This window comes from Petaurus breviceps, unplaced genomic scaffold, assembly GCF_028583685.1.
Source record: "Petaurus breviceps papuanus isolate PSGF00001 unplaced genomic scaffold, PetGlider_PUasm1.0 90630, whole genome shotgun sequence".
In the NCBI taxonomy this organism is placed as follows: Eukaryota; Metazoa; Chordata; class Mammalia; order Diprotodontia; family Petauridae; genus Petaurus; species Petaurus breviceps.
This window is the reverse complement of record NW_027187291.1, coordinates 2038102-2109646: the sequence shown is the minus strand read 5'-3', so window position 1 is coordinate 2109646 and position 71545 is coordinate 2038102. Positions and strand designations below refer to the sequence as shown.

General features: G+C 42.4%; 2 protein-coding genes across 3 annotated transcripts; both read left to right on the top strand.

Annotated features, from left to right (window-relative positions):
- Positions 1-13117: 13117 nt before the first annotated feature.
- Positions 13118-24505, top strand: LOC138143208 (uncharacterized). Its single transcript, XM_069064453.1, has 3 exons — positions 13118-13680; positions 22901-22981; positions 24274-24505. Exons 1-3 carry the CDS (start codon positions 13118-13120, stop codon positions 24503-24505), a joined length of 876 nt encoding a protein of 291 aa, XP_068920554.1.
- Positions 24506-25425: 920 nt separating this feature from the next.
- TTLL6 (tubulin tyrosine ligase like 6) lies at positions 25426-61712 on the top strand. 2 transcript variants are annotated; one of them, XM_069064338.1, is made up of 13 exons: positions 25426-25550; positions 26966-27084; positions 27257-27387; positions 29246-29402; positions 31999-32142; positions 34419-34504; positions 41274-41499; positions 43477-43652; positions 44958-45146; positions 50806-50962; positions 51845-52126; positions 54309-54666; positions 55424-61712. In XM_069064338.1, the coding sequence occupies exons 2-13, from the start codon at positions 27064-27066 to the stop codon at positions 55681-55683; spliced, it is 2187 nt and encodes a 728-aa protein (XP_068920439.1). In that variant the 5' UTR covers positions 25426-25550; positions 26966-27063; the 3' UTR covers positions 55684-61712. The 2 variants fall into 2 exon arrangements, with proteins under 2 accessions (XP_068920439.1, XP_068920441.1); XM_069064340.1 differs by lacking the exon at positions 31999-32142 and having other exon boundaries at positions 27245-27387.
- The last annotated feature ends 9833 nt before the right edge of the window (positions 61713-71545 follow it).

Sequence of the window (71545 nt, the reverse complement as noted above, 5' to 3'; positions counted from 1 at the left end):
TCTGAATCTGAAATCAGAAAAGTTCTTTATTCTTTCTCATGAGAAAGGGCCCTCTGCTCCTGTTGCTCAAATGGCCTCTGCCAGGGAGAGAGCAACAGGTAGAAGCAAGCCCATGGTTATATAACCTTCTAATGCAGAAACCCAACCCCCCAACTGGCCTTCACTCTCATTGGTAGGGAGGCTGGCCCACAACCTAAGCTTGGGAATCTATCTTGGAGACAAAGGACATGGAAACATGTGGGTGTCCAATGTAAGGCCAGGAAATCAGTTTTATCCTTATTTGGCATATCTTGTGCTGAGGTGGCACTGGGGAGGGTCTCCATTGCTCTAAGTTCCAGATTTCTGTAAGGTCAGGTGACCTCTAAACTTAGGCCTAGTGGATGCTGAAGCCACTCTAGATTTGATTTTTCAGAATGGGGAAACTTCACTGCAAATTATCCCTCACATTTGGGTGTGATCTAAACAGTTTCTAGTCTTCTAAGACTCAGGTCACTTGTAGAGAGTCTCTTTCTTTGTTAAAAATCTACAAAATTGGCCTTAACACAATTTTTAAGTTACTTTGCAAGGTCAAATAATGAAAGTTAACTCAACCCTTATGTCTCTATTTTTATAAAATCAAATTTGTAACTTTTTAGACTATGGAACTTACAGTTTTAGGTTGGTTAAATGTCATGTTGATATATCTAAGAAACTCAAATAAAACAGAAAAATTAGAACCCAGTTTTTTTCTCATTATTTAGAAAAATTAGAACCCAGTTTTCATCATCCTTATTATTCATTCTCCCATTAGAAGAATGAGATTCCACTGAAGAATTAATAACAGAACACTTTTTATAAGAAGTTGAACTCTAACACATAAATTCATTTAAAAGTTGCAGATTAACTACAATTGTAGCAAAAGATTCAGGGATGGTATATATAAATACATTGAGTAATGGATTTTAAAACAGTGCATATCAATTAAATTATTTATTATGAAACATTTTTAGCTTCTAGCCATGTTCAAATAAATAATCCCTAATTAAAGTGGATGTTTCTTTTAAGGCATTTACAAGATAGACCAAAAGCCCCTATTCTTCTAAGATAATGATATTAACTAAATGACAGAATCATATTCTGGTTTCACAAGTTTGTGACCTAATTATCCCCATATCATTATGAAGAATTAAAGGATTCTAACTTAAACAAGTAACTAGTAACAGATATCAAGGCTAAATACTTAAGTTAGTTGTTTGGAATATAAAAAGGACTAAAATTCTAGGCCAAATATCTCAAATCTTATACTTGCTTCTTATTATGGTAACTTAGATGTTCCAGTATCAATCTATTATTATTTTTTTTTTTTGCTTTTTGGAGGTCAGTTGGGGTTAAGTGATTTGCCCAAGGTCACACGACTAGTCTTTGTGTTAAATGTCCGTGGCCAGATTTGAACTCAGGTCGTCCTGATTCCAGGGCTGGTGCTCTATTCACTGTACCACCTAGCCGCCCCAATCTATTATTTAATAAATTTAATATTGTGCTTACAAAACTTTTTGATTATAGAAATTTTCTATAAAAGAATAGGGACATATCTATACAATAAGAGAACAATGCTTCCCTAACTTCATGCAAATTTCAAGCAAAAGTTATGTAGATGGCCAATTGCATGGAGCCAGATTTAAAGTCATTTAGGTGGGATAATCATCCTCCCAGCCTTTCCCATGAGAATACTCCTCCCCCTTTCCCCCCTGTCTCCCCTCCCCTGCAGTTCATACATATATACATACACAACTTCATAGGGTTCCTGGCATCATGCATCAATGACTCAGGAGCATTTCTTGATGATCATACCTAGAGTCAGACTCAGAATAACATCAGTTAATAGTCCCATTAGGTCTTGAATAGCAAGTTCCAATAATCAAAGTTCCAACTGGGTTTAGCTCTCAAGGATCATATATCTGACTATAATCCTGCATTGGTAACAGTAGGAGATTTATCACAGAAAAATGCTACTGCTCTCAGAATCTCTTTAAACAATAGGAACATCTGGGCAGCCAGGTGGCACAGTTAATAGAGCACCAGCCCTGGAGTCAGGAGGACCTGAGTTCAAATCTGACTTCAGACATGTGACACAAAAACTAGCTGTGTGACTTTGGGCAAGTCACTTGACCCCAATTGCCCTCCAAAGAGCAAATAAATAAATAAAATTTAAAAATGGGAACATCTTTAAGTCTGAGCCTTATAGATGAGCAGTTTGTATATATTTCTATACCTGTTCTAATTCCAGATTAAGTAAGAAACATAAATAAAATCACATTTCCCATTAACATAACACAAGATGGTTCACAGGTTATTTATTATTCTTTGCTAACGTAACTGCCTGTACTGAAATCCTATTCCTTAAAATAAAAATACAAGAGATTCCTGACTTTAACCACACAATTTTAATAGATTTACATCTTTGTTTCTCAAGTTTGTATGCTCTTCTCTAATTATATTCAACATTCTGGAAGAATGAGATACGTCAGGAATTGAATCTTATATTGATGATAAGTCCAAACACTAATTTTAACTCTTGCTTAGTCCATGGAATGACAATAAATACAGATCAAAATAGCAAGATCTTTCCCATTTACCGCTCATTACAGTAATTCACATGCTTTAGCATTAATCATTGATGTTGCTTCCATTGAGCTGCTGACTCTGACTTTTTTTTCCTAAAAACACCCATTTAAAGGCCTATCCAAGAACACAACAAACCTAGGAATGAAACTTGGAAATTCACAGTAGGTTTAGACATAAATTGTTATCAATATCAAATTTTTATCACAATAAATTAGCTTGCAAATGAAAATTTAGCAAGCCTTCTAAAAATCACACAAAATATTTTTAGAAAACATTAGTTCATAAAAGTATTTTCCTTTCTTAAAAGCAGCTTAAAATTTATCCTGATGTTAAAAGTGAAAGACCAAGGAGTATAAGATATAGTGCCTGCCCTCAAGGAGTAGAAATGAGAGGGTAGAACATAGTTTCATATGACCATATATATTCCTTGATCTTTCCTATAGTATGTGACAAGTCACCCTGTATATTGTATGTGCTTAATAAGTATTGATTGGTTGATTAAATTTTTACAGGTATATTTGTTACATTGCTAAATGACTTGCCCAGGGGTCACACAGCTAGTAAGTAAGGCCAGATTTGAACTCATGAAGATGTCTTGCTGACTTCAGGCCACCTAGCTGTTTGACCTGTGGTAGAACTCGTATTGGTCTGATCAGCTGCACGTGAACACACTGTAACTTGACCCCAATATAGCCATGTCATGATAACCTTCTTAGAGCACAAAAAAAACAACAGACCACCAATATTGCTAAACTAGGCCTCCAGCTTCCTCAGTATAGGTGATGAGGAACAAGCTCTGGGAACCCCCTAGAGCTCTCCTTGTATTTTCCACATAAGGTATCTGCCTGAGGCCACAAGCCTTTCTTAGAGCTAGACCCAAATCTCTGTTACTAGCCTAGTCCTCCCTTGTCCAGCTAGCTCACCCTTGATCCTCCCAAAATATCTATACCCAAATCTGTTACCCTTAAACTAGCCTAACCCTCCATTGTCCTTCATCTCCAGGTAGTCTCCAGCTACTTCCCACCCTTAATCTCTCATTACTGGAGTCTGACTTCATTTGACTCCTCCTAAAGACCCTCCCCAAATTCCTCCTCTAGACCACTCCTAAATCCTCCCACAACCTTTGTTTATATCTGCTCCATCTTGCCTCCATGAAAGCCAGAGAATTATCTAGCACACACTCTGTGTCAGATGATTCTGGCTCACTTATCCAGTACAAGCATCACAGATACTCCTTAAGAGTCTACCCATTTTGGTGAATCTTTAATAAACTTTGCTTTTCTTTGGCTGAGAGAAGACTTGAGTCGAATTCATCCAGCAGGACCTGGAGTGTTGGTATTTTTGGGTCTTGAGCACTCCTAAACCTTAAAGCTCTACATTTTATAGTTTCCTGACCTCAACATAGGGACTATGTCAGAAGCAGCAAGGTGGTGCAGTGAATGGAGCACCAGCCCCGGAGTCAGAAAGACCTGAGTTCAAATCTGGTATCAAACACTTGACACTTACTAGTTGTGTGACCTTGGGAAAGTCACTTAACCCCAATTGCCTTGCCTTCCCCCCCCCAAAAAAAAAAAAAAAAAGGAGCATATGTCTTATTAAGCAAAAAACACTGACTGTAGGGGTTCAGTTTCTTAATGTTTTTAAAATCCCTCTCCTCTTTCCATCCCCTAGTATTGGAATCTGTATGTGGACAGGTGGTGGCGGAAGGAGGGTATACTTTCCATATATTCACTTAATAATGATAAGTATATTGTATATGCTGATTTAATTTTACATCTTACTGAGTAAGAATCCGTAGATTCTTTGCAGAATCTACCTTCTCATCCTCTGAAACAGATATTAACTCATAAGCCAACAAATACATGTGAATAGTATTTTATATGAGCATTATTAAGAGTAACAATAAACACATCTAACACTTTAAGGTTTACAAAGTATTTTTCTTACAACAACCCTGTTTGGGGTATGGGCTCTGGGAGCCCCCTTGAGCTCTCCTTGAGTCCTTGAGGTACAGACTCTAGGAAGCCCGATTGAACTCTGATTAAATCATCCCATTTGATGAGGCAATTGCATGAGGCCATAAGCCTTACAATGTGGCTGGGCCCAAACCTCAGTTACTAGACTTCCCACTCTTGAGCCCACCCTCGAACTGGCCTAGCCCACCATTGTCTGTTGGCTCCAGGTAGCCTCCAGCAACTTCCCACAAGTGGCCTTCTAGGACCTTTAGACTGAGTCCAAATTTCATGGGGGTTTTGTTCTGTGGAGGTCAAAGGGCTGCACCTAGGAGGTCCTATTATTCACTAATAAATAGTCACATAGCTGCTAGTGTTAAAGTAGAGATTGTCGCCCAGGGTTTCCTGACTGTTTTCTTCTATAATGTCATACTTCCTTTCTATTTTTATCACATTTTCTTAAAATTGGCCACACCTACACTGTAAAATAAGAGGGAGTTATTATCAGTGTATTCATCTCTACATACTACCTGCTTCTGGATAACATTTACATAAGGTTTGCAGAGTAATTTGGATATACAGTCTTGGTATATCTTGGTGGCATTCATATAACAAAGGTCTTAGTGCATTTGGAAACTATGAAACTAAACACTGCACTAAGAGTTTGGGGATGCACACTGTCTTATCTCTTTTGGTCTTCATGACAGCCCTGTGAGGGACGGAGTCCCAATAGGTTCAGCAGGAATTCTGATCTTATCTAAGACCAGAAAACCTGCAATAGCGTCTGGAAAGAATTCAAAGTCTCAGGCTTAATTGGAGTGAGAGTTGTAGAAGTTTATTGTTAAGCTTCTATGAGAAGCGGGCAAGAGTCCTTTAGGGGACCTGCAAGTGAGAGGGGTACATGCTTTTACCTTTAAAGGGTAGGGCTGCCATTGTCAGGGCTGACCAGACGGGAGGGGCCTCAGTGCATAGACAAAGGTCAGAGCTGACCAAGAGAAACTTGTGTCTTTAGTGAATAGGTAGTTTAGATAAGATTTGGGCCAGGCTGAAGGAGACAAAAGGTAAGGACAAAGGAGGGTGTGGGCCAGGAAAGAGAAGAAAATGAAAGATTAAGTAAGAACAAAGGGGTCACAGGGTGTTGCCTAGGCGGAGTGTGGGATAGGGGGAAGGGGCAGAGCTCAAGCATGGGAAAGGACAAATTGCAGTTACAACTGAACAGACTGGTTTTACAAGTTGGTTTCACAAATTGATCTAGACCCCAGGTACCCCATCACTATTAGCCCTGTTTTACAGATGAGGAAACTGAGGTTGAGGAAGTGAAATGATTTAGCCAGGTCCAGAACTGTGCCACCTAGCAGATGACATATATTGGTATAATCTTATAGTTTACAAAGCAAGCTTCTCACAATTCTTGGGGGGAAGGTTAGGATGGCATCACTGTAGAACCTTGAATTTGAGTTCCATTTGCCATCTCTATGAGGTTGGTTTGGTATTCTGAGAATAATTATACATTGTATGTATCCTGCATCTCAGGCAGGGGTTCTTCACATAATGGTCCATTACAGTTGTTACAAATGGTCATGACTGCAAGTGAATGGCAATGCTGGTGTTTGAACCTAGGTCTTCTGACTTAAATCTGGAGGAGGAAAACAGCATGAGAATATGAAAAGAACACTGGGTTTTACAATCTCGAGACAAATCCTTTCCTTTTCCTTGGGCCATTATAAAATAAGGGGGTGTAATGTTGATAGGATATAAGACCTTCCGTGCTCATTAATGTGCCTCACATGGAGCCCATTAAGGGAAGTTTGCTTAGGAGAGACTTGCTTGTAGGAAGGCTTTCACTCCTTTTGGTAATTTCTAATTGTGTACCGAGTCATGAGGGTTGTGGTACCTTCTGGCTCTGAGAAGTGTATATATATATTCTGAGTTGGTATTTTGCTTTGGGGGCTCCCTTATGAGAAGGATCTTGTGATTCCCTGGTCAGGTTCTGAGTGGCCATAAGTCCATCTGCTGTTTGTTTCTTATAGCACAATAGTATTCCATAACATGCATATACCACAACTTGTTCAGCCATTCCCCAACTGATGGGCACAGGGTGCTGACTTTTCCCCTGAACTAGTGAATATAATTTTAAAAGATTGTTGGCCCCATAAATAGCTATCTTTCTTAGTAAAGCAGATCAAAAAACCTGTGCTAGCAGCCATCCTGGGTATGCCAGTATGGTTGCCATTATAGGGGATTGGACTGGATTGTTTTTAAGACCCTCTTCAGAAAGCCAGAACACTGTACCATAGAATCTTTCCTATTGAAGCCTCTGAGGGAATTCCTTGTTCTATGGGGCTGGGTAATTATAGAGACAGTTTCACTTCCCCTGTATTATTAGAAAGCAAGGCACCTCCCCCAAATTCTACCCCTTAGCACCCCTCCCCCCCCAAAAAAACCCCACCAATTCTGTAACTTGGTCCTTGGAGGAGAGGGCAATATGGGATTGGCCATTGGCAACAATGTAGAATGGATTATTGTAATGCCAAGCAAAGACAACTTCCCAAGGTTCAAAATACCAGCATAGGTGCTCTCCATTTTATTCAGTGAAAAATTAAGAACAGAGAAAATCAAAATATAGTATCATTCAAAATACAGCATTTGCCAAGTATAATTCAATCAAGTACTACCCCACCCCTGGGCATTATAATTCATTTAGTCAACCACAAAGCCCCTCTTCTCAAATGGAGATTAGTTTCCAATCATAAGTAAAGTATATTCATTTGTTCAATCACAGAGCACAAAAAGGTCAAAAGTTCCCCACCCTTGGATTACAACTGAATAGGCCATCTACCCCAGAGTTACAACAAGTTTAAGCACAGCATTTAATACCCAAAGAGAGGTCTTTTCTTCATCTTGAGGTGAGGAAAGTTCTCAGCAATCTTTGTTCCTGGGGAGACAAAGCCTAGTAAGGCCACAAGATACATTGCCAGTGTCTTCAAGAATTCATTCTCTGTCTGCAGAACAGTCTCAGGAGCTCTGAACCAACAGCAAGGTTCCAAAACCTCTGCAACAACAGGACTGTCCTTCACCAGTGGACAGATCTGGCAAAACAACATCAAAACAGACAGACAAAGTACCAGCATAACAGCCATGTCTCCTCAGTCCTTGGAAGCTCTGGGTGGCAGCTCTTAAAAGTCCTGGGCAGTTCAAACTGGCCTTCAGCAATCTTCTCCGTCTCTCTCTGCCTCTAAGATGCTGCTTCCAAAAAGTTCTTCTGCCTCTCTCTTTTCTTGTGTCTCTCTAAATTTACATCACCAGCTCCTCCCAGCTCAGCCCTCTCTTTTTTGAGATCAACAAGTCCATCCCACAAGTGGGATTCACAAGCTCTGGGTTAAAACCCAGATCAAAACCCAGATTGTGTTAAAACACAATCAAACCAAAAACCAAGCCAATACAGGGGGATCTTTAAACTCCATTACTATTACAATTATGCATTCCAAATCACAAAGGGCTACAATGCATCTATCTACACCACTGATCATACCTATACCAGAATGGCTATTGGTGAAGATGTCCACCCTGCCACTAGAAATCAATACACTGGGGGCGGCCAGGTAGCACAGCAAGTAAGAGCACCGGCTCCAGTGTTGAGAAGACCTGGAGATCGAATTCCAGGCTCAGACACTTAGCACCCACCCAGAAACACCTGGCCGTGTAACCTTGAGCAAGTTACTTAACCCCAATTGCTTAGGGGTAGCCAGGTGGCTCAGCGAGTAAGAGCACCGGCTCCAGTGTTGGGATGACCTGGATCAAATCCGTGCTCAGATACTCAGCACCACATCCAGAAATAATAACTGGCCGTGTTACCTTGAGCAAGTTACTTAACCCTGATTGCTTAAAAAAAAAAAAGAAATCAATACACTGCCTGCTGCTGGTGCCTGAAGCTGTTCATCCCCCAAACAAGGTTGGATATAGCCATAACTACCTATGATGACGTTGCTCTGCTCCTTGTAGATCCACTTTAAACCTCCAGGTGTCATACATCTCCCATAGTAACCATGCAGAGTCCCTGTACAGTCTGAACAACTTTGAAATTCATGCCTTCTGCTAAGAAGAGGGGGGGGGGGTTGCTCATCCTCCTAGCAGCAGCCATCTCTTCTCTCAGAGACTCTGTGTACAGTAGTAGAGTAGTAGTTGTAGGAACACCATTCCAGTAGTGCAACCAGAACTGAATGAGGCACCCAGAAGATAGCTCACTGCTGAAAAGGTCATCTCTCAAAATCTCTATTTGGGCACCTATGCCCAGTGTAAAAAAACACAAAGCAGAAAAGGCAGCCAGAGGATTGAAATCCCAGCTGAGGTTCACCTGTATGAGCCCCTGCTCTAACAGCCACCATTGCTGTCAGGGTAGGAAAGGCCCTTACTGCTCTCTCTGCAAGACAGACAGACAGAGACTTCTAAGCTGATTCTTTTGAAGTAAGAATAGAATCTGTCCCTCCTTTTAAACTGAGGCAACTTGTTACTGTCATCATGACTGGGGAACAGGGGGAGGTTTAAGGTGTAGGGGTGAGATGGAAACAAAACATTTGCTATATCATCCTAAAGCCCCAAGTCCTTCAGTAAGAACTGCAGGTATGGCCCAAAGTCTCACATATGGGGAGAGTAGAGAGGGCATTCTGTTTACCTCCATTATGCTAGTATTCTTTGCCCATTCATGCTGTAGATCCAAAGAACTGAAGGTCACTCTCCTGGTTAACTTCCCATATTTCAAGCCTTCTTCATTTTTCTGGGCACAGGGAAAGATATGGATTCCAACAGGAACCTGAGGCTAAACAAGGCTCAGAGGATCCAAAATACTTGTTAATTTATACATGAGTTGATTTTAAATATGTTAATAGTCAATTTTAGACCTTCAAGTGTTCATTCATTTGAAAGTAGGAGATTTTTTTCAAATTTCTAAGATTCTACAAATCTTAAAAGGTAACTGGGTGGCTCCGTGAATACAGCAATTGGGCCTGGAGTCAGGAAGCCCTGATTTCAGATCCAACCTCAGACACTTACTGGATGTGTGACCCTGCAGACATCACTTAATCTCTGTTAGCCTTATCAGTTTCCCCACTTGTAAAACAGGGATAATAATAGCACCTACCCCTCAGGATTGGGACAAAATGAGAGAATATTTTCGAAGTGCTATATAAATGCCAGCTATTATAAATGGTATTCCTCCAACAAGCCTGTGAGTTCTGGGCCCTAGGTCCATGACCAGGTAAAAATAATGCTTTGTAGTCTCTGCGGGAAATGTCTGGTCAAACAAGTATTACAAATATAGTGTGTTATAACAACATAATCATAAAACAATATAAGTATTGTTTTATTATTGATGATTTCCTATAGGAATAAAGAATCAGGTATCCTGAAAATAAAACAATTCCAGCATCCAGGACCTTTCTCTTACTGGATCTTAGCTTTTCTGTTCTAGTTTAGACAAGAAGTAATGGTCCAGTCCTGCTGGACTAGTGGACATTAATGGGGGTGCTGATGATAGAAAGAAATCCTCACAGTTCTTCTTTAACCTCTCACCCCAAGCATACAAAGTCCTCCCTCCCCCACCATCATTTGGCCATGTGGCTTTTTTTTTTAAACGAAAATCACAGATGCTTCTGAAGGTTTCCCATCCTTCCTCTGGTGGGGAGGGAGTATCTGATTCAATCATATACACTTTGCTTTAGCTTTTCAGCTTCCTCTTTCTTTATTCCTGATGGGCATCCCTGGTCTGACCTAGTCTGAGATATTAGCACAGTTTCAGTCAGCCCATCCATAAATAACCAGTTGTCAAGGATTTTAATGGAAACCCTCTCTAAGCTGTAAATCTTGGCCTCTCAGTCCTATACCCCCCACCTTCATTTCCATCACAATATCACTCCAGTGGGAGTAAAGACTGAAGCAGCACAGATTGGTAGGACACTGGGGAGGGAGGTGAAATAAAGATGCAGAAGGTTGGGAGGGGGTAGAGCCTAGAACAATTGGTCTTTCTGAAGCATCTGCTGGGTGGCCAGTTGATGGTGGTCACCTGGGTCTCTTCTGCATTTCTGCATCTCTTCTCCCCATCTCCCTCCTCTTTCCAGAATGGGAAGGGGGGTGGTGGTAAGAGCAGTTCAGTTAGTAGCCTGAGGCAGGGAGGGGAAGAAGGGCTTCTGGGTGAGTGTCAGATGTGGGGCTGGTTCTACTTTGGGCCCTCTGTTCGTCCTATAGTAAATTTCAAAGCCATGTGGCAAAGGGCTTTCATGTCTATGGGGAAAACTATGTCCTTGCCTCTAGCACATGGGTCTTTAGCAGATGAGGTCCTGGAGATGGTGATGGTGGTGATGATGGGGTGGGGGATTCCTCCTGTACCCCAAGAGGCTATTCCTGTGAAGGTGCTTTCTTTTACTTTTTAATCTACCAGTCAAGGCTTTCCTAATTCATTTGTTCAAAGACCATCTCCTCTAGGAAGTCTTCCCTGATAAGCAGCCCATTCCAACAGTGACCTTTCTTCCAGCTTCTAATACAAACCTCTAATTGCCTAAGGAATAATTTCCACCTGGATATTTCACTGGCTCCTCATACTGAACATTTGCCCCCAATCCACATTCATTATTCATTCCAGTTCAATTCAATAAACATTTGCTAAGTGCCCACTGTGTACACAGCACTGTACTAAGTAACAGGGATGTAAAAACAAAAATGAAATAGTCAAGAATCTGAAATCCTCTTGCATTATCCTTATCTGTGAACTTCTATTTTGGTCAGTGTCTTCATCATTTATTGTGTCATATTTGAAAACTTATTTAGGAGTTCTTAACCTTGGACTGGTGAAATTGTTTTAAAAACATTTTTGATAACTATATTTCAATATGTGATTGATCTCCTTTGTGCTCCTATGCATTTTATTCTGTGCATTTAAATACATTATTCTGAGAAGAGGTCCCAGGGGCTTCATGGCACACAAAAAAGTTTAAGAATCTCTGCCTTATGTTTAATTTTGGCTCTTCCATCTTCTCCCATATCCAATTAGTTTTTTTAGCCTCCTCAGTTTTAGCTTTACTAATCTTTCAAATGCAAAATTGCCTCTATCTTTTTATCACCACCCTCCCTCCTACCTTCAGGCCCTGATTTCTGCTTACTAGAAGATTATCTTATCTGGATATAATAACTTTTGAACTTGTCTTTTCACTTTTACTTTTTTACCCTCCAATTCAGCCTTCCCACCACTGGTAGATTAATCTTCCCTCAATTTGATCATATTTTTTGCATCAATTTAGTCATATAATCTCTCCATTCAAAACTTCTCTTTAATGTCTTTGACAAAAAAAAGCCGGATTGTTCTGCTTGGTCTAGGAGGGTAGAAAGAAACAGAAACACACAATGGATGGAAATTACAGGGAGGCACATTTTTGGGGGGTTTAACATAAGGAGTGATTTTCTCATAATTAGAGTTAGTCTAACATCTAGTTCCCTAATATACTCAAAACCCCAGAGGGGCAAAGCCGAATCTGTTCAGTCTTGTTTGGCTCTATAACCTCATTCAGAATTTTCTTGGCAAAGATACTGCAGTGGTTTGCCATTTCCTATAGATGAGGAACTGAGACAAACAGAGTTAAGTGACTTGCCCAGGGTCACACAGCTAATAAGAGTCTGAGACCCATTTTGAACTCACCAACAGGAGTCTTCCTGACTTTAGGCCCAGCACTCTGTCCACCATACCACCTAACTGCCCCATGATCTAAAATTTTAATTTTCCCCAAACACCTAAACAATGAGAATAAACAGCCTAGCAACTATTTAATACCATATTGTTTGGTGGAAGACCACTAAACTTGGCATCAGAAACCTGAGTTAGAGTCTTTCCCGGCTCTTATTTGTGTGTGTGTGTGTGTGTGTGTGTGTGTGTGTGTGTGTGTTTCCAAGTGTGTATGTGCCTAGATTTCCTCATCTGTAAAGCAAACTGAAGTAGAAAATGGTGAAAATTGAGTGTGTCTTCAGGGCAGTGATTTACTCTTGTAGTAAGTTATGAGGAAGGTGATTTGTAAAACTTAAAAGAGTGTTGGAGAGATGGACAGATAAATGGATGGATGGAGGAAGGATAGGGAAGCAGAGGAAGAGATGAAGGAGGAGAAAGGAGAATGAGGGAAGGGAGAGAGACATAGAGATAGAGACAGACACAGAGAGACAAAGACAAAGAGAGAGGCACAGAGACAGAGAAAGAGACAGGGACATTTACATGTGCCAGGTACTATGCTAAATTATAGGATTACAAATACAAGCAAACAAGACAGTCCCTGCCCTCAAAGAGCTTACATTCTACAGAGGAAGACAACACATAAAGGGGGAAGCATGACTGGAGGATGTTTGTTGTAAAGTGATTAGTGTCTCCCCAAAAAGTATAATAGAAATACAATAGAAACGTAAAACGTTGGAGATGCATGACCTATTACCATTGGTCTTCCTCCGCTGCTTTGGCTAAGCCATGCCCCACTTTGTGTTGGCCCATCTAATGGGAGGGTCAAGGTTAACTACATCACAATGTTCGGAGGATGGCGTCACGCACCCCAGAAAAAGAAGAGTGCATTCGAGGCTGGAAACTTTTTTACCCTTTTGCAGAGGGTGGCATATCTAAATATTCCGACCCAGCACGCCGATTGGCTGAACGCCAAGCCCTGGCCCGGACACGCCTTCCCTACTCCCGCTACCTTAGCCGGCCTTGCGCTTGCGCACCTGGATTCTTCATTCCCCAGAGATGCGACTGGAACTGGGATCGTGCTTCTCTTCTTCGCTCGCGCTGGTTCTCGAGGGAGCTGCGTCCTGGCGTCTCCCGGGACAACCCTCGGTCTCTCCCCAATGGGAAGAAGAGGGCGGTTAATTTATTGGGAAGGGCGGTCAAGAGAAAGAGCCAACCTAGGGCTCGAGATCTGGCGCATTCAAAAGCTAAGCTCCGGCCCAGCCGAAGTTGTGGAGACCACAGAGTGGGTTTGGGGCTTGCTATGGGGCGCAACGACAACCTGCAGCCCATGGAGTTGGGGAGGGAGGCTGTATCCACTGTGGCCGAGAGCGATACGGATAGCGGAATGGGGGCGAGCGGAGGCATGAAGAGCCCTGGGTAAGAGTGCCCGCCGCCCACCCTTCTCTGCCCCGGATGTCCCTGCTGCAAACCCATCCCCCCGTGTCCCGATTCTGCGTCCTCCGAGCTCCGTTCCAGACCCCAAAACTCGAGCAGCCTTGCATACCTTACCCCTAACCGTAAACGTACTCCAAAACCCTACTGATTCCTTCCACTAACTCCTAAATCCCACTTCCTCTTCACTCCTGGTACCCCTACTCTGCTCTCCATTTCTATAGACCCCTTTAAATACGTGCCTGGCCCTTTTCCTCCCCACATGCCCTTCACCCAGCCTTCATTTTCCTCATCTGTAAAATGAGGAAGGCTCTTCCAGCTTCAGAACTATAAGAACCTCTTACTCAGGGTAACTCTTAAGCTTCATCCCAACACTTCCTAGATCCTTTCATTCTACCACAGAATAGGGCTTCTGATACCTTGCATTCCTCAAGAGTCTTTAAGAGTCTAAGTCTCCTATGTCCAGGGATCCCCTTTTTTTTTTTTTGCTTTTTGGCGGGCAATTGGGGTTAAGTGACTTGTCCTAGGTCACATGGCTAGTATTTGTGTTAAGTGTCTGAGGTCGAATTTGAACTCAGGTCCTCCTGACTCCAGGTCAGTGCTCTATTCACTGCACCACCTAGCCACCCCCAGGGATCCCTTTGCACCAAATACCTACCTTCATATCTTTGGAGGAACTTTCCCCCCTCCGTCAGTACTTCCTTATCTCCTCCCTGGCTGGCTTTCCTATTCCTCACCTTCAGGCAAAATCCTTAGATCTATGATGAAAGGCTCTATCATAGATTTGAACCCTGGAAACGGTAGCAAGTCCCATTTGTTGGATAGTTATACTACCCTTAGACCTTATTGAGAGCAAAGTTGGGCACATAGAATCACAAAACCAAAAGGGACCTTGAAAATTGTGTTATCTGATGGAGTAAACAGGCTGGGAGAGGTTAAATGAAATATCCCCAAATTTTACTGTGGCCAAACTAGCATTAAATGTAAATCAACTAGCAGTTTGTTAAGTTCATACTGATTGCCAGGCACTATATTAGGCAGTGGATATGCAAAGACAAAAATGAAACAGTCCTTGCCTTCAGGGACTTTCCATGCTATGGGAGAGACAAGTACATATATAAATATATACAAAATAAATACAGTATGGTTTATTGGAGATATCAGAAGAGGCTTCACAGAGGAAATGGCATTTAGAATCCTGATTCCCAGTCCAATGCTCCATTATACAATCCCAGCCAAGCACTTATATTTTTTTGCCTTACCTGAAGAATTCTCTAATATATCCATCCAGCAGGATAAAAAGTTGGACTCTGAGCCACCCAGCAGTATTATTATTGTTCTTGGTGGGTGGCAGTATTATTAATAAGCACTTTATATTGGCAAAGCACTTAAGCAATTACTTAATCCTCCCCATGTTGCTGGTTTCCAATTTTACAGAGAATTGTTCCAGGCCTCCCGCTGAACTAGTGGAAGGGCCAGAAATAGAATCTAAGGAGTTACAAACTCCCAGGTCTGAGTTTCATCTCCGTCTCCTGGCATCTGTTATGTCTCATGTATTGCAACTGCTTTAAAAAAAAAACCTAAAGCACTTTCCAGCTGGGACTTCATCAGTCCTTTTGATAACCTTGTAGTAGGAGACAGATTAAGGTTAAAGCTTTTACAGTCGCTTTGCTCAGACTTTGTTTTTAAGGGAAGAAACTGGCATAGAAAAGACACAATTATTTAGTGCCTATTGCACAGTGAGCCAAAGGCCAGACTTGAAGTTAAATTCTGATTTCACAGGCCCTCATGGGCTTTCCAGTAAAGCTTTTTTTTTTTTCCTCCCAGAGGCAGCTAAGTGGCACAGTAGATAGAGCACTGGAGCCTTGAATCAGAAAAACTCATCTGAGTTCAAATCTGCCCTCAGATACTTACTAGCTGTATGACCTACCCTTTTTACCTCAGTTTCCTCATCTGTAAAAATAAACTGGAGAAAGGAAATGGCAAACCACTCCAGTTTCTTTACCAAGAAGACTCCAGATGGGGTCACAAAGACATAGGACTGAAAAACAGGAAAGGCCTTGAGTCAGACAGTATTGATCAACAAAGGCCTTTTTTCAGCCTTATTACACATTAGTATCTTCCAATCACTCCACTGTTGCTAATTCGTCTTGCTGTTCTGTACACAAGACCAGTTCCTGCCTGGAATAAACACCCTCCCTTTCTCTCTTGGAGACTCTGGTTTCTTTCAGGATTCAACTGAAATGCCACTTTCTAGTGAGGCCTTTCTGGTCCCCAGCTAATGCTCCCTCCCCAGTCCCCTAGTTTACCTCTGCATTGCATGTATCTGAATAGCATAGGTTGTCTCCCTTCTTAGAATATAATCTCCTTGAGGGCTGGGAATCTTAATGTCTTTGCAATCCCTATCTATCTACCTGACTTGTAATAGGTTAATAAATGCTTATTGGTATGTTGATTTCCAAAGTGTATGTTGTTGGGGGAAAGGGTTTCAGAGTGACCTCCCATGTTAAGAGGTTTTGAGGGGGAGAGAGAATTGGGAATAGGTAAGAACTGTCCAGTCTGAGCAGATGAAAGAGAGAGAAAAATGACAGGCCAACATAGGCATTCCAATATTTGATTTATGCCTACAGCCTGAAAGAAAAATAATCTCGAGGTGAGAAGGAAGAGGAAATGGGGATTATAATAATAATAGCATTTATATAGCACTATAAGGTTGGTAAAGCATTGTAGAGAGACTATCTTATTGGATCCTCATAAACAGCCCTGTGAGGTAGGTAGTGTTATCATCCCTAATTTACAGATGAGGAAACCGAGGCAGACAGAGGTTGGTCACATGGATTTGAACTCAGATCTTCCTGACTCTTAAGTCAAATCAGTCATATTGTGGATGGCATAGTAAATTCTTTTTACAAAAAATAAAGCTAATTGCCTAATTTTGGCATCATGACATTTAATTAGCTTCCTCCTATAAACTTCCCTTTAGAACAACCAAGAAATTTAAAAAAACCCCTTTCTATTTATAGGACATCCATATTCATTTTGAAAGTGTTAAATATTTTCTATTTACTTGGACCTCCTCAACATGTATAGGGTGTGCAAAGATCATAGTAATCTGCTCTTCTTTGGATATGGAAATTTGCTTTTGGTTTGTTCCTCAAGTGACAGTGAAGGGTTTGTCCTGTTCCAGCCCCATAGTTATCCACATCCCTTTCTTGGGGCATTTTCAAGACAGCTGGTCAGTATTTTAGAGCTCCTTAGTGCATGGACATGAGGGAGAACAAAATTTTGGCTTTTAGGAAGAATAAGCCAGTGACCATATTAGCACCATGCTAAGATGAAGGAAATCTTTGGAGCTGCTTTTGTTATCTATCCTGGGTGAATGATTGACTGGTCCCTTTGGAAAGCTGAGCCAAACATTCTTTGAGTTACCAAAACAAGTTGAATGTCTTTGTTTGGCCACTGTGGTTACCATTGGCGACATACCTATCAGGCATTGCTTTTCATCTTCCAACTAGTCTCCCCAGTGTGGCTGCATAGGCTTATGGGAATTTGAGTCCAAAGCTTCAAGAGATAGGATATCCCTTTGGACTACATTTCCCATAAGGCTATGTAGTTACACTCTGGATCCTGATTATACTCTTATTAACCCTTCATATCCATCACCTCCCAGGAAAGCTCAAAGGATCCCAGAGTTGGAAAGGACTTTATTGATCACTGATGCATGATTTCTTTGAAAGTTTTTCTAGATACACTTGTAAGAAAGACCCCAGTGTATGTTAATGTGATACTATTATATGAAAAAAAAAAAGATATCAGGCAAAGCTGACTTTAGGGCACTGAGCTTTGTGAACCCCTTCATTGCTGTGGGCTCCAAGGAGCTGGAGACTAGAAGCCACAATTGAATTGGGACACAGCAGGTGGTTCCAGGGAGAAGACCTAGGTAGAAATCCTGGCTCTTCTCTGTCTTTTTTTTTTTAATCAAATGCTTTATTAACTTCTAGTTTACATCATTCATTTCTGCAAGATTTTGAGTTACAAATTTTCTCCCCGTTTTTCCCCTACCCACCACCCCAAATAGTGATCCCACTGGAGGAATAGGATCCTCCAATCTGCTCTCTCCCATATCTTCTCCCATACCCCCTCCGACTTTCCAGTAGGGCATGGTGGATCTCTGTGCCCCAGTCTGGCTCTTCTTTGGAAGATTTCAGTTCCAGTTATGATTCAGATAATTATTAGCTGTGTGACTCTTGGCATGTCACTTTGACTGCTGTCTGCCTCAGTTTCCTGGTTTGTAAAAATAGGATAATAATAGTACCTCCCTTACCAGGTTGTGGTGAACTCAGGGGAGTAAAGTGTTTTGCAAATAGAGATATATAAATGCTAGCCATTACTACCTTTGTGAACTTGAGAAAATCACTTTCTTTTCTCTAGGCCTCAGTTTCTTTTTCTGTATAATGAGAGGTTGGGCCGAATGATCTCTTAGTGTCCCTTCTGGCTCTAAATATTATAATTACAAGGTACAGCATGCTTTCTACTCCTATATTTCCTCACAGTGTGACATATATAAAACAACTCCATTTAATGTAAAAAAAAACCCCACCAAACCCTCCCCCCAAACTTGAGCCTCACTCACTCATCTTCCACAAGAGTATTAATGTCATATGGTACAATGAAATGATCATTGATTTTGGAATGGGAAGCCTTGGATTCTACTGCTTGCATGACCTTGGGAGGGTGTTTTTCCACCTCTCTGGACCTCCATTTCCTCCTTTGCAAAATGAAGGGGTTAGACTAGATGTCCTTTAACCCCAGTCCCTTAGATCCTATGATATTGCAATGCTATTTAAAAATTTTATTTTATGGATCTAAGTTGCTATAATAATCTGAGGAAATGAGATTGCTTCCACAAACCACACAGACAGCCACCTTAACTGCTAGTCATATTTTCTACACGTAATCAGCACATGATTCATTGTCAGAACATTTCATTTTATAGACACCATGTGCAGGGTGTTTAGCTGTATGAAAAAACAAAATATTACACAAGTCTTTGGGCTCAAAGAGCTTCAAACCCAGCAGGGGGAAGGGAGAAGGAGGAAGGAGAAGTTACACAAGTAACTATAATATGCATTAGAATACAGTTAAATCAAGTTATACATACAGTTATAGATACAGTTACATACAAGTTATAAATACAGTTAAAGACAAGATTTGGGGAGGATATTTGATCTTTAACTGAAAATGTCCCTAGAACCCATTTAGTCCAACTCTATCATTTTAGACATGAGGAAACTGAGGCCCCTGGAGATTAAATGAGTTACCAATGGCCATCCAGGTTATAAAAGTCAGAGGCAGGATTTGAACCTAGTTATATGACTCTATAGTCAGTGTTTTTTCCACTGCACCATTATTGCTTTCCTGGGAACTTCTAGATGGGGTTATCAGAGAAAACTCCATGGAGCACATGGCATGTGATTCATGGAAGAAAAGGAATTTGCTAGGTGATTCTGAGGTTCTGGTTCAGGCATGTGAGCATGGTATACAAATACATAGAGGCAGATCTAACCACTGAGAGTTGTCCACTTGGGTTGAATGAAAGTACTCAAAGAGGAGCATAGCAAAGTATGCTGGGAGTGGTAGGTCAGAGTGTTTGGAAGATAACACACAGAACGCACTGGAGTTTGGGACTCCAGCCTCTTAACAGGTTCACTCTTGATCTGGCAGACACCTTTGGATGGGTTAATAATTAGCTTTTTTCTAGTCTAGTCTCAAAGGAAGTTGCTGGTAATGGGAGCATCAACTCCTACAGCATTCCCTAACAACCCTTCCCGAAGGGGCTGGCGAGAAGGCAACTACCCCCTATATCTTGATGGGGTCAATTGAGATGGGCACAACTCCTGCACTCCCCTATATCTCCTCAAGCATCAATGGGAGCTGGTTGAAGCAAGTACATGCATTCCTCTATGTATGACCTCTGGTCCCCTCCCCCCCCCCCCCCCCCCCCCCCCCCCCATTACTAACCAGTGTCCATTTGCTTTGTAGGGCAACAGACAAAGGAGGCATCTTATTTTTTTTTTGTTTTTGCTTTTGGGAGGGCAATTGGGGTTAAGTGACTTGCCCAAGGTCACATGGCTAGTAAGTGTTAAGTGTTTGGGCCAGATTTGAACTCAGGTCTTCCTGACTCCAGGGCCAGTGCCACCTAGCTGCCCCTCAGAGAAGACATCTTGCCAACATTAAGCTCATAGGTTAACTTTAGCAATATCATCGTTCTGTGCAAGTATAGTAAATATCAATTGTTACCCCCATATCTCATGGCATAGCCTTAGTAGGCCTGTCTATCACTATGATTCTAGGAATCACTATCTAGGATCCTTGGGGCTATTCTGGGAGTTTTATCTAACACTTGAAAACTAGACTATCATGGGCATGGATCCTGAGAAACTAAACTCTTAAAAGGATAACAAACTCCTCCTTACATACTCAGAGCCACATAATTGAGGACCTTGATTGTCAATTAGGCCAAGGAATCGGTTTTTCCCCTACTAAGACAATAGGTAGCCACTGAAGATTTTGGAGGAGAGATAGTGATATAATCAAATCTATTCATTAATCTAATTCAATTCAACAAGCATTTATTAAGTTCTAACCACAGTTCCAGGCACTGGGGATAGACACAAAGACAAAAAATCAAACAGTCTGGTCCTTGCTCTCATTGGGAAGCCTACAACATGTACACAGATAATGTATATGAAATATATATATATATATATACACATATATATATGTTTACAAAATGTATATGAAGTAATTTTGGTGAGGAGAGGAGTATGGATAACTAGGTGCAGGTGGGGGTGGGAATTGGGAAAGGCCTCTTGTTTCAAGTAGGTGGCTCTTGAGCTGAACTTTGGAGGAAATTAGGGATTTGCTCAATCAGAGAGGGAGAGGGAGAGAATTCCAGCCTTGTGGGCAATCCTGAGTAGAGAGATAGAATGTTGTGCTATGAGCAGGTAGGTTTGTTTGGCAATAGAGAACCACTGAAACTTCTTTAAGTGGGGGTGAGAATGACATGCCCAGACTTGTTGCTTTAAGAATATCAGTTTGGCAACAAAGTGTTGTATAGGGAGTGGAGAAGAGAGAGACCATGTAGGAGGCTATTAAAATAGTTAACAAGACAATTCTTCACCTGGCTACCTGGTAACAGTATCCTTATCCTTTTTTCCTATATACCACCGATGCCCCCAGTCATGTTATCCTCTTGGGATGTCTTCTCTTTTCCCCACCAAGGCTACTCTTTTGAACCAGATTCTACTTGAATAAAAATGTACATGGTAGTAGTAGAGCATATAGTGGGATTTACTTACCTCCTTAGGAAGGGTCCTGATGTTAATGAAAAGGGGGCAATAAACACTTTTTCCTTCTGCACTTATATTCTAATTTGTATTATATTTACTGGCAGTGCCTGCCTTTCCCAATAGTTTGAAAGCCCTTATTTATCATTGCATTGTACCTAGTAGACTGTTAATAAATGTTTGTTGAATGAATATGGCACAAGAGACATCCTAATTTCAGGCAGGCAAGGAGGCTGGAGGTCAGAGTCAAAAGAGGGATGGATTGAGTCAGATGATCCTCACTTGGTTCTTGGCTCTGCGCCTTACTAGCTATGATATCTTGGACAACTTCCCCACTATCGGGAATGTTTCCTCATTTATAAAATGGGAGGGTGGTATGTACTAGATGATTTCTGAGATTATTCTCAGTTCTAAATCTATGAATCTCTTGGGCAGGACCAAGGTAACTTGTTTCATTAGGTAAGAAGAGGTAGGACTGCATCTTTGTTCAACCTCATTTATGTCTTTGAATCTCAGCGCCTGGCCAGCAAGTATATGTTAAATTAATTCTTGTTGAATTGAAAAGAGGAAAGAGAATTCTCTTTTAATCCCATTCAGAAGTTGGGCCATGTGATCTCTTGAGATCCCTCTGTAAGCCCAAGGTAGATTCTAGCTGCATGTTTAGTCAATAGTGCCATCAATGAGGCTGACTTGTTTCTATGGAAGCCCAAGAAATGCCAGCAATACAGGCAAGAATGGGAGGGGAAAAAATAAAACAGAAGGAAATAATAGAAAAGGATAGTAGAGAGATAGAAAGAGGAAAAAAGTTACAGGTGATAGAGGCTTGACTTTTTTTTCTTTTCTCTTGACATGTGTCCACTTGGGCAAGGACTAGAAAGGGAGAGGGAACACAGCCCATCCCAGATGGAAGAGGCTGGCATGAGGGTCAGTTTTCTTACCTCAGGTTAACATTAACCTTTAGGTAAACAGAGCCTCTCCTGGAGGGCTTGGTAAACACTGGCTCCTTGCACTGAGAGTAGAGCTCAAGGTATATCTACAAAAGAGTAAGGCAAGGTAAAGATTTCTTATACTTCACTTCTTTTTAAATGTGACCCAGAATTTACCCTGGTCATAGGGAGGACCTGAGTACTGGCTACTGAACCAGATGACCTGGTTCATCCATCTCTTTCACCACTGGTGTGGCTTGTTGCAATCATTTAAGCTCTCTGGACCTTAGTTTCCATATCTGTGAAATGAGGGAATAGGAATAGGGGAATTTTCCACTTCTGAATCTGTGGTTAGGACTGTGGGATTTAGGTTTCATCTGTCAGTTTATTGGCCCAAGTTGCTTTTCAGGTTGGAATAGATAAGAGCTGTTTATGGTTCAGGTACCAGCCCTCATATGCAACAGCTTTGTCTTCTAAATCCAATCTGGCTTCCTTCATTCCTGCTTTCCATCAGAGGGTTATTATGAGGAAGCTATTAGACAAAGGGGATTTCATGATGCTAGGGATTCTGTCTTATTTCAACTTTGCCTCCTTCCATCACCTCCAGAATCAGTGTCCTGGACCTGGAGTCTACTGCCCTGGGTTCAGATCCAGGGTCTGACATTCATTGTCTGTGAGACTTTGGCCAAATCATTTAAACTCCCTGGGCCTCATTTTCTCCAGTTGTAAAAAAAGTGAGAGGGTTGGATTAGATGACCTCTGAGGACCCTTCCAGTTCTGAATCTCTGATCTTGCATTTTGCTTGGCATGTAAGATGGTTAATAAATAAATGTTCATTGAATTAATTTATCAAATAAGATGATATATATGAAAACAGATATAAAACACTATACAAATGTAAAGGATTATTAATAAAATCTGCCAATGTAGGTGTGTTAGCAGGGAACGGAATGTAAAAGAGGCCCCCATCTTTGATTTGAGAGAGTCCATCTTGGAAGAAGAGGAAAGAGGGTAAGTATACAGTGGGGTAAATGACACTATGGGCCAGGGTATACGGGGATGCTGGGGAGGTGTTTGGGGGAGGGATTATATTGAAGCTAGAGGGTTTGAGGAGAGAGCAATTAGAAAAAGATTGGTGAGGGAGCCTGGATTTTCAACCTGCTCCAGCCTAGTTGGTGCAGGACCCAGAGAAGACAGAGGGTATAAATATTGCTGAGTAAGTCACATGCTCTACTTGGGGTATATTTGAAGAACAGACACAGACCCTCCATCAAAGAGCTCACATATAATTGGAAACACAAGGGAAACCAACTTAAGATCAACTGAAATGCATAATTAATGTTTTCTAAGTTGTCTTATCGACATGGAGATTGTTGGATTGTTATGGGATGGATGGGGCTAGTCCAGGAAAGCTGTTTGGATCAAGCTCAGAACTGTGAGAAAAGCAGTGTGTGATGGGGGTGGGGGTGGGGGTGGGAGGTGAAATTCAGGTATTTGGTGGGAGGTTATGCAGTGGTAGGACAATCTGTCCAAACATTGGGGAGCAGGGAGACCAAGGCCTCTTAGCAGGAGATTGTCAGAAAGTTAGCTTGACTCACCATAAGGATTCTATCATTTAATGTTTTATTTTTTCCCAATTACATGTAAAAAACGTCAACATTCTTTTTTCAAATTCTGAGTTCTGAATTTACCACGAGGACTCTTAAAGCAAAGCATAGGGAGACATGCCAAGAGTCTTAGAGATGAATGGAGCAGGAATGAATACATACGCTTATCATAGATCCTTTTGGGGTAGGCTCCATGCCAGCATTTACTTTCAAGCCTGCAACCTACTTATTCTTAGTGGTCTCTTCAGAGCTTTTAAAAGTTAAGCGATTTCTTCAGAGCCCCTAATTGTACCCTCTGGGAATAACTCCCTCCCCTGGCAGGGCCCAGAGCTTGCCTCTTGAGTTGTAGTACCAGCCTGGCACAATCTCTGCCCAATAGGAAGAGCTTGTTTACCTGCTGTCACCATGCATTAGAAGGTTTCAGCTTGCTCTGCAGAGTCACAGGAGAGAGAAGCCAGGCCTAGGGTTGGTTGCCTGACTCCCTAAGGTCATGAAGTTAGCAGCAAAAGGAGGAATCAGTCCCTATCTTGAGCTTGCACCAGCAGAATGGGTTGGATATTTTGTGAAACAAACCCCTCGCTCTGGTTGTTGGGGATGCTCTTGCCATCTAAATGAACAAGGAAGGGGGTCCCTCTGGAGGTGGGCTTGTGGAACTGCTCTCCACTCTTCCCAGTGGCCCCACTCTTGTTTTCCCAGAACTCCATCCCCAGAAATGCCGCAGTTCCTGGCCTTGGAAGAAGTGGAACTGGGAGAGTCAGATGAGAGGGAGGACATTTCTGTAGAGGGGGAAGCAAGAAGGCAGGTGACATTGGCTTTTGTTGAGAAAGATCCTGTGGTATCCTTGCAGAAGTGTTCTTCTCAGCGTCGTAACAAGAAGAAGAGAAGAAGGTTAGAAATGGAGGATGGGAAGTGGGAGAAGGGAGGGTAGACCAAGGAGGCAAGAACCTCAGAGAAGCAGATGGGCACCATGGAGCTTAGAGACTGGGGAGAGGTGCCTGTTAAAAAGAGGGAGGATATAGAAAAAGAGGGATTGTTGGGGGAAAAACATGGCTTTTATACCAGTAAAAAAAGCCACTCAATTTTCTGGTTTAATGAAGGTGGCAATGGAGTCAAAATCAAATCAAAACAGGAGCCTCCCAACTGGATCCCTGTGGAGGCATATTGACATAGAAAACTACACATTAACATTATCTATGTTCTTTGTTAAATATTTCCCAATTGCATTTTAATCTGTTTCCTGCTATTCTCTCTGAGCAGTGTTTGATGCCTCTGGTGTAGATAATCTAAACCGTAGCTAATCGTACAACCATTTCAATTCATTGTTAGAGCATGGATTTTTTTTTCCTTTTTCAATTTCTTGCAAATAAATGCTGTCTGTTGTCCTGGGAATTCCGACTGTTTTGAACAAAATAACAAAGGTGTGCTCTGAAGATCTGAGTTACTGAATCTAGCTCTAGCTCTCCTGTGTCTTCTCCATTTGGCAGCCAAGCTATCCTTTCTCTGAGCTTGGACTCTTTCTGACTCACTTCCTTCCTATGGGGACACGGGGCAAAAAGTGAGGCAATTATATTTTTAAAAAGAGCTATAATTCTAGCTCCTACCTTTCTATAGACATAAGAGAAATAACATATTGGTAAGAGAGACATGATTTGCCGCAAGGGGAACATAAATTTCCACCTAATAGATCAGATACTTATATCTTTGTGCTACATATTCTCATAACAGCTATGCACCCTTTTGATCTGTGAAATATCCTGCAATGGAAACTGAGGAAACTAGTTTCAGTAAAGTAAAGTTGCCCTGACAACTCAAATTTTAAGGATTCCCCTCCCCCCTTCTGATGTAGCTCTCAGATTTGTGGGGCTTGCCATCCTGTGGTCCTTTTTGGTTTCTCTGTCTCTGTCTTGCTGCTTTTTTTTTTCTCTTTTCCAGATGATTGGTGATCAATCTATCCAGTTGCCGATATGATAGTGGTGAGCATTTTGTGTTTGGTGAACTAAGTTTGGTTGGGGAGCCATGGGATTCTTTGGAAGGGCCAGATTGCATTATTATGAATACTTAAGGATACAAGGAAGTAATTCCAAATCCTGTATTTCCCTTCTCATTCAATTTCAGTTGTTTTTCAGCTGTGTAGGACTCATTGTAACCCCATGTGGGGTTTTCTTGGCAAAGACACTAGAATGCTTTGCCATTTCCCTCTCCAGTTCATTTTACAGGTGAGGAAACTGAGGCAAACAGTTAAGTGACTTACCCACACTGCTAGTAAGTGTCTGAGGCCAGATTTAAACACTCTATCCATTGCACCACCTAGCTGCCTCTCTTCTCATAGTCTGAGCTAAATATCCCAGGGACTAGTCAAGATGCCTGGTTTCCAACAAGGGAGGCCAAGAATACAAACATACTTTATATCTCTAGCTGTCATGTCAGCTGTATGAACCATAGCCTTGAGGCATATATGGTGTGAGGTCATGACCATGAAAACTAGAGGGGAGGCATCTGTCACTCTTGCATGTCCCATTCAGCAGTCTTTTCCCTCTGCGTTTTTATCATACCTTCCAGATTAGCAGCAAACACAGCTAATCTGAAAACAGTAGAAAATCTGAAAATTAACGATATTCTCTAGTAAGGTATATAATAATATAGATTATATAATTATATATAATAATGTATAATATGATATAATAATCTTTTTTTCCCAGCCATTTTGCCATCCTAATTAAATTTTGCGCAGGCTTAGGATCATAAATCTCAATCCAGAAGGGTTTTAGAGATCATGTAGTCCAATCCCTTTATTTTACAGGTGAGGAAACTGAGACACAAAGATGTTGAATGATTTGCCCAGAGTCTTGTAGGTACTTTGTGGCAGAGTCAGAATTAGAACCCAGGTTTTCTTGATGCTGAGTCCAAGGCTCATTCCATTGTATAATTAATTTGTTTTCTCTGAGTGTTCAGTAAACACATAGTGTTTGGAAACAGTTCAGTTTGTTCTCTGTAGCAAAGATAAGTCATTAATTTGGGGTGAAGTTTGCCACAGATAAGCTTACACATGCTGTGTTCTTTGATAGAATTGTGCCCATCCCATTTGCCATCAGTGATGGCACCTGTCTCAGGCAAGAGGAGAGAGGGTGGCTGTAAGAAGCAGAGAGCAGAAGGGGAAGATAGATGGTGCAGTGGATAGAGCAATGGCTGTGGAGTCAGAAGGAATTGAGTTCAAATCTGGCCTCAGACACTAACAATGTGATCCTGGACAAGTCACTTAACCCGATTGCCTGAAAAAAAAGAAAAGAAAAAAAGAGCAGATAGTGCCCAGCTTACCTGACACAAAGTGGGTCTTTTCCCATTCTGCTTCATGGTCTGATGTGCTCTTCTTTCTGCATCTCTAATACAGTTCGTCGGGCAGCCAGACTTTATGGCTTACGTGAGGGAGGAGACCATGATGACTGGACCCTTTATTGGACAGACTTCTCAGTTTCCCTAGATCGAGTAATGGAAATGAAGAATTACCAGGTACTAGAGCTTGAATCAGTCCTCAGTGCGGGGGAAGCATCTGCTTTGGGGAGCAAAGGAAACCTAGCCCCCAGCTCCCATGCACTGTGAAAATGGCTCCCTTGTGCTTGGGCGTTTCCCTTTCCTGCTTGGCGTTGAGGTTAGAGTTAATGCCTTCTAGCTTTCCTTGCAGAAGATCAACCACTTCCCTGGAATGAGTGAAATCTGCCGAAAGGACCTGCTGGCCAGGAATATGAGTCGTATGATAAAGCTTTTCCCTAAAGAATTCCATTTTTTCCCTAAAACGTGGTGTCTTCCAGCGGAGTAAGTATCTCTTTGTGCTTCTTTTCCTACTTTAGTCTTCACAAATTTTCATTCTCTTTTTTATCAGTCACTCATTGAATCAATTAGCAAGCATTTATTATGTACCTATTGGGTACTAGGCACTCTGTTGACTATGGGGATGCAAAGGCAAAAAGGAAGCACTCTTCTAATGGTGGAGATAATTTGCATATGTGTGTATGTGTGGCTACATACATACCCATGCAGCAAATGTGGTAGGGGAGGCACCAGCTCTGGAGGACTAAGAAAGCCCTTCTGAAGGCTGAGTCTTGAAGGAAACCCAGGATTCTAAGAGGCAGAGGGAAGAAGAGAGCTGGCACACAGGCAGAGACTGGAGATGAGAGAGATGGAGATGAGAGAATGCTGTGTGTGAGGAACAACAAGAAGGCCTGTTGAGTTTAAATTGTTGTTGAGTTGTTTTCAGTTGTGGGGTGGCTAGGTGGCACGTGTCCCACTCTTCATGACCCCATTTGGGGTTTTCCTTTTTTTTCTTTTTTTTTTAAAGCAATCAGGGTTAAGTAACTTGCTCAAGGTTACATGGCCAGTTATTTCTGGGTGTGGTGCTGAGTATCTGAGCCCGGATTTGATCCAGGTCATCCCGACACTGGAGCCGGTGCTCTTACTCGCTGAGCCACCTGGCTACCCCTAAGCAATTGGGGTTAAGTAACTTGCTCAAGGTTACACGGCCAGGTGTTTCTGGGTGGTTGCTAAGTGTCTGAGCCTGGGATTCGATCTCCAGGTCTTCTCAACACTGGAGCCAGTGCTCTTACTCGCTGTGCTACCTGGTCGCCCCTCATTTGGGGTTTTCTTGGCAAAGATACTAGAGAAGTTTGCCATTTCCTTCTCCAGTTCATTTTACAGATGAGGAAACTGAGGACCACAGGGTTAAGTGACTTGCCCAGGATCACATAGCTAATATGATCTGAGGCTACGTTTAAATTCAGGGCCTCCTGATTCCAGGCCCAGTGCTGTATCCACTGTGCCACCTAGTGTCCCTATGGGCCTTGGATTATAGGGTTTTAGATTTAGAGCTGGAAGGGGCCTTAGGAACCATGTTATAGAATCACCAATTGGGGCAAACAGGGTGAAGTGACTTGCGCAGGGTCACACAGCTAGTAAGGGTCTGAGGTCAGATTCCACCTCAGGAAGGCAAGTCTTCCTGACTCCATACTGGGCATTCTGTGCACTATGGCGCCACCTAGCTACCCAGTAAGTGCTTAATGAAAGCCAGTTACTATTTAGTTCTAAACCTTGGGGGCAAATTTATAATGGATGTTTTTTAAGCATTTTGTGAACTATAGATGTTAGTGATCAATTTATTACGATGATTATTATCTTATCAAAGCCATTGCCTTCCATGGTTTTTATCTGTTTTGTTTTTAAAGAGTTGGCCTTGTATCAACAGCTACCGTGTTTCCCCAATAATAAGACACTGTCTTATTAAATTTTTTGGACAGAAAAACACCAGAGGGCTTATTTTCAGGGGAGGGCTTATTTTAATGAACATTGACAGCAATTTTAATAAACAGGTAAATGTGAACAAAAAAATGTACCTTTATTCAATAATGAATTCAATAAAGAACAGGATGACGCGCTCACTGCTGCAGCTCTGATTGGATGCAGCTCGGGGCGCGGCGTGCATTTCACCCGGGGGGGGGGGGACGGTGCATACAGAGGGTACCGTAATGTAGCGTGTGGCACAGGGGATCACCTTCACTACAGTAGCAATCTCAATAGGGCTTATTTTGGGGGAGGGCTTATTTTCGGGATAGGTCTTATTATCGGGGAAACATGGTAATATACTTCTTATTTCCTATTTTCTCTCCACTCCCTCTGGTAGTTGGGGCGATTTGCAGAACTATAGCAGGTCAAAAAAATATAAGACCTTTATCTGTAAGCCGGACTCTGGCTGCCAAGGGAGAGGTATATTTGTTACTCGGTCTGTGAGAGATATCAAGCCAGGCGAAGACATGATCTGCCAGCTCTATATTTCAAAGGTAATTAAAAAAAAACTGTGGTTATTTATCACTTGTTGCATCCTTATTGTTTGACTTCCACTGTGCAGTATGTAGAAGAAGGCTGAGAGCCTGCTTTAGGCACATCTGCCTGTTTGGTGAACCAAGGATGCTCACAAGTGCCCAGGTCAGAGCCTGGAATCTCACAGCGTTCACTGTCAGACTGAGGAATCCCACACTGACAAACTGGGGCAAAAGAGGTGGTTGGTAGGATCAAAAATTGAGAGTTTGGAGGGACTGTGGAGGCCTTTGAGTCCAACCCTCCAGTTTTACTACCTAGGAAACAGACTCAGGAAGGTTGAATATTTTACCCAGGGCTACAGAAATTAATGTCTTAGCCAGATTGGAACTCCAGTCTTACTGAGTCACTCACTAGCCACTGTGCCACCTGATGAGAGAATATTTTTTTCTTTTCAGTAAATCTCTTGTCTCATGTCAGCCTGAGAATGAGAACCCCCTGAAGTTCCCCACTTCACAGATCTGAGAGTGGCTTAAAATCACATAGGAGTGGGAGAATTGTATTTCTCTCAATAGGAATAGCTATTGGACATTTTTTTCTTTTTTAAAAAGGAAATCATTGATACATCTTGTTTTGTCATGTCAGACATTTCCTGGCATACACCTAAACATGACCCTTTACAAAGTATGTTATCTGAAGAGCAGTTTTATCATCTGTGAACAGAACGGATAATGTTCAATCATTTTTAGTCGTGTTAGATTCTTTGTGATCTCATTTGGAGTTTTCTTGGGAGAGATACTGATGTAGTTTGCCATTTCCTTCTCTAGCTCATTTTTTTTGTTTCTTTGTTTTTTTTTTGAGGGCAATTGGGGTTAAGTGACTTGCCCAAGTCACACGGCTAGTTTTTGTGTTAAGAGTCTGTGCCCGGATTTGGACCCACATCCTCCTTACTCCAGAGCCAGTACTCTATTCCCTGCTCCACCTAAGCTGTCCTCCTCTAGCTCATTTTTACAGATGACGAAACTGAGGTACACAGGGTGAAGTGACTTACCCAGGGTCACACAGTAAGTATCTAAGAGGTCACACTTGAACTCAGGTCCTCCTGATTCCAGGCATAGTGTTCTTTGCACTGTGGTTCTACCTAGCCGACCCTATTACTGGATCCTATATAGGAGCCTACGTTTAGAACTGGGACATTAAAGGCCATGTTTACAACTCCATTTAGCAGATGGGGATATTGAGGCCCACAGATATAAAGTAAATCTGCTCCAGGTCAGATTGTGAGCAAGTGACAGATCTGGGACTCAAGTCCAAGTCAAGATATAAAGGAATACTTTGAGGAATGCAACCTTTAATTTTGTCACTTTCCTTCATTCAGACTAAGAGTTGTGCTGACTCTCCATGTTGATCTTATTTGCATTGTTGTATCCATTGTGCATATTACTCTTTCATCTCTACTGTCTTCACTCTATACAAAGTTACCTTCCCACATTTCTGGTTTGGTTTTTTGTTTTTGTTTTTTCTTTTTGGAGGGGGGAAGACTGGGCAATTTGGGGTTAAGTGACTTGCTCAAGGTCACATGGCTGGTAAGTGTTAAGTGTCTGAGGCCAAATTTGAACTCAAGTCCTTCTGACTCCATGACTGGTGCTCTATTCGTTGTGCCACCTAGCTGCCCCCCTTTTTTTCATATTTGTTATTTTTTAGTGCAGTTATATGCTATTATATTCATATGTCCTAATTTGTTCATTTTCCAATCATGAGATATCATAGATTTATAGCTAGAAGGCACCTGAGAGGCCAAGTAGTCCAATCCTCTCATTCTACAGATGAGGACAATGAGGCCTAGAGAGGTTAAGTGATTTTTTTATTTAATTTTAAATTAAAATTTTTTTTTTTGAGGTTAAGTGATTTGTCCAGTCACACAACTGTCAAGCATCAGAGGGAAGATTTAAACTCTGGTCTGCCTTTGGGCATATAACCTGTCTCTAGCTTTTTGTTATCTCCAGATAATGCTGCTATGACCATTTTTATCTTTAAATATTTTGCTGGGGGGCGTCTAGGTGGAGCAGTGAATAGAGCACTGACCCTGGAGTCAGGAGGACCAGAATTCAAATCTGGCCTCAGACACTTAATGCTTAACTAGCTGTGTGACCTTGGACAAGTCACTTAACTCCAATTGCCCTGCTTTCTCCCCTCCAAAAAGCAACAACAAAAAAAATTACTAGGATATAATTATAACAGTAGAATGCCTGGGTTTAAGAATTAGACAGTTTTTCTTTACTTTGTATCTTTTGGAATTTACATTACATGCACTATGTAATACATATACATATAACAGTATGTTCCAGAGGGAAATAGTGCTGAAGAGTGATGGCACCTTGCATTTGTACACAGATATTTTCCCCCAGAAGTATCCTCTGCTCATCATCGTCTCAGACATCTTTGTTAACGGACAGATACCTTGACAGACATTGAGCTTAAGTGCCGTATTCAGGTTCACTCAAGTAGTTAGCACCAGCTCTGCTCCATCCCTGAGAATAGGCCTGAGAGGAAGGCAGCAGAGAAGGGCAGCTCCTCCCAAGTCACCCTGTGTGGTTTCTGTTTCCTTTTCTCATTCAGCCTTTTATCATTGATGGCTTCAAGTTCGACCTTCGAATTTATGTGTTAGTAACCTCCTGTGATCCCCTCAGGATCTTTGTGTACAAGGAGGGCCTAGCTCGGTTTGCCACCACCTCTTATTCTAACCCCTCTTCAGATAACTTGGTGAGTAAGGACATTTTGCATCCTGTCCGAATGTCAATTTCAGGCATAAGCTAAAATACAGGGCAGGGGAGGTTGGTTCATTGAAAGATGACCCAATTCAAATCTCTTTCCCTACCTGGTGGATTAATTTAGTGCCCTGTGCTAAAAGGTTCCAGAGTATAGCCCCAGGGAGAGTCCATCCCAGGAGTGGAGGCTATCATGGAGGCAAGGGGGTATGCTAGGCCTTTCCTTACACTCTTGTGATTCCAGAGTGCCTGTCCCACTTAATTTCAGTAGGATATAAAGCTATGCTGTTTCATTTTAAAAAAATCAAACTCCAAACTTTGGTTCCTTTGATTTTCTTAATTTCACCAACTAAATATACAAGTCTGTTTCCCCTTCCTTTGTATCTCCCTTTAATCACTGAGAGCTAAAAGAAAAAGTGAAATGAAAGAATGGAAGCTAATACCCTGTGGTTCCTTCTTCCCTGAGGAGAAACTGTTATCCAGGGACCATAGATTTAGAGTTGGAAGGATCTCCAATCCCCTCAATTTTACAGATGGAGAAACTGAGGCCTAGACCAGTTAAGGGACTTACTTTTTCAGGGTCCCACAGCTACAAAGTGTCTGAGGTGGTCAGAATTTGAACTCGGGTCTTCTTGACTCCAGGTCCAGCACCTTAACTCTTATATAGCACCACCCTATGCTGCCACACTAGAGCTCTCTTCCCCTTCATAACCAAATACATACAAAGGGTTATCAGGTCTGCTTGATTCCTTCCCTCACCTGGTAATCAGGCTTCTGACCCCACCATTCAACCAAAATTGTTGTTTCCAAGGTTGCCAGTGATCTCATTGCTGCTAAATCACAACCTTTTTTCTCAGTCATCATCCTTCCTGACCTCTGCATCATTTGATACTGTTTATCACACCTTTGCTCCTCCTTTCTCTTCTCTGAGTTTTCCTGAAACTGCTCTCTCCTGGTTTTTCTTCCACCTGTCTGACCACTTTCCTGACCCCTGTGTGTAAGTGTACCCCATTGCTCTATCCTGAGCCCTCTTCCCTCCCCTCTTCTCCCTTCTCCTTTCCTTCCCCTCCCTTCTCTTCCCCTCTTTCCCTTTCCCCTTTTCTCCCCTCTACTCCCTTTCCCTGCTTCACTTCTCTCCCTTCTCCTCTCTTTCCTAGGATCTCCCACATCTACATGTAAAGCCCTAATTTCTCTCCCAAGCTTCAGTCCTATGTCACCAATTGCCTCCTGGCTATTCCATAACCATTTTGAGTGCCTTATGTCTAAAATGGAACTCATTATCTTTCCCTCTAAACCCACGCCTCTTCCTAATTTTCTGAGGTCTATTAAAGGTTGCAACTTTGGAGCTATCTTTCCCTTGTCTCTCTCACCTCCCATTAGTTGCCAAGTCTTACTGATTCTACCACACATCTCCACACACATAGCACCCTAAATCAGGGCCTCAGCACCTCTCCTCTCCAGTATTACAATACCTTTCTCTTTTTTTAAAAAAAAGGGTATCTTTTGTTTGTTTTTTTTACATCATCAAAAATTTCCCCAATTTCTTTCCCCACCTAGAGAGCCATCCCATATAAAAAATCAACAAAACTGATTAACACATTGAAAAATTCTGAAAAATATGTGCAATGTATTTGCAATAATAACCTATTGGACCTCCCTCCCTCTATCTCTCTTCTTTTCCAATTCATGTTCCACATAGCAAATTGATATTTCTAAGGCCAAATGATAACTGCACCATTGTCATGACATTCAGTATATTTCAGGGTCCTTCTGTTTACTTTAGTATAAAATTCAGCTTCCTCTGTTAGCCATGTAAGGCCCTACACAGTCTGACGGTGAGCTCTATTTCTAGAAAAATTTTATTACAGTTGTCCCTCCTATAGTCTTCATTCCCTCCTGTTTCCATTCTTTTGTCCCATGTGCCCACATGCTCTCTTTCCTCGCTTCTTTCTGCCTGTTAGCATTCCCAGCTGCCTTCAAGAGCAGCTCAGATGCCCCTTCCTACTTGAGGCCCTTTCTCCTCCTTCTTATTGTTAATGCACCCTTCTCTCCACCTCCTCCCAAATTTATATTTCCTTTCAATATATATTTTATATTTTTTAAACTTCCCTCCCACCTCCTGTAGGATATCCTGAACCCCCCAGAGCCCATTATCTGGCACATAGCAAGTGCTATGATATGACAATCAGTAATAATAATAAATGATTATCAAATGGGATTGAAATATATAGAATTTTTCTTTCTGACTTCCTGAACTCATTGTCTTTCTAGGATGATATATGCATGCACCTGACTAACTATTCTATCAATAAACACAGTTCTAATTTTGTACGGGATGGAAATTCTGGCAGCAAAAGGTAAGCTAAATGTTTCCTTTTCTACCCCACCTCTTTGCCAGAAGCTGACTACTCCTGACTGTGATTCTGTGTAGATTCTGCCCAAGCCCAAGGGTGTTCCCAACCTCTGAGTCACACAGGCCCAGGAAATATTTCTTTTTGCCCTCTAGACATAGAACAGTGTCTTCTGTGCCTATAGGCTGTTAATCATTGAAAGGAGGCCAGATCATAAATCCTGGGAACCTGGGAGAGGGAGAGATAAACACTGAACTGTTCTGCCAGCAGGATATAAAAAGTGTGCTTGTTACAACTGGCTCTTCTCCCTTCCTTCCACCTTTTTTCTTCCTTCCTTCCTCCCTCCCTCCCTTTCTTCCTTCCTTCCTATTCTTTTCTTTGTATTCCTTCCTTCCTTTTTTTTCCAAATCAACAAATACTCATTGATTGCCTGGTAACTCAAAGTGTCCTACTAGGTGCTTTTCCCTTGGTTTGTGGTTTTCTGTGGCATGGCTAAACTAGTGACCCTCCATTGATATGTCTTTTTTGTTTGTTTGTTTTTAGCTTTTTTTTTTTGGAGGGGGGGAAGGCAGGGCAATTGGGATTAAGTGACTTGCCCAAGGTCACACGGCTAGTAAGTGTTAAGTGTCTGAGTCTGGATTTGAACTCAGGTCCTCCTGACTCCAGGGCCGGTGCTCTATTCATTGAGCCACCTAGCTGCCCCCCTCCATTGATATGTCGTGATGCCCTCTTACATAATGATGCCCTGATGTCTCAATCCTGTGGCCAACTCACTCCTGAGAATCCACAAAGAAAAGGGAGAGGAGAGGATTGCAGGAATGGACCCAGACTTTGATAGTCATTTTCCGACTGTGTCCTAGGAAAAGAGAGCAGAGAATTTTAGGATGACCAGGTAGAGGGCTGAATGCATAGCAAGATAGCATCAAAGTGGAAGGAGAGTTGCATGAATTTGAATGACTGTCCAGTTGACCTTGCTCTAAATAGGGTTCTTGACCTTCTCTATGTTGTAGAGATCTTCTGGCAGCCTGGTGAAGCCTGCAGAGCTCAGGTCTAGAACCCCTGCTCTAAGGACAACTGATGTAGAAAGTTCCTCCAGTAGGTGAAACCAAGCATTTGAAGTAGGCAAAGGATGAAGTCTAGGAAGGGCCCGGCTCTCTGACTTTTTAATTTCTCCTGTTTAAATAATGTAATCCTTGCAGTCCTCCCCCTCTCCACCTCTTTTTTTTCAAGCGCTGGGTTAAACAGACAAATAATAGGGCCCTGTACAATTGCCAGTTGGATGCCAGGCCTCCATTCCCCTCCTCCAGAAAAACAATTTGATTCTAGTCCTGCCCAAAGACCATGACTTATAGTGAATTCTGAAGATGCTGTCTCACATCTGACCCACTGAAGAGATGAGAAAAACAAAGATATGAATGGACCAGAACCAATCAACTGTGCTTTGCTTTTTGATGACAAGACTTGGACCAAAGGTACCAAGATTTCTCCAAATGCATTGTTAGAGATAATGCACATTATGGTTGGAGTGACCGTTTCAGGGGAACAGAGGTTAGGCAGGCAGCATTTTAGATGGCATCACATCCAAGAGACCAACCCAGGGTAGAGACGGTGGCATGTTTTGTAAAGCTTTTAAAGTTTGGAGAAACCTTTCTAGGTGTTTTTCCCTTGGCCTGCAGTTTTCTGTGGAATTGCTAAGCCATTATCGGATATAGGGATAGATAGGCGATATATATATATATGTATGTATGTGTATGTTTGTAAACTGTAAAATGGGCACTTATCTCCCAAGGTTATTGTGAAGATCAAATGAGTTAATATTTGTAAAGTGCTTAGGACAGCACCTAGCACATGTTCAGTTGTTTCAGTGACATACAACTCTTTGCAACCCCATTTAGGGTTTTCTTGGCAGAGATATCAGAGTGATTTTGCCATTTCCTTTTCTAGCTCAGGAAACTGAGGCAAACAGGGTGAAGTGACTTGCCTAGGGGTCACATAGCTAGTAAGTGTCTGAGGTTGGATTTGAACTCAGAAAGATGAATCCTCCTGACTCCAAGCCCAGTGCTCTATTCACTCTACACAACCTAGCAGCCCATCTGTTACTGTTATTATTAACCTCCCAGTGCCCAAGGCTGGGGTCTCAGTCTGTAGGTGAGTGTTCCTAAGACTATACATTATGAAGAAGGTGCCAGTCTGTGTAGGTAGAGGGAGTTTCCTGACTTCAGAGTTCTCTATACCCATACATTCCCAGTTCCTAGTCCACATTCCTTGGTGATTATGTTGGAATTCTTTGCCCATTCATGCTGGAGGTCCAAAGAGTTGAATATGTTGCAAGGTCCTCTAGGTCCTCGTGTACATAAAAACTGAGTTTTCAGAAACAAAGGGTCTGATGCTGATAGTGCATTTTGAAATGGGTTTTGTAGCCTTTTCAAAGAACCAGAACAGCTTCTGTCCCCAAGCTGGCCTAGGTGAGATGTCCCTGAGTGATATGGCTATCCCATATTAACTGTTCCATGAGCTGGTTCATTTTTGTACCCTGGTAAGGGACTTTTTCCTGGCTCATTTCTTGTTTCCTTACTTATTGTAATTGGGTCAAGGGGTACACCTAATTCTTTGGGAAGATGTACTGCTGACCCCATCTTGAATGGGAGTACAAGCTAAAAAGCTAGGTGAGGGGAGTGGGCCGGACTGGGCAGATGGTATAATGTAATGTAGGAATTGTATGAGAGGAAAGAAGTCATCAGATGTGGTCCCTTAGAGAGGTCCTTTTAAACAGCTTCATGGCATGTGTGAAGTTCCTAAAGAAAAAAAAATAATTTTTCTCCCTTTAGCTGTACAGTGAATAGTTTGAATCCATTGTTGTGCCTCATGGTTCTATGTATATATAGATGATACATATATATTGTATATATAATATATATTTATTATAGATAGATTCTACTCTACCACTCATCAATAAATACTTGTGGTTAAAATGGAAATAAAAGCAGGGGTGGTTGGTGGGGGTGGGGTGGGGGGGTAGGCACTGAACTGGGAGTCAGAAGGGCTGAGTTCAGATCCGATCTCTGCAATTTATTAGCAGGGTGGCTCACATCAATTATCTTCTCTGGGCTTCAGTTTTATCATATGTAAATCTGTCATCCTGTGATCAGCTCTTCTCTCTCTCTCTCTCTCTTTCTCTCTTTCTCTCTTTCTCTCCCTCCCTCCCTCTCTCATCTGATCTCCCCAGGGCTTCATTATGAGAGGGAGGGAGGATCTGAAGCTCCAACAATAAGCTCCCATGATGGCGCAGAGAATCTGAGGTGGCACTGGACAAAGGTGAAGGGCGTAGGGAGGTGGCTGTAGAGAAGGCAGCATAATACTTTTCTTTTCCCCATAACCAAAGCCATCTTCCTTCTAAACTCCCTCCTCTTTTTTCTCCTTCCTTTCCTCCTCTTTCATTCATCTTGAATTCTCTTCTTAATACCCTGTTCTTCTCTTTATATATAGTGTCCCTAAATGAATTTAATTCAATTCAGGATGCATTTTTAAGCACGTACTATGCTAGGCACTAGGGCAGGTAGGTGGTGCAGTGGATAGAGTGCCATGCCTAGAGTCAGGAATTTCTGAGTTCAAATATAGCCTCAGACACTTCCTAGGTGTAGGACTCTGGGCAAGTCACTTAACCTCAGTCTGTCTCAGTTTTCTCAACTATAATATGGGAATGATAACAGCACCTACTGCATAGGGTTCTTGTGAGGATCAAATTAGATAATATATAGTTCAAGGGCCATTTTTCATTTGTCTTTTTTTTTTAATCCCCAGCAGTACCTAGGGAAGTTCTGTGCTCAGTGTAGACAGTCAATAAATGTGCCTTAATTTCTAACTCCCTTCTCCCTCTTCTTTTCTCTTATTCTTTTTACCTTCTTTCTATTCTTCCCCTTCCTTTCATCTTTTTTCTATAGATGCTTTCCCTTTCCTACAGATTGCCTCATTCCTGCTTTGTGTGAGCCATTTTACCTTACCTTTAGGATCATGGGATCATAGCTTTTTAGAACTGAAAGAAACCTTAGAGGCCATTAAGTTCAACCCCCTCCTTTTATGCATGGCTAGTAAGTGTCACGGACTGACTCAAAGTCCACTGTGCCACCTCTTTTCACCCTCCCTCCTTTTCTCCTCTTCTTTCCTTCCCCTCCTTTCATGCCTTCTTTCTTGTATGTGTATATTTTTCCAATTCAGTTCAAGAAACATTTACCAAATGCCTGATATGTGCCCAGAACTTGGCTAGGTACTGTAAGGGATACAAGGGTTTTTTGTTGTTGTTTTTTTTTTGAAGGGGGAGGGCAGGGCAATTGGGGTTAAGACTTGCCTAGTCACATGGCTAGTGTTAAGTGTCTGAGCTCCAGGGCTGGTGCTCTATTCACTGTGCCAGCTAGCCACCCCTAATACAAGCGTTTTTAAGACAGTCCTTGCCTGAAAGGAGTTTGGAATCATCCTTCCCTTATTGTTTTTCTCTTTTCTTTCTCTTCTCCTTTCCTCCCTCCTTTTCTTTCCTCTCTCTTTCCCCCCTTTTTCCCTCCCTCCTTTACCCTTGACAGTCAGGTTCAGAGGCTGACTGCCTCATCTGCACTAAATACTATGACATCATGTCACCTCTCACATTACAGCTGAGGAAACTGAGATAGTGAGGGTTAAGCGATTTTTCTGGGCTCACAGAACTAAGTCAGTACCCTACTCGGATCTTCCTGACTCAGGTCTAATAATCCCTTACCTTTTGGCCCACCCAGCTACCTCCTGGAGAGCATCTTAAAGTAAGAAGCCACATCGGAGAGGGTTTAGAATAGAGGAATTTGACTGTGAAAGGGAGGAGAGAACCAATGGTACTGAACAAAATTTACCCCTTTCCTAATGACTGGAAGTCAGTATTAAAAACATGATTATAAGGGGCGGCCAGCTGGCCCCAGCGTCAGGAGACCTGGGATCGGTTCTGGCCTCAGATACTCGCATCCACACAAAAATAACTGGCCGTGTAACCTTGAGCAAGTTACTTAACCCCGATTGCTTTAAAACAAAAACAAGGGGCGGCCAGGTAGCACAGCAAGTAAGAGCACCGGCTCCAGTGTTGAGAAGACCTGGAGATCGAATCCCGGGCTCAGACACTTAGCACCCACCCAGAAACACCTGGCCGTGTAACCTTGAGCAAGTTACTTAACCCCAATTGCTTAAAAAAAAAAATTTAGGGGCAGCCAGGTGGCTCAGCGAGTAAGAGCACCGGTTCCAGTGTTGAGAAGACCTGGAGATCGAATCTCGGGCTCAGACACTCAGCACCACACCCAGAAAAAACTGGCCGGGTAACCTTGAGCAAGTTACTTAACCCCAATTGCTTAAAAAAAAAACATGATTATATTCTTCTCCAGTACACAGTACAGCTAAATTCTGCCTCTTTTGTTTTTCTGTCTCCTAGGTCACTGTCAATAATAATAGGAGCACTTATATAGCTCTTTAAAGCTGACAAAGTACTTCATGTGTTATCACACTTGTTCTGACAGATTATCACCTGTCAGTTTCACTTCTCTCAGTGGGTCTGCCTGTAGCTGCCTCTCCCCACCCCTCCTCTAATCTGTTGAGGGGATTGGAAATAAAATTGGTTTTATTTAGCTCTGAATGATAGCCTAAGGGCTTCTGGTTGAAATTAAGCACTCAATTTTACTTCTGGGGGCTTTTAGACAATTGTTTCTGATGTTTTTGGGTGCTTCTCCCCCTTGCTTTTAGGTTTGGGGGTCTGTGATTTTTAATGCCCATTTGTGGGGACCTAGGAATCCCTTTGTAAAGAGTAATAAAGTCTGCCTTTATCTGTCTGGGTAATCCTAAAATTAATCAACATACTATTCCCTGGGCCTTTTTTATTAGAGTAGTTACTGTACTGCAGTTTACTGAATTGTAGCTTACTTTAGCTTGCTTTTATCTCCACTAGAACTCTGATTACTTTTTCTAGCTCAATAGCTATTTTGAAGAAGAAGGAATAATTGCAAGGGAATGGATATTCTCAGCACATTCACCTCCTTCCCCTCCAGTCAAGCATAATGTCTATAATTTATTTTGTGACTTTTCATTCTGAAATCTGGCCTGTGATTTCTGGGTCAAGGGCTGCTCTGTTCTGTGATGTCTGATCTGTGCCCTGCCCACATCTCTAGTTCCTACTGCTTGTCCTTTACAGCGCTGTTGTCTGTGTAGCCACTGGTCAGTGTAATAAAATGGAAAGAAAACTGGATTTAAACCTAGAGGATCTGGGTTCAAATAATGACTCTGTCCCTTATTACCTGTATTAACCTCAGGTAAGTTACATCTTAGGCTCATCATTGATAAAAGGAGGGGATTAGACTAGACCTCTTAGAGCCCTTCCAGCTGTAAATCTAAATTCTAAAGATTCCAATGAATTTTTTTTTTGCAGTGGGGGTAGGGAGAGATTGACTTTCTCCATCTCCCCCAAGTTGCAGTTGCAGCAGTGCTCATAGCTTTCTGATTTGACCTGGTTTGCCCCCCTTTAGGCAGCCTGCTGCAACCTACCCCTCCTCCACATACTCTGGGGTTCACCATATTGGTGTCAGACTTAGAGTGGACACCTGATTGGCTTTCTCTCGTGGTAGCTCAGAACTCCTGAACTGAAGCAATCCACCAGCCTCAGCCTCCCTGACTTAATAAGGACAATAGGCATGAACTACCATGTAGCAGGGCCTAGAAATGTCTCTTCTCCTAGCCTCTCTCTCTTTTTAACATTTTAACCTAATTCCTTTGATAGGAAGCTCTCCACTTTCAATGCCTATATGGATAAACTTGGCTGTGACACGGTGAAGATGTGGCGAGATATTGAAGATATAATTATCAAGACCTTGATTACTGCTCACCCTATAATTAAGCACAACTATCATACCTGCTTCCCCAACCACATCATGAATAGTGCCTGCTTTGAAATTTTGGGCTTTGATATTCTGCTGGACAGAAAACTTAAACCCTGGCTTCTGGAGGTAATCTAATTCAATAGATTTTAAATAAGCACCTAGATAAGAGATGGGCAAGGGGGTGAATGTGTTCCTTGCCTTCTTTTTATTCAGGCCATCAGTCATCCCTGGGGTTTCCCCTCTTTTTCACTGTGGGCTCTTCTCACTTATCCCTCAGTGCCAAGCCCACTTGTCTGGGAAGTGACCAGCAGAGGGGGATAGACTTCAGGGAATTACAGAATTTCTCAAGTTCACCCTGACCTGGAAATTCAAACCCAGTTCCTGGCTTGTGAAAATACTGGAGTCCCAGAGGCAACTGCACCTCTTGGCACAAAGGAAGCTCCTGGGGAAGGATATCCTTGATTAGGGTTATAGGTAGTAGTGTCCTAGATCAGTCGAAGACTGAAACAAAAAGAGATAAAGCTGTTTTGTCTCCTTTCCCTTTCTGATCTCTTCTTTTCCATAGTTCTCTACTTGATATTCTTTTTAAAATACTCAGCCCTGTTGCTTTTGAAAAAGTTTGATATTCTTTTGAAAATACATAGTCCAGGGGCGGCCAGGTAGCTCAGCAAGTAAGAGCACCAGCTCCAGTGTCAGGATGACCTGGGGATCGAATCTGGGCTCAGATACTTAGCACCACGCCCAGAAATAACTGGCCGTGTAACCTAGAGCAAGTTATTTAACCCCAAATGCTTTAAAAAAAAATACATAGTCCTATTACTTTTTTTGGGGGGTGATAGATCACCCCCAACTGGTATTTGATACAGCAGCTTTTCTCTCTGGTCAGTTCTCTTTAGGGTTGGCTTGAGATGGGAGAATAGGGAAATGAGAATTGAGGTGATTCTGTACCCTATTCCCTTCCCTTCTGTGTACTCCCTGACCCCTCCACCCACCCAATATATACCCCCACACACACATACCCCCTACCTAGGTGGCACAGTGGATAGAATGCTGGGCCTGGAGTAAGGAAGATCTGAGTTTAAATCTTGCCTCCAGACAGTTATTGCTGAATGACTCTGGCCAAGTCACTTAACCACTCTGTGCCTCACTTCCCCCTTCTGTAAAATGGGGATAATAATAGCACTTACCTCCCAGAGTTATTGTGAGGCTCAAATGAAATAATACTTATAAAACACTTTGCACAGTGCCTGGCAAATAGTAATTGTTATATAAATGCCAGTGTGGGGTTATTACTAATCCTTCCTCTCTATATACACATCCTCAAAAAGGATCTGAAGCTGAGAGAAAGTGAGTTAAATTAGAGGGCATTCCACAGCTCTTTTTCATTCACTGAGACATAGTAAAATGAAATGAAAACCACCCCCAAAATGAGAATGTTGTCTTTTCCTAATAAGCTCAACCCCATGTTCTCCTCTCACACTCCACACTCACATACCTCTCTCCCCTCTTGCCCTTTAACAGCTTCTGCTCCAAGATCCCAGGATAATTCTTGGTGAAAGGGAGTATGGTTTAATGGGAAGGAGTTGGAGACTTGGAGTTAGGAGAGACTTGGACCGAATCTCAGTTCTGACACTTACTAGCTTGCATGAGCCACGGGCAAGTCAGTTAACTTTTCTGAACTTCACTTTCCCTATCTCTAAAATGGAACCCATACTGGTGCTACCTACCTTCATGGGGCAAGTACTTTATAAGCCTTAAAGTACTGTGTAAATGTGAGTTATTGCCCAGTGTGATCGCACACACCTGTAATCCCAGCTACTGGAAAAGGTGGAGGCTTCCACATCTCTTGAGCTTGGGAGTTCCAAGCTGCTGTAAAACCAAAGCTGATTGGATATTTGCTCTAAACCTGGCACTAATATGGCTCACTCCCAAGAGAAGGTGGGAGGACTAACCCTTGTACTTCCAGCTGAGGTAATATGGTGGTGGTGTTGGGGACCTAGTCTTAAAAAAAAAAAGTGGATTATCATTGTTGTGCTAATTAGTAATTGTTTCTCTTTCCATTCTGGTAAGCCTAACTCCCAAGCTACCATCTTGCCCTCTCAGGTTAATCACTCTCCAAGCTTCTCCACTGACTCTCGGTTAGACAAAGAAGTCAAAGACAATCTGCTGTATGATACCCTGGTCCTGATCAACCTTCGAGCTTGTGACAAGAAAAAAGTCCTAGAGGAAGCAAGGCGCCGAGCACGGCTTCTGCAGGATATCCGTTCCAGGGAGATCAGGTGTGTCTTCAGGACCAGGAAGGGCGAGATAACCTCAGTGCTTCCTCCCCCCCCCCCCTTCCCAGTCTCTCAGCAGCGACTTGAATTCCCACCCCACTCACTCCCCCTACTTAAGGCTTGATCCATCATCTTCACATTCACTCATGGCTTTCCTTTCTGCCCTCTGAAATTACAGTCTAGCCAACCTGATAAATTGATCCCTATTGGTGATCATGTCTTAGCGTTACTCCTCCCAGGTAACATTTTTATATGTTTTAATCAGGATCTTTTGGAGTCAAAGTCCTTAATCCCACTGTAGGAATTTCAGACTGGTGTAGGATTTACTTTGGGGAGAGGGAGGGGCCTTTCAGCCCCCCCAAATAACATTTGGGTAGTCTTGAATTGTCACATTGCAGACTGGATTACATGTAACTTTTTGAAATGGAAATCTTTTTAGAGTTGGGGGGAGGGGGAAGGGGAAGGGGCAGCTAGGTGGTGGTGTAGTGAGTGGGTAGAGGACTGACCTTGGAGTCAGGAGAACCTGAGTTCAAATGTGGCCTCAGATACTTGACACTTACTAGCTGTGTGACTCTGGGCAAGTCACTTAACCCTGACTGCCTTAAAAAAAAAAAGAACTGGGGAATTGGGGGTGTGGGTGTGGGGGACAGGTAGAAGTCAGAAAACCTGGGTTTTGTTTCTGCTCTGGTTACATATTCAGCAATGTCACTGGATATTAGGCCTTGATTTTGCTGCTTTGAAAGGAGCCTACTAATACAGAAAAAAAATCACAATTTTAGAACTAGAAGTGACTTCCAAGATTTTCTTGTCCAACCTCCTCAATTTACAGATGAAGGAACTGAGGGCTGGTCCCTTCTCCAGGGTCATACTCTGAGCTCAGGGCAGGGCCATGTTGAGCACCTAAGGCTTTTGAATTTCAGTTCTTTCATTCCTCTCCTTCTGACCTTTACTGTCCCAGGGAGATTCTGAGGAAGAAGAATATTGTGTCCATAAAAGTATGTCAGGCTTTTTGGAGAGAGTCCCTTGAATTTAGGAAAATGCAAAACTTTCCTTGAGGAGTTCTTCTTTGGGAGGGGGATGATTCCCCATCTCATCAGAACTAAACCAAGGAAGGTTTGAAACATTTTAAGCTCTTGCTACATCTGAGAGAATGTCTCCACTGGCAATTCTGATCATGGAGGGGTCGAAAGTGAGGTCTGGCTTGGAGGTGGGGGAACCGGATGAGGTGACTTCCTGTAGTCATGCCCCAAAACCCTGAGTCTCATTCTGAGAAAAATTGTTGCAATTCCACATCTCTGCTTCTTGCAGGGTTGAGGAATTAAAGAATTACCAGGCTGCGTGGCTGGAGAAAATAGAACGTTATGAGAAGGAAAAAAGTGGCGGCTTCCGGAGGATTTATCCCGAGTGTGGGTCTGAAAAGTATCAGAAATATTTTCATCACAGCAATTCACTCTTTCAAAACACAGTGGCCTCCAGAGCCCGGGAAGTGCATGCCCGGTATGGAAAGGAAAGCCAGGGCCATCAAAGGGTGGGCAAGGAAGTGGGTTTTGGCTGTGGGATTATCACCAATGTGTGCTGTCACCATAAATTATTCCTTGGCCTTAGAAGGCCAAGCTTGGCCATAGTCGCTAGAAGAATACTTATCCCCTTATCCCATAGGTCTCCTAGAAAGATCGAAAAGTATAAAGTCTCAAGTTGTCAAATTAGGGGGGTTCTTCTTTGTGGACACTCACTTAACCCAGAAGGACAGCATTGCAGACCTTGTTCTGGATCAGTGTATTGTCCTACAAACAGACAGGAGTGTCTGCTGCTGGACATTTTTGTCCTCTGGATTCCCCATAATTGTCTTCTCCAGAATCAAGGAACCAGAAAGGTATGGGATATGAAACTGCTTATAAGAAGAGGCTCAGTCTCCCTAGCTTGCATTCCACAGTAACCATACTGGGGTATGAGCTTGGCAGAAGGGAATGGTTTCTCATTTCCTGTCTTTCCCCAGAGATATTATTCCTAGGATTAGAAATTGTGTGTGTGTATCTGTGTGTGTGTGTGTGTGTGTGTGTGTGTGTGTGTGTGTGATCTGAAGCTGGGGATGAGGGGATTAGGGGAGAATGAATAACTCCTGGTTCCTGCTATTAGATTTCTTGGGTTCAGTACTGATTGCTGTTGAGGATGGGGCTGCTTTGGGAAGAAAGGGGTGAAAACTTGATAGAAAACTAGGTTTCCCTTCCTCCTGTTTAGGTAGAAACCCCATCTTGAGTTGGAGTGACCCTGGGCCAAGGCCCTCCCTACCCCCAAGCCCAGTTGTCATTATCTGGTTTCTTCAATTCTCTCCTTTAGTACTCAATATTTTTAGCATCCTCATTCACCCTCTTCTCCTTCCTTTTGGTCACAGGGGAAGAAATAACTCATAACCCTTTTGCTTGATAGACCTGCTCCCTTGGTTACATTATCTTCCATCTATCTTAGTAGTTGAGAATTCTCCTCTCCTTCCCCTTTTTGGTTTTGGGGTTCATATCAGATTTTACCGATGTAGGGAGCTCCTGGTAAGGAAATTTCTTTTGTCAAGGAAGATTAGCAACTGTTTTGAAGTGTACAGTCTTAGAGAGTTAGTTGTGTGGGGCACTGAGAGGTTGAGGGGTTTGCTGTATGTCTTTCAATCTTCTCCTCTTTGTTAGCTCCTTCCAATATATACTTATCAACATCCTCATCTCCTCAATTCTAAATTTTAAAAAAGCTTCTTCTTAATTCATCTACTGTACTCTATACAGCTGCTATACTATATCTCTCCAATTTTTTCCCCTTCCTTGATCTTTTCCCCACCCAAACTTCACCTTCTTGAAACTGCTCTCTTGATCTGATCTCCAATGATCACCAAATCCAGTGGACTTTTTTCAGGCCCCTTCCTCCCAGACTTCTTTCTAGCTTTTAACCTTGTTGACCATGTTTTTCTTCCACATATCCCTTTTTGGTCAACCTCACAGATGCCAAACTCTTCCATTTTCTTACTTTTCTAATCATGCCTTATTGTCTTCCTTATGCCTTTGTAATGTTATTTTCCAAGAATCTGTCCTTTGCTTGCTTTTTTTTTCCTTTCTCTCTTCTCCTCCCCTTCTTTCCCTTTCCCTTTCCCTCTCCTCTCCTGTCCTCTGCTCTCCTCTTCTCTCCTTTCCCTTCCTCTTCTCTTTTTCTTTAGTAACTGCATTCATTTCCATGGATTCAACTGCCCCTTCAATGCAGATGCCTCCTAAACCAGTATTTTCTGCCTTCAACTCTTCTGAGTTCTACCTCACCTCTCTGGATTCTTGTAAGATTCAACCTTGCCTCTAGAGGAGGGAGGCCTTTCCTGCTGCTCTTTTTATGTTTTCCTTCTGAGATTACCTTTCCTTCCCACTGTGTACATAATAATTTGCATGTCGCCTCCCTGGTTAGAATGGAAGCCCCTTGAGGGCAGGGATTGTGCCTTTCTTGGCATCCCAATGCTTAGCACATAGTAAACCTTTAATAAATGCTTGTTGGCCAGCTGACAAACTGAAATCTTCAAGCTACTGAGGATATTCTTCCTTGGATCTGAGAAGCATGAGGCATTTCTCTAGGACATTTCCACTTGAATGGTCCACCAGCACCTTAAATTCAAAATGATCATAATTGAGCTCATTGTTTTTCTTCCTTCTGAATCTGGATTTGTTCTGTGAGGTTTGGATTCAGTCAAAGGGCTGCACTTGAGGACTTAGAAGGGCCACATGTGGCCTCAAGGCCACAGGTTCCTCACCCCTGTTCTATTTCCTGTTGTCTATCAACTTAGGGATTTTTTCCTCTCTCTTTCATTCCCATTTCCTAGCCAGTCAGTTACTGAGTCTGGTGGAATCCAACTCTACAAGGACTCATCTCTTCCCCTCCTGTCTTTTACCACTCTCATTATCACTAATTCATTCCCTTTTCCCAACTTGGCTTGGATAGTTACAATAACCTCATAATAGAACTTCCCTGATTCAGTTCAATAAATGTTCATTAAATAAACATGTTCAGATACAAAGATGAAAACAATTGTACCCGCATCCAAGCAGCTTATACTCTACAGAAGGAGCTATTCAAGCAAGTGCCAAGTATCTCAGAAGTAATGCAAGTAACCTCAAGAGGGTGAGAACTTGACAACTGGGAAGACCAGGGAAGGTCTTCTCTAGGAGGTGCTTTGAGAGAAGTCAGGGATCCCCTGAGGCAGAGGGAAGGAGGGAGGACATTCTAGGGGGAAGGATCTGCTGAAAGACATGACCAGTTTGACTGCAACAGACTTATGGGAAGGGGAGTAATATCTAATGAGACTGGACAGGTAGGTAAAAATGTAGGGCTTTACCTTCCAAAAAATTCTCATTTTGTACTTTATCCTAGAGGCAATGGGAAGACATTAAGCCTTTTGGAGTAGAGGATGGAGAGATGGAGGTGTGGCACGGTCAGATTTTTATTTTAGGAATATCAGCTTGGCAGCTGTATGGAAGAAAGACTGAAGAGGGGAGAAATTGGAAGTAGAGAGAACAGCAATGGTCTAGACCTTTCCTGTTCCCGCCCGCCTCCCTCATCCACACCCCTCCCCAATTATTAATGTCTCTTCCTTTTGAAATTTATTATTTTGTATTACTTTTTTTTCTTTTTGGAAGGGGGAAGGCAGGGCAATAAGTGACTTGCCCAAGGTCACATGGCTAGCAAGCGTCATGTGTCTGAGGTAAAATTTGAACTCAGGTTCTCCTGACTCCAGGGCTGGTGCTCTATTCACCGTGCCACCTAGCTGCCCCTATTTTGTATTACTTTTGCATCCAGGTGGCATAGCAGAGTGCCAGACTTGAAGTTAGGAAGAACTGAGTTCAAATCCAGCCTTGGCCACTTAGAGCTGTGGGAGCTTGGGCAAGTCACCTCATTTCTCTTGGCCTCACTTTCCTCATCTGTAAAATGTGAATAACAGTAGCACCTATTTCACAGGGTTGTTGTGAATATCATGTGAGATAATAGGCAGAAAGGCCTTTGGAAGCCTTTAGAGCTCTATATGAATGATAGCTGTTATTATTCAGAGGCGACTCTGGCATAGTGGGCAGAGAGGAGGCCAAGGGGCCAAGAAAATGTCCCTTGCTATATACTGGCTATGTCACCCTGGGCAAGTCACATAACCTTTTTATTATTTTTTTGGAGGGGGGAAGGCAAGGCAATTGGGGTTAAGTGACTTGCCCAAGGTCACTAGTAAGCTAGTAAGTGTCAGGTGTCTGAGGCCAGATTTGAACTCAAGTCCTCCTGATCCCAGGGCTGGTGCTCTGTTCACTGCGCCACCTTAGCTGCCCAACCTCTTGATTTTATAGGCAACTTTTAAAGACTGTTAACTCCAAAGAAGGCGTCTCTCTGCCTTGGTAGAGGGAACTTCATTGCCTGAGAGTTTCCTAAGTCGAGTCAGCAAGCTTTTATTAAGCCCCTGCTCTGGGTCAGACATTGTACTAAGCAATATTGATAGAAAGAAAGGCCCCCAAGTAAGTATTTCTGGCTGTCTGGAAGCTCAGAAGACTAGTGGTGGAGAAAACATTCAAAGAACTATGTACAAACAAGCTGTAGACTAGATAAACTGGAGATAATCCATGGAGGGAAGGCACTAATATTACCACAGGTCCTTTTCTGATTCCTGCTTTGTATTTATGTAACTGTGTACCTCCCTCCTCTTGTGAAATACAGTGTGACAAGGGCTTATGTGGTCAGGAAAATGGGCACAAAAGCATAAGGTGCGGTGGTGGAAGACCCCAAGTTTTAGCACTTGTTTTGATATAGGGAGTGATAGAAAGGGAAGAGCCCACATTCCGGGCACTATGCTAAGCACTGGGGATACCAAGAAAGACAAAAGATAGCCCCTGCCCTCGAGGAGCTCCCAGTTCAATGAGACAACAAGCAAATGAGCGTGTGCAGATGAGCTGTATTCAGGAAACACTTAGCAGAGCAGAGGCCGTGGGGAAGAGATTCCTGTGGAAGGTAGGGCATTAGCTGCGCCTTGAAGGAAGACAGTGAGTCAAGTATGGTTTAGAGATTGAAAACCTGGGTGACTGGGAGGATGATGATACCCCTCGGTGAACAATAAGAGAACTGACCCCTCACCAATCCATTCTTCATATTGTTTCTAGATTGTTCTTTATGTATGCATCTCGTCACATCACCCCTCCACTCAAAATATCTCTTGTTAAGTAATATCAAGTCAGATAAGAATCCTTTGCCTGGTATTCAAGGCTATCTTCGATCTTACAGTTTTACAGTGACACCCTTCCTTTCTAGACTTCGATTATTAAACACACTCCCGTCCACTACATTCCTAGGCTATTTTCTGTCTCTTGAGCATGCCTTATACTTTCCTATCTCTGTGCTTTTTTTTTTCTTCACACTGTTCTCTAAGCCTGCACTGTTTTCCCTTTTCCTCTTAGCCTCTTACTCTTTAAAGTACAACTCAAGTATCTCCTTCCACCCTTCCCTATGATATTACCTATTTAATTATTGGTCCCTGTATCATGCTCATTCCTCCCACCTTCCCCCTTTCCCCCAGCACTTCAGCCCACCTAGTCAGGAGTGTCCCTTGGCCCTCAAATAACAATCTCCTTTGTACCTCTTGAGTGAACTTTTCAGAGCTGTAACTAGGAAAAGGTTGCTGGGAATTTGTCCCAGGCTGACACCATGGTGGTTGTGGGGTGCTTCTTTCCTGTATTTGTCCAGATGCTGCCTTCTCTGTGACTAGCCTGTGCCCCTGAAGCAGTATGTGCAAAGACAGAAGGAGGGGGTCAAGGATTAATAGAGGTCAGGGGAGAGGAGGGGTGAGGATGGGTTGTCCCCTCTCTGTGTGTGACTGTAGGTACAGTTGGCTTGTCTCTCCTGGGGCCTCTCTGGACCACTGCCTCCCATCCTGCCCTTTACCCCTGCAACTGAATTTAATCCAAATGTCAGAACTCCTAGTTATGGCTCTGGTACTTAGCATGAATTATTTACTGTACCTGCTATCTATCTTAGTATCTTATCCTTTCCTAGACTGCCAGCTTTATGAGAGCAGGCCCCTTTGTCTTATCTAAACTTTGTATTTTCCCCAGCAGCTAGCACAGTGCTCTGGTAGTGTTGTAACAAATTTGTTGAATTGAATTGAATTAACTAGGCAGCAGATCCAGGAATTACGGCTGAAGCAGGAGAAGAAAGTCTTCTCTCCTAAGGAAAAGAAGAATGAACTTCAGGGTGAATCAGCAGGCGATGGGACCACGGTCTCTGTCCCAAAGGAGACAAAACAAAGAACTCCCGTGTACGGCGCCAGACAAGTAAATGCCGATGCTCCGGAAAAGCGGAAATACCCAGTACACCTCCCTGCCCTGCCTTTGGGGGTGGAGGGGCTGATCAAGAAGACCACGAGTCAGTGCCCAAGCACGATGAAAGTGTTGGGCTGAGAAGAGGGCTGGGAGCCACAATGGGAGTGGAGGGGTGGATGGAGAGGCACAGGGTTCCCCCTTGTCCTTTTCAGACTTCTCCCTGGCTAAACAGTAAAGAATGCTGTGCAGGTCCTGTCTTGTACACCTTCCTTTCTGCCTTCAATAAGGTGTCTAGAAAGGCCACAGGACTGTGCTGCTACCCACCCCTCCAAAACAACAAAAGCATGGGGGGTGGGAGGGGGCGCTTCTGAGACGACATTTACCCCACACTCCTAGTTCCCCCTCTAGGAGAGGATGATTTCTCTCTATTAGACCCAGCAAATTATCCTGCTACCAGACAACTGGGCAAAACTTCTGAGATGTGGAAATTTCAAGGGACTCTGGTGATTTCCTGAAGGACATAACTTAGGGATGACTGTCTTCTGCTGTTTCTTTTGCCTCCCCACCCCCCATCTGAGCATGGCACTCTTTCCCCCAGCCCAGGCTTACCTTGTCTCACCTAAGTCTTGAGCTCCCCTTCCAAATCCTACCTTATCATAGCCCTTTTACATTACACTTCCCCCTTTGTATATGAGTGTAAAGACCCAGGCCATTTTTTCATTTTGCCTACTATCTCAAAACTCTAGGGATAGTAAGGAATGAGAAAGGCTTTTATAATGGGCCCTTCCCCCCAGTACCCCACGACCTCAACGCCCTCCTATGCAAATGACTCTAACAGGGATAAGAGGTGGATTCACCAAGTACCATGCATATATTTGGTTTGCTCCTTCCCAGCTCTCCAATTCCTCCATGTTGCTGCCCTGTACATCCATCTTGGTCCCAAAGTCAAAGTTGAAGCCAAAGAAAAATGAAAATGAGTCTCTGAAATGCATAGAACCCTTCAGCTCCTATGAGGAGACCCCCAAGCAGGAGGCCAATACCACCTTTCCAGAGAAAGCTGGTGTGTGTCACTACAGCTCTGTGCCAGACCTCAGAAAGACGCTTACCAGCACAGAAAAGCAGGAAACCTGGAAACCCATCTCTGCAAATGCTGAAGGATCCAAGTCATTCTCTGATGTGAGCATGTTCTCAAGTGGTTCTGGGATGGCAGGCAATGGTGCTGTATAGTAGAAGGGTGCTGGGGGTAGTCAGAGCAGTGAAGAGAATGCTAGAGTCTGGATGACTTCAGGTCTGTAGCCTCAGGCATTTACTGTCTCAATGACTTTGGACAAGTCACTTAACCTCTCTCAGTTTCTTCATAATAACAATACTTATCTCCTGAGGCTGTTGTGAGGATAAAATGAGATTATAAAATGCTTTGCAAACCCAAAAGCTCTGTGTAGTTATAATTATTGTTTTTTTTTTTTTTTTAAAGCAATCGGGGTTAAGTAACTTGCTCAAGGTTACATGGCCAGGTGTTTCTGGGTGGGTGCTAAGTGTCTGAGCCCGGGATTTGATCTCCAGGTCTTCTCAACACTGGAACCGGTGCTCTTACTTGCTGTGCTACCTGGCCGCCCCTATAATTATTGTTAATATGTGGATTTCCAGGATCTAGCTTCAAATCCTGCTACTATCTCTATGCAGATCCTTGACTAGCACAGGGCCAGCCACTAGGGTTTTGTCCAGGGTGGGATAGTTAGAGGATGCCTGTGGCCCTGTCAGTTTCAGAGAAAGATTCCTCCCTGTGGTATCCATTCCCCAAGTATACCTCTCCCTCTACCTTTTCTGCTATTTGTTCTAGGTTCAAAAATGATTATTTATACCTCTATTTATGCCCTGTGAGCCTGGGCAGGTGATTTAATCTCTGTAGACCTCAGGAAGAGGTTAAGACTAGATGGTCCCTAAAGTCCCTTCCAGTTCTAAATATATAAGCCTAGATCCAAATGCTGAAGCTCCTAGAGCCTGAGGCCAAACCAAGGGGAGAGACTCCTGCACCAATTGTCAAGTGTCCTGGACTCGGGGTTTTATTCCATCTTAATTCCTGTGTGGTATTGTGACATTCACTTAACTGCTTCAGGTCTTAGTTTCATAGCATCCTAAATCTAGGATATATTTATAGGAAATAAATATTTGGAGCTGGAAGAGACCTCAGAGACCATCTGGTTCAGCTTCATTTTACAGTTGAGGAAACTGAGACCCAGGGAGGGTGACATTTGCCCATGCACAGATAATGTGCATCAGAGGTGGGATTTGAATCAAAGTCCTCCGAGCCATTGGCAAAATTCTCCCTCCTGGGCAGCTAGGTGGCACAGTGAATAGAGCACTGGCCCTGGAGTCAGGAGGACCTGGGTTAGGATCCAGCCTCAAGACACTTAACACACGCACACGCACATAGCCGTATGACCTTGGCCAAGTCACTTAACCCCAATTGCCCTCCAAAAAAAATTCTTCCTCCCTAGTTCTAAAACTCAGGGAATGGGATGGCATACTTGGTGTGAGATGCCTCGTCAAACAGATAGGTGGTGCAGTAGATAGAGTGCTAGGTTTGGTGCCAGGGAGGTCCGAGTTTGAATGCTGCCTCAGATTGTGTTGCCCTGGGAAAGTTACTTTAATCTCTCCCAGCCTCTGTTTTCTCACCTGTAAGATGGGGATAATGGTAACCCCAAATACCTTAGGTGGTTATGAGGATTAAAGGAGATAGTATTTGCAAAATGTCTTGCAAACCTTAAATGACAACTGTTATGCTTGTATTCAGTGGGTGGGTAGGATCAGGGTCTTGGGCCTGGAAGTGATTTATTCACCTCCTTGTCCTTGTTGAGACAGCTGCGTGTTTGGCAGTGAATAGATCTCTAGACTTGGAGTCTGGAGGACCCGAGTTCAAAGCCTGCCTTACTTGGTGGGTAACTGGTGTGATTAAAACCACAACTACTTGCTTCATGACCTTGGACAAGTTACTTTAAGCTTTCTCTGCCTCAGTTTCCCCCTCTTCAGAATGGGGATGATAATAGTAGCACCTGCCTCACAAGGTTATGAGGTTCAACTGAGATAAATACTAGCTGTTATCTTTATCATTATAATTACTGGTCTTAGGTAGGATCCTACCCAGGCAGATGAGGCCAGTTATTTAAAGACCTCTACGAGAAAGAGTCCTTGTAATCATAGGCAGTCTATTCTAATGCCCCCTGTCATGGTCAGAAAATTCTAAGTCCTTCCCATCACCCATTGAACCAACTTTTCATCTTTCTGCTCCTACCAAGGACCCATAGGGAATGGCTGTTCTGGCTTTCCCCAACTGAGTTTTGCCCTCCTTTTCTTTCAGCTTCTTGCTCTGGTGGAAACCAATGACTATCCCCGGCAGTCCCCAGAGCCATTGCCAACTCTGAGCACATCCCCCAGACCCATGTCAACTCATTACATCCACTTGGAGGTAGACAGTCCCCTCAAGATCTTCTACAGGTCACAGAAGTTTGCCCAGAACTTCTACCAAGAGAAAGCATCCTCTTCCACCAAGCCTGAGGGCTTGTGGTACGATCTGTCACAAAACTTGAACCTCTCCAGCCCTGAGGACAGCAAGAATCCGCTCCTCCTGACCAAGCTGATTAACAGAATCCCCCTGGGGGCACAGTTCTCCTTCCCAACCAGCTTCAACCCAAAGCTGTTGCTGAACAAACAAAAAAGTGAGTTTTCGGGTAGATGAGAGGCTTATCACACCCCTCCTGAGGAAAGAGCCCTGTGGGTTATGAGGGAGCTAATAGTTTCCCTGGGTGGGAAGATCAAATAGATAAGAATGGAATCATGATTTCAGCTATGGACAGCTCATAGCTGACCTCTGTATAGGGCCCAACCAGCTGAACCTGCTCTGGCTGAAGGCAGCAAATGGGCCTCAGGTATGAAAGTGGGGATGTGGCCTGCGGCTTCCTGAAAGTAGCATCAATGGTGGTTTCAGATCATGAAATCTCTGATACCTTTTGGACCTGAGGCTATTTGAGATCATGATTTCCTAGAGGCAAGAGATCCCCTCTGCCTGGGTAACTAGGCAAGGGGAGTTGGAGGACCTGAGTCTGAAGCCCTGATAAATGCTTGCATTTACCAACTGTGTGACCTTTGAGCTCCAGCTTCTTTCTTTGTAAAGGGTTGGTCTAGAAAGCTTCCCCACCTTTTTTATATTATGGACACCATTGATAGTCTGGTAAAGACTATGGACCCCTTCCCAGAAGAATGTTTTTTAAATGCATAAAAAAATTCATAAGATTATAGTGGAAACCAACTATATTGGACACAGTTTAAAAAAAATATTTTTTAAAAAGTTAAAGACCAAATTTAAGAACCCTTGGATTAGGGGCCTTCCCAAACACTGGATCCTTTTCTTTTATGCACTTGTGCATCTACTCCAGTACCACAATTTGAGGGTGATGCTGATTTTTGTCTTTCCAGAAGTTGCCTCTCAACATCATGGCTGCAGAAGCCAAAGTTGCATAGAGAAGAAATCTCTGGAGGGCGCCACCTTACAACTGCTCTTCCAAAGGCCAAAGAGCCTGCAGATGCCTAAGAAGGAATTGCTGGTGATTGCCACGCCTGCCCGGCTTGATCCAAGGCCTCCCAAAACCAGCAAGGTCATAGGGAGGGATCGCAGTGGTGGGCAAGACCGGGTACCATCCAGGGGCTCCCCATCCTCTAACAAGGAAGCTACCTAGAAGACTAGGTAGGCAGGACTGACTTTGGTCAGAATTTTTCCATAGGAAATTCATTCCTTGCACTACTGATGATAACCTACAGTGATACCCATTACCTCACTTTCACTCATGTCCTAAGTCAGGAATGCCAGGAATTCACTTCGCAAAGACCAAATTCTACCTGCAGTTGAGATAATTTTGATGCTCTTTCCTTAAGGTACCATGGACAGGGGCAGAGATGGGTGGCCAAAACCTGTTCCTCTAAGTCAATAGGCTTGCAGGTGGGCATAACATCCTCATCTCGTAGGTTGGGGGTAGTCTGAGAATGGAGACTTTAGAGAAGTGCCAGTATCTATCATATGACAGAATATGGGGAGACTGAAGAAGATGACATCGACCTCTATTAAATCCTTTAGAGCATTTTGAAGGAAGGCAGTATGTAAAGGTTTATGGGACTTTTTTTTTTTTTAGAGCATCATATATATCTGGAGATGCTGCTACCAATGTCATCATGGTGGGTACATACTTTGGGGTGGCTTTCTCCATAATGAGAGTGAATTTTGCTGAGCCTTCATATACTGATCATCTTACCTGGTCCCCCAAGTGATCAACAGCACACATGGCAAGGTGGTCAGGTATCTAGCAAAGCTAACCAACCCTTAAAGAACTCCCGACCCATGCTGTCTGTTTTCATCAATGCCATATTTTCATTAACTGGCCTAGATGCCTTCTAAGATTTTCTGGTATGGATGGGTAGCTCTTTTAGACTGGGCTTTATGAATTGGTTTCCCCTTATGTGGGGTCACTAGAAGTCTGTGATTGAGTCCACATATTTCAAGGTTCAGAAACTTGAGTATGTCAGTGTGTCCTGGGGCAATCAAGGCTTTGGACTATTGACTCACTCTAGACAAATTCACAAGGGATTAATTTATAAACTGATATGCCTATGTTTCACTTTTGCTTACTTGTAATGGGCACCATGGGCAGCTAGGTGGTGAATGGGTAAAATGGCCCTGGAGTAAGGAAGACTTATCTCCCTGAGTTCAAATCTGGCCTCAGACACTTACTAGCTGGGTGACCCTGGGCAAGTCACTTAATCCTGTTTGCCTCAGTTTTCTCATCTGCAAAATGGGCTGGAGAAGGAAATGGCAAACCACCCCAGTATTTTTGCCAAGAGAAACCCCCAAATGGGGTGACAAAGAGTCAGATACAACTGAACAACACAGAATGGGCACAGGAGCTGGCAGTGGGTGACTGCATAGGAGCTACCTGAACAGGCAGATGGGTTCATTTCAGGAGACTGGATTTCTAGGTCAGGAGATTGCTTGTAGAGAAGAATGAGTTATTCGCACCATTAAGAATAATAAAAATTGGGGTAGTTAGGTGGCACAGTGAGTATAGCACCTGCCCTGGTGTCAGGAGGACCTGAGTTCAAATCTGGCCTCAGACACTTAACACAAAAACTAGCCATGTGACCTTGGGCAAGTCACTTAACCCCAATTGCCCTACCCTCCCCCTTTCAAAAAAAGTAGTAAAAATCACTACACTATGTTTGTATGAGAGATGGCATGGTATAATGGATAGAGGGCTTGCCTTCGAGTTGGAGGGACTCAAAGCCACATAGCAGTGGTGGGACCCCAGGGTCTTGGGCAAGGTGAGGATTGGCATTAGAGGAGAGAGTTTTGACCTGAGGGGTTTTCCCACATTAATGAAATCTTAAGTCTGAACCAAAAAAAAAAAGTGCCTAGTATTTTGTAATTTTTGTTATTTGATCGTCCTCATTGGGCTGATAAAGAAACAACATTCTCAAAGAGGTGAAATGATGACCAAGGTCATGTGTCTGCTGAGGTCCAACAGGACAAGAAACCCAGGTCTCCTGACTCCCCGACCAGTGGTCTTCCCACTTACTCTACTTTGCTGTCCCAGAAAGATAGCCCCCATTTTACAGTTGAGGAAATTGAGGCGGGCATTAAATTACTTGCTCAGTATCACGGAGTTATTCAGTGTCTGAGACTGGACTTGAACTCAGGCAGTACCTAAAGGCAGTATATATTCTTGACTCCTGGGCTTTATTCATGGCCCCACCTAGCTGCCAGAGCTAGAGTATCAAGGAATTCAGAACCTCTAAAGGGGAGCTTCTGTCAAGTTTGCCCTTCCATGTCCTAGGGCTGTTTTCTGGAATCAGAGAGTGCAGTTTTAGGAAGTATGTACTCAGAGATCCTTCACCTCACCTGTTCCCAGACTCTGTGCAGGAGACTGTCCTTCTGTAATTGGTTTGTTTTCCTGTGTTTGTCTTAATATAATTGCTCCCTTTCTCTTTGACCCCAAAGTACAGTATAAGATTTCCAAGCTTAGAGTTTTATATTTTATTGCTGCACTCAAGTCATCCCTCGATGACCTATGAACCCCCCATCCCTCCCTGCCACCTCCTGTCTCCTTCCTAACCTATCCCCAGACCCCAATATAGGTTGGTTTATTTATTTATTTTGCTTTTTTTGGAGGGCAGTTGGGGTTAGGCAACTTGCCCAAGGTCACACGACTAGTCTTTTTGTGTTAAGTTCTGAGGCTGCATCCGAACTCAGGTGCTCCTGACTCCAGGCCCACAGCTCTACTCATTGCACCACCTAGCTGCCCCAGGATGGTTTATTTCTGGGAAGATTACCTTCCAATGAATTAATATGTGATTGGAAAGGGATAGGAGGGTAACTTCAATTGCATAGAGTTGCATTAGACCCTAGGTTTAGGGGTGTGCCTCAGTGTGGGGCCTATTGCCTTCTCTTTACTGAATTAGGAGCGAATAAGTGAAAGTAGAAGCCAGTGGGAGATAATTTTCTATGAATGCCATACTCTGCCTTGCTTTTTTCCCATTATTTAAAAATACTTTGCTTCTCATAATAATAACCATCCTTTCCATGTCGATTTAAGGTATACAAAGCACTTTTCTCAGAACAAACCTGTGCGGTAGATAGTGCAAATGATCTCCATTTTACAGATGGCAAAACTGAGGCTCAGAGGTAAAGTGACTTGCCTAAGTCCAAGCAGCTAAGAAGAAGCAGAGCTGAGACACTAAGTTCGATGCTCTCTTCCCTACACTCTCACGGCTTCCTCATCTCCTGCCTTCTTCCATTGTGTTGTTGGTCTACAAAGGAAGATTCTCCAGTGCTGCCTTCACAGTGACAATAGTTGTTCAGATGCAACGGGTGGGAGCAACGGGGCTATCCCTCCAACCCTATTTCTGGGAAGGGAGGGGAGTATCTCAGAGCTTAGGGTATCAGATAGGTTTTGGCCTCCTTAGAAATACCTCCCTACGCCCAAACTGGTTTGCCTTGGAATCAATGTACCAGTTGTTGCCAAAGTCTTTAGAGCACTACAAATGGGAGTGACTGACCACCCCAAAACTCCAAGTTTTGTGTGACTAGGGGTGGGGAGAGGGGCTTCCAATTATGCTGGCTACTGGACCAGGCAGTGACTCGGGGACACAGCCAGCAGGAAGGGGAAGCCAAATTAGATTGTAAGCTCTTCAAGGGTAAGGAACTGACTCTTTGTGACAGTGCTATTCAGGAACCAAGGGCAAACAGATGTTTTAATGCATGGATGCTGGATTCCAGCAGCTGTTTCCCAACCCTCATACTCTTTTCCCTTAGGGTTCTAACACTCTGTATAGAAGCAAATGAAATCTTTTATTTTCTTTTTCAAATGTCCCATACTGTAAATGACCTCCCCCACTAGCTACTACCCAAGGCATAAAGCTACACCACTGAGACCACTGAGTCTGCTGACATCCTGACAGCTGTCTGGCCAGGCTTCAGCTAGTCTTATAGAAATGTAACACTTTGGAGGAGATGCCTTTCCTAGATTGGCTGAAGCATCTTTGCAGCTGCTGCCCATGGAACACCTCTAGGATTGCTGCCAAGAGTGAGTCTACTGGCTCCTTGAATGGCACCATCACCCCAACTTTTGTCTAAGTGCCAGCAAGTTCCCATTTGGGAAGGGTTTGGAGAAGGAACTGCACTCTCTAGGAATCCCAAGGAGCATTTTCCTTGCCAGTTCTATTTCTGTGTTTAGATCTGAAGGAAAGGGACAGGACCAGGGACTTAATAATGGGAAATTATTGGGATATTGGGGTAAGAGAGGGTAATGGTGGTTCTTACAAATGCTTATGAGTATACAAGTGAAAACTAACCCCCTCCCCCAAGACAAGCTCTCATTGATCTGCTAGTCATCTTTCTGCTGCAGTCTCCCCCTGTTCATTGGGGGGAGGAGAGGGAAGGAGAAGGGAATAGGGGAGAAGAGGAAGGGGAAGGTGCCATTAGTGATGACACATCCAAGGATCCCTCTTTCCTATAATCTATGAAAAATCACCTTGTTGTGTTTGCTTTTGCTACATGTTCAATAAAAAAAATTAAACAGTACTAAATGCTGGGGATGACGGACTTAAAGAGACTGGGACCCTAGGTGTGGTAAGAAAGATGGATGGTCTTCCTAAGTACCATTCATTAAGACAGCTACACATAAGTTGAAGAGGTGTCAAGAATCAAGGACTCACTAAGGAAATTGAATTATAAGATCCATCCTGTTTTCTCCCAGACACATTCCACTGGATGCTTAGTTGACATTGGAAGATGCCTTGCATAGTTTCCCAAATAAAAGGGGGTAAGCCATAACTACAAGGAACCATTTTTGTAGCTGGGACAAAGCCAGCACAACCATTTCTAGGTTACCTTAGAACCACAGAGTATATGATTCAGAGCCAGAAGGAACTTTCAGGATCGTCCACTGCAATCCCTTTATTTAAAACAAACTGAGTCACAGAAAAGGGAAATATTGCTGTAGGCCAGTGAGCAAATTTGTGGTAAGAGCTTCAACTCACTCGGTTCTAACTCTGGGATCATAGAATCATAAGATTGTATGATAGGATCAGAGACCTACAGCTGGAAACTTTTGAAAGATGGAAATGAACCCAAGACCTCTTGACTCCCAATCCAGCGTGCCTTCCATTGTATCATACTGCTGCTAGTCTCAGTGTTGATCCTTATTCTTAGGGGCTGTACCCCTTTAGCCTCATCCTTGCTCCTTTGTTGATTTCTAGTTCTAACCACTTGGATCACTATCCTTTAGGGACATGACTGAAGACCATGACACATGATACCTGTCCCTGTCCCAGGAGCATGACTGCTCTTGGATAACTCATTTAGGCTTCACAAAATTTGATCTGCAGTTGGGAAGCAAGACAATTTGCCAGTGATTTAATGACTACATGCTGCCATCTTGTTTGATGTGTGCTGGTTTTAGTCCTTTGCTATTAATAGCACTGATATTTTTAATTTCATGTAAACTAAGTGCTTCCAAAGGCCACCTTCAAGGTAGAATAATAATAGAGTCCTCATATCCCTTTTGCACTCTTGCCCATTGATTGATGCTTAACAATCAGACCTCCAGTCCTTTAACTGTAGACCCCACTAATGATTCATATGCAAATTCCCCCTGAAGAATTTGTCAGATATTTACACCTGAGAGCAGGTTTTTACTGGTTTGTTTTGTGGTGGGAGGAGGCTGAGGAATAAAGATAATAGGACCAGAAATAGTTAGAAAGAACTCCAAAGCCATCCAGTCCAACTCCTTTATTTTACGTATGAGGAAACCGAGGCAAAGGGAGTTTGTGTTGCCCAAGATCACATAGTAAGCTTCAGAGGCAATATTTGAAGCCAGTTCATAACTCTTTAACCAGTATCTCTTCCCCCTCCCCCCAACTATAACACTAGAGGAGAAAAAACAGAAGGGAATTCTAAGTGCTCCTTCTGAGTGGAATTCTACATCTCAGTGATTTGTGGAATCCAAGAAAACTGAAATCCATGAATCACTTACATTCCCACTTAGCTAAAGTAGATGACTTAATTTTTCATGAAAGTGAATAGTGAATGATAAAAATAAAAGAATGATCCTTAAATAATTTGTATTTAGGGGCGGCTAGGTGGCGAAGTGAATAGAGCACTAGCCCTGGAGTTAGGAGGACCTGAGTTCAAATTTGGCCTCAGACACTTGACACACTTACTAGACATGTGACTTTGGGCAATTCACTTAACCCCAATTGCCCTCCAAAAAGCAAAAAAAAAAAAAAAATTGTATTTAGCTTTGGAATATACACACTGGAATCAAGTCTCATTCCTATCCTGTGAGACTTCAGCTTTCTCCTAATGTAGACTTACTGGGCTCAAATGGATGGTTTAAAATGGAGGAAGTGATCCATGGTCCATCCACAATTCAAATAATAGAGTTGAATAGTCCCTTCAGTCTCTTTCACCAGAGCAGTTCAGGAGGATTGAGAGATGTATAGGAGTGAATTTCAGTCCTTTTTTATTTATGAACTTTAAGCAAAACAGGAATTTACATTTGATCTTAAAGATAATAGGAAGTCACTAGAGTTTGTTGAGTAGGGGATGGGGTGACATGCTTTTGAGAGATTCAGTTTGGCAGCTGAGTGGAGAATGGATTGCAGTGGGGAGAAATTTGAGGCTGAGAGACCAACTAGGAAGTAATTATAGTTCAAATAATAGTAAAAATAGTTCAGAAAAGAGGTGATGAGGGCCTAAACTTGGGTGGCAGCTGTATGAGTGATGAGAAGGGGGTGTATCTGAAAATTTTATGGCAAAAGTACAAAATTTGACAACTGATTGGTTATATGGGGTGATCAAGAATGAGGATTTAAGGATGACACTAAAATTGAGAATTTGGGTAACTGGAAAAGGATGGCAGTATTCATGAAAATAAATTGGGAACAGGAGTGAGTTTGGAGAGAAAGATGACTTCTGTTTAGGACTCGTTGAGTTTTGGGTTCCTTCAGAGCATACAATTCAAAAAGCCAGTTAAATGATATGAGACTAGAGGTTAGGAGACACTAAAATTAGATAATTACATCCAAAAATCATTGCATCTGTATGATAATTGAGCCCAGGAGAGCCAATAAGATCACCTAGTGAAAGTCTAGGGAAAAATTAGAAGAGGGCCCAGGACAGAGCCTTGGGAGTCACCCAGTTAGTAGGTTAAATAATCCAGCAAAGGATATTGAGAAGCAATGTTGGGACAAGAAGGACTAAGAGCAGTCATAAAAACCCTAAAAGGAGAAAGTATGCAGGGAGAAAAGTGCTCAACAGTGCTCTCAATGCTGCAGAGAGGTTGTAGAGGATAAAGATTAAGAATGGCAATTAAGATGTCATTGGCAACTTTGAAGGGTGATTTCAATTGAATGTTGAGGTTGGAAACCATATTGCCAGTGGCTTGGTTGACAGTGAGGGGAGAATAAATTGCTTTTTTGAAGTGTTTAACTGACTTAGAGTTTATGTTTCTTCTAAAATGACTGCTCCTACTGGTTTGACTCCCTGTCAATAGTACCACCAATATTGACTCAATTTCCTGTTAGGAAAATTGTTATATTTTATTCTCTGTCATTTCTCATATTCAGTCAGGTACCAAGTTCTGTTAATTTCATTTCTGCAATATGTCTTTCAGCCATCTCTTCCTCTCTGTTCTCACTACTGTTGAGGAGTACAAGTAGTCAAATAGTACAAGTCCTCACTGCAATAGGCTTTCTTCATTGCATTGGGTCTTCCTGTCTTTTCCTTTATCCCCCCCCCACTAATCCAACATTAATCTCCCCACAAGATTAACATTCCTCACGTGTAAAGAAAGACATTTAAACCAGTGCATTAGTTTTATAACATTATAGGCCCTGATATATTGCATGAGAAAGTAGAAAGGGCATGAAAGAAAATAAACATAAGCAGCTGGACTAGATCAAGTGCAGGGATGAAGAGGTCCCTGCTGGAGGTGACATAACTTTTGATTACATTGTGGTATTGATTCTGAAGATATCTAAAAGATGGAGAAGATATGGATAAATTGGGAGAGAAAACACAGATTCTAGTTCTATTACCAAAAGAAGGTTGAGAGCATACTAGTAACTCTTGAACCATGTTGCCACTTCTCATCTCTACAAAGTCTGCATAAGAATAATTTACAACATGAATCAAGGGTATCCTTTAAAAATTTTTTTTGCTTTTTTGGGGGAGGGCAGGGCAATTGAGGTTAAGGTCACACAGCTAGTAAGTGTTTAGTGTCTGAGGCTAGATTTGAACTCAGGTCCTCCTGACTCCAGGGCTGGTTCTCTATTCGATTCACCACCTAGCCACCCAATCAAGGGCATCCTTGATGAAAAGATAAGAACTGAATAAATAGCCTTTGGAAGGGATATTCAACAACAGACACCATCTTCTCAATTACACATCTAACCAAAAGGTTAAGAAAATACAGGATCTGTGCTTATTGTTTATTATCAACAAACATTTAATTCAGTATGGCAATATGCTTCATCAAAGACTTTTTTTTCCCCTCAAAAAGGTATCTCTCCAATGTACATGTAACGAGGGGAGGGGTGTTTGTTCAAGAGGGCTTCCATCTTTGGGGCCTGTACCTTGTTTTCCCTGCTGTAATTCCCCATGTGGATGCTGGGTAAGTCTGCTTCCAGGCCTTGCTCCCAGACTCAGATCATGTGCAGTATTCTATGACTACTACCCATGTGTTTGCTGTTTGATTAGGGAAAAGACTCTTCAATTAGCTGCTGAGCCAGAACTGTGTGCATATAAAAGATTCCCATTTTATCTTTATCTTTATCTCTTTATCTGGGCTGCTTTTGAGAGAAGAGGGATTTCAGGGTGGGAGAGAGAGTTCAGAGAGCTGCCATGAAGCCAGTGAGGGCAAAAACCTCCCTGGTAAGCCTTTATCTGAGATGGAATTGTCTCTTGTAAGTATTTCTGCATTGGCTCAGGGCCTTTTGATATCTCAAAAAATCCATACCAGAGTATTCTAGCAACTGAGATAGCTGAAGCACCTGAAGAACCCTATGGATCAACCGTCTACTGTAGTTAGTCCACCAGAAACTGAAGCAGAGCCACAGAAGTATGACTCATTCACCAGCCATGCTGCATTCAGAAGTCAGCTTGGTAGGGTAGACTTTGTAGCAGCCACATTAAGTTAGAGCTCACTTTGCTTTGGGGAAAAGGTGGAAAGGAGAGTAGCCTTGGCACTAGGGTCTTTGACCTTCTGTTTTTGCTATATTTTCTCAGGAAATATCCTTTTGTAAAAGCTAATTGATGTCAACTAATTAAATTGATAGGGGAGTATTATTTAATGGATGAGACTGAAAATATTAACTGGCACTGAGAATTGATATTGGGGAGAACCCACTAGAATGAGGACTCAAGCCTATAGCATTAGAAGACAGCACCATGTCCATAAATTGAGGAATGACTAAAAAATTATCATATATGAAAATAACATGAGCAAAGTTAGAAAAACAATATACACAATGACTGCAATAATGTAAATACAAAGAACAGAAGTCATTAAAAAGAAATGATAACAAATGTCAAAAGATAAAGAATAAGCTTTGCCCCAAAGAATAAGAAATGTGGGGAAGTACCTCTCTCTACTCCTTTGCAGAAGTGCTGGTGTAGTATCAGATTTTTGTCAGTATGTTGATAGGTTTTGATGAATTTTTTTCTCTTCCTCTTAAAAAAAAGATTGTTAGAAGGGGTGGCTCTCTAGGAGAGGAAGAGGAAGGAGTAGAGGGGGAAATCTAGGTGAAACAAAAACAAAAGATAACAATAAAATCAAATTTTAAGAGATTACTCTGATAATCCCAATTGTTATCAAAGATGTTTGCCACAGTCATTAAAAATGTCCAATAGTGAGTCTGAATGGAAGAGAAATTGCTAAGTAACTTATTCGAGGTCACACAGCTAATTAGTAGCAGAACCTGGGATTAACTCTTCTGCTCCCAAATTTGGTGCTTTTTCCTACAACATCATACTGCCTCTATAGGAATTTATTATCAATCTGTCCTTTAATCTATCTGAACTTTTCTTTAAACTATTTTTAAACTGTCCTACTTGCTATAGGTTAGAAGAACCATAAACTTACCATGTTCTGTGCACTTTCTCTTTTCTGCCCTAAGGCTATATTGTCTAAGCTTTAAGTAGACTCTTTCCTCTTAGTATTTCAGGGTCTGGGTGACTTTTTAAACATCACTACTGTGTTTCCCCGATAATAAGACCTATCCTGAAAATAAGCCCTCCCCTTACTGTGTAAGATTCCTCTAAAATAAGCCCTCCCCTGAAAATAAGCCCTCTGGTGCTTTTCTTTCCAAAAAAATAATAAGACAGTGTCTTATTATTGGGGAAACACGGTATTATTAAATACATGCTGTCTTTTCTGTGACTAGACCTTAAGTTTCATGAGGGCAGGGACTGTGTCATCTAATTTTTTTGTCTCTTGTATATGTCTTTGCATTGGTACAGGGCCTTTTTGATATCTCAAAAATCCCTACTTAGATGCAAGGAATGTTAATTTAAAAATGTGTGTTGAATTAAGCTGCAATCTTCATTGTTGGAAGGAGTAACCATATCCAGAGACAAAGTTATAAATTTCTGTGCCTGGGTCAACTACCACAAGCCACATCTGGGACAAACTATAGGAAAAACACCCTCACTTGATGTGGGGACAGCCAAAGCACCAGCTGTAAAAGGAGCTAGATAGCTCAGAAGGGTGCAGGAGGGAGTGTAAGCAGATGAGTATGGGAGAGGACTCATCCCATCAGACATCTGTTAGTTTCCTCTTTTGACAACTAGCTGTCTAACTGCCAAGCTCTTTTTTCTCCACTCCTGTCAGTGCTTTTAAAATTTATCTCTTTCTTTAAATCTGGTGTCCTGGGACAAGACCCTGATCACTCTGCCCTAGTTATAGTTCTTTTCAGGTGGAAGAAATCAGAGACCCATCAAAGCACTTATAGCGGGCATGGGGTGGATACGAGGAGGGATAGGGTCAATTATCCTGGCAAGAAGTCCTTCCTGAAATCTAACCTAAGCAACATTTCATTTGTGAATGTCTCACACATTTTCTTCTGCTTTTCAAATGCTAGATGATTTAAAAGAAGCATATGTAATTGTTCACAGCAAATTTTCTTCACAACAGGCTTGCCTCACTGGCTGGCACAATGAATGTTTTAATCACAGTCATTTTCAGGGGGAAAATCGGTTAAAGCAATAAAGGAGGTTTGAAAATTGCTGGGTAGGGCAATGCTATAATTTGCCAAGCACAATGTTCAATTATTTTGCATTCTTCAGTCATGACTCCATGCTATTAACTGGTGTCTCAAGAAAGCCAATAAGGCAATGTGTCATATGATGGTTATTCAATGTTTCCCCAGCACACAGAATGTGTGCCTAGTACACCCACAGAAAGGAAACCAGGAAATTACTAGAAAGGTGGTTGAAAGGGATTATAACCCAGGGAGCACTGGTAAGAGATCAGGACGTGGATTTCTAGATAGATGCCTTCCTGGACCTACAATACCATTTGACAGCCAACATTTTACAGTGACTCTCAGATAAGTAGACTCTTCTCCAATCAATCTCTCAATATACCAAAAGGTTTCCTGCATCCTGTCCATCCCTGCCCCTGCCCCCTGCCCCCAGTTCTTATTGAAACCTGAAGAAAAAGCTATAATGGAGTCATAACTAAGGTGGGACCACTCAGAATCTTACCCAGGGTGACAAATTGAGAGACACCTGACTGCAGAGAGAAATATACCACTCTCTGTTTATCTTCCCCATTCTTTTTTTCTTTCAAACGCTGTATTAACTTCTGATTTACATCATTCATTTCCGCCAGATTTTGAGTTGCAAATTTTCTCTCCAATTTTCCCCTACCCACCTCCCCAAAATAGCAGTCCCACAGGATATCCCCTCCTTCAATCTGCTCTCTCCCATATTTTCTCCCATACCCCTTTTGACTTTTCCAGTGGATCTCTATGCCCCAGTGCCTGTATATCTTATTTCCCAATTACATGTAAAATAGTATATATATATATATATATATATATATATGTATGTACACACACACACACACACACACACACATATATATATACACATACACATTTGAATATTTGATTTTAAAACTTTGAATTCCAGATTCATTCCCCTCCTCCCTTGTCACCCACCCGTACTGGGAAGATAAGCAGATCAGTATAGGATGTACATGTGTGGCTAATGCAAAACAATAACATAGTAGATATATTGTGAAAGACTGACTATATTTCCCTCCCTCCTATCCCACTTCCCACTTGTTCTATTCTCTACTTTGATCCCATCCCTTTTCAAAAGTGGGTGCTTCCAACTTCTCTCCCCCCCCCCAGCCTGCCCTCCCTCTCATCCCATTCCCCCCCTACTCTCCTGTAGGGTGAGATACCCTATTTAGTGTGTATTTTATTCCCTCCTCAAGCCAAATTCAATGGGAATAAGGTTGACCCATTCCCTTTTGCCTTCCTATTCTTCCCCTCCATTGTAACCATTTCCCCTTGCCTCTTCTGTATGAGATAGTTTACCCCATTCTGTTTCTCCCCATCTCCTCTCATTATATTCCTCTCCCACCTCTTAATTTCACTTTTTAAGTATCATCCCTTCCTGTTAAATTGGTCCTGTGCCCTCTATACCTATAAACATATATATATATATATATATATATATATATATACACACACACACACACAGACACACATTCACATATGTATTCATATGCCCATATACCCTTATATATATATATTCCTTTCAACTACTGAGAAAAGTTTCCTAAGTTACAATTATTGTTTTTCTGTGTAGGAATGTTAATAGTTCAACTTTGATAAGTTCCTTATGATTTCTTTTCCCTGCTTACATTCTCATGCTTCTCTTGCTTCTTGTATCTGAATGTCAAATTTTCTGTTCAACTCTGGTTTTTTCATTAAGAATGCTTGAAAGTCCCCTATTCCACTGAATGACCATATTTTCCCCTGAAACATGATACTCAGTTTTGCTCTGTAGGTGACTCTTGGTTTTAATCCCAGCTCCTTTGCCCTCCGGAATATCATATTCCAAGCCGTTCAATCCTTCAGTGTAGAAGCTGCCAGATCCTGGGTTATCCTGATCGTGTTTCCACAACATTCAAATTGTTTCTTCCTGGCTGCTTGTAATATTCTCTCCTTAATCTGGTAATTCCAGAACCTGGCTATAATATTCCTAGGAGTTTTCTTTTTGGGATCTTTTTCAGGAGGAGATTGGTGGGTTCTTTCAACCTCTATTTTGCCCTCTGATTCTAAAACATTAGGGCAGTTTTCTTTGAGAAATTCCTGGAGGATGATTTCTAGGTTCTTACTTTGGTCATGGCTTTCAGGTAGTCCAATAATTTTTAAATTATCTCTCCTGGATCTATTTTCCAGGTCAGTGGTTTTTCCCATAAGATATTTCACATTGCCTTCTATTCTTTCATTTGTTTGGATCTGTTTAACAGCATCTTGATTTCTCATAGTCATTAGTTTCCATTTGTTCCAGTCTAATTCTGAAGCCATGATTCTCCTCATTGAGCTTTTGTGATTCTTTTTCCATCTGGCAAATTTGACTTTTTAAGGCATTCTTCTCCTCATTGCCTTTTTGAGCCTCTTTTGCCATTTGAGTCAGTCTGTTTTTTAAAGTGTTATTTTCCTCAGTCAGGCTGTTGACTCTCATTTCATAATTTTCTTGCATTGTTCTCATTTCTCTTCCCAATTTTTCTTCCACTTCTCTTATCTGCTTCTTAAGGTCCTCTATGGCCTGCAACCAGCTCATATTTTCCTTTGAAGCTTTTGGTGCAGGAGATCTGACTTCACTGTCTTCCTCCTGTTCCATGCTTTGCTCCCTTTTGTCCCCAGAATAGGAGTGTAATGTTGGAATCTTCTGTCTGCTTTGTTTCCTTTGCCTGGTCATGTCGCCGCTCAAAAAGCCTGGGCTTTTTGCCACAGTAGAACTCTGCCACCAGACAGGGGAGGTTTCATCCCAAATGCTGGGTTTTCTCAGTTGCCGGTGGTATTAGATGGGTGCCCTCTCTGAGGTCTTCACACACTCTGGCAAGCTGGACACACACCCCAGGACCTCCACCCTAGACTGCAATCCAGATCCAAGCAGGTGAAAGCAAGAGCAATTACCCCTCAGACTGGTGCTTGGTCCCCCTAAACTCAGCAGGCCAGGAGCTGAGGCTGCCACGTGTTGCTGGCTGGCTGTGCTGGTGCCTCAGTGGCTTCTCGCCCCGGGGGCAAAAGCCACGCACTCCCACTTACTGGTCCCAAAGTCCAGACTGCACTTACCTTGCATCTGTGTGTTGATAAATCTGGAAATGGCCACAGATGCTGCTGCTCTGGAGTCCCTCCGGCCATGGCTGGTCAGGCCCGCCCCGTGGCTAAAGCTTCAGCGTGGTGCTGGGCTTAGCTCCCAGAGCACTGTGCAGGCTGATATCTGCCCGCCTGCAGGGCTGTCCTCATCGGGAGGTTAGCTTCTCTGTGTCATTTTGTGGGTTCTGCAGCTCCAAAGTTTGTTTAGAGTCCCCTTTTTACATGGATTGGGGAATGTGGAAGCAGGAGCAGTGGGGAGGTCCTGCTTCTACTCTGACATCTTGGCTCTGCCCTTTATCTTCCCCATTCTTCCCTGATCCTTTCAGTGACCTCCCTAGGAGCTCCCTCACTTTAGTTCCCTACGGTCTCTCTCTTCACCCACAAGGCAATGTCCCTTAATACTTTACTTATACAGTGTCACTCATACTTGATTCTGGTTTGGCTTATGATCCTGGTATGTACTTACCCCAACACACAAATGCCTAGTTATGGATCTGCATTATTGGTTGGAGAAACTAAGCTTTATGAAATCCCAGGCACAATTGATACTTCAATTTAATACCTTTCCTTGGTTTCCTGACCTGTTTCTTTCAATCCCTTGACCAATACTTGGTTGGATTGTCCCTTTTGAAATAAAACAGCTATAGGACCTCTCTCTCTTCCTTATTACCTCTCCCCTGCCCTTCTCTCATTTTCTCATTCTTAGGAAGTGTTTCTTTTCTTTTAAAAAAATGCTTTCAAAAATTAGTCTCTCCCAAATGACTTTCCCCCTCCTCACAGAATCCTTCTTTGTAATGAATAAATATAATCATGTAAAGCAAATCATATCTGAAAATATATGCCTTATTCTGCACCTGCTGTCCATCACCTTTGTTGAGAGAACTAATGCAGGCTTGAGTCCTCTGAAGTTATAATTGGTTATTGCATTAATGAGCATTCTGAAGCCTGAATTCAGTGATTCCCCCACTCCTTATATTATTGTGTTTATCATGTAAATTTAGTTCAGTTCAGTTCACTCCACTCTCCATCAGTTCTTTTCAAGTTACTACAAATTCTTCATATTTACTGTTTTTACCCTGTGCAATAACCTTCCATTACTTTCATAAACCACACTTTAGTCAACCTTTCCCCAATCAGGCACCCATTTTCCTCCAAATTCTTTGCTATTACAAAAAAGGGATGCCATTTAAAAAAATATATATATATATATATGTATGTACATATGTATATATCACCTTTATATGTTTTTTTTTAATTTTAAGGGGAGCATATGCCTAGTAGTGATATCATTGAGTAGTGTCAAAGAGTATATTTCCAGAATGATTGGACCAACTGACTGTTTCTCCAACAATACATTTTCACAGCCCTTCTAGCATTTGTTACTGTTGTTGTCATATTGACCAATCTGACAAGAATGAGGTGAGACCTCAGAGTTGTTTTAATTTGCATTTTTCTTATTTTTAGTTATTTAGAACATTTTTTATTTTTACCATGGTGACTGATACCTTTCATTTCCTCTTTTGAAAACTGTTCATATCCTTTGACCACTTATCCTTCAGGGAATGACTCTTGCTCTTTTATATAAATTATATATATATATATAAATTAATGTATTAATTATTATATATCGAATATATTTCCTGCAAAATG

Excerpts from the sequence above, each read along its gene's own strand:
- LOC138143208 (XM_069064453.1), top strand. The coding sequence starts at position 13,118 with ATGGCGTCACGCACCCCAGAAAAAGAAGAGTGCATTCGAGGCTGGAAA. Across the intron at positions 13,681-22,900 it reads GGAGGCATGAAGAGCCCTGG|GTGTGTTAGCAGGGAACGGA; the intron begins GTAAGAGTGCCC and ends CTGCCAATGTAG. Across the intron at positions 22,982-24,273 it reads TTGGAAGAAGAGGAAAGAGG|AACTCCATCCCCAGAAATGC; the intron begins GTAAGTATACAG and ends TTGTTTTCCCAG.
- TTLL6 (XM_069064338.1), top strand. The coding sequence starts at position 27,064 with ATGGAAATGAAGAATTACCAG. Across the intron at positions 32,143-34,418 it reads ACCCCTCTTCAGATAACTTG|GATGATATATGCATGCACCT; the intron begins GTGAGTAAGGAC and ends TTGTCTTTCTAG. Across the intron at positions 34,505-41,273 it reads GGAAATTCTGGCAGCAAAAG|GAAGCTCTCCACTTTCAATG; the intron begins GTAAGCTAAATG and ends TTCCTTTGATAG.